This window comes from Talpa occidentalis, unplaced genomic scaffold (assembly GCF_014898055.3).
Source record: "Talpa occidentalis isolate TD23 unplaced genomic scaffold, MPIMG_talOcc4v2.1 talOcc4.7, whole genome shotgun sequence".
NCBI classification, from domain to species: Eukaryota; Metazoa; Chordata; class Mammalia; order Eulipotyphla; family Talpidae; genus Talpa; species Talpa occidentalis.
The window spans coordinates 111,782,896-111,843,843 of NW_023605083.1; the positions used below are offsets into that span (position 1 = coordinate 111,782,896).

General features: G+C 41.5%; 1 protein-coding gene across 1 annotated transcript; it reads left to right on the top strand.

Annotated features, from left to right (window-relative positions):
* The first annotated feature begins 29,454 nt into the window (after nt 1-29,454).
* On the top strand, nt 29,455-53,127 carry MMD (monocyte to macrophage differentiation associated). Its single transcript, XM_037492273.2, has 7 exons — nt 29,455-29,635; nt 36,455-36,536; nt 39,653-39,813; nt 42,126-42,200; nt 43,769-43,870; nt 45,672-45,741; nt 51,211-53,127. Exons 1-7 carry the CDS (start codon nt 29,610-29,612, stop codon nt 51,409-51,411), a joined length of 717 nt encoding a protein of 238 aa, XP_037348170.1. The 5' UTR covers nt 29,455-29,609; the 3' UTR covers nt 51,412-53,127.
* Nucleotides 53,128-60,948: the final 7,821 nt, after the last annotated feature.

The following is a 60,948-nucleotide window of genomic DNA, read 5'->3' on the forward strand; positions in this document are numbered from 1 at the left end:
TGCCATCACTGCCAGCTCTGAACTTCCCATAATAGGAATTAACATGCCTTCTAGGTCACTCATAAAGTATCATGTGGGAAGGAGCCCATATGGGAGCACTGGATGGACCTACAAGCTCAGGCTGGGGGAGGCCTCAGCCTCACTTGTCCACCGCTTCTCAGAACAAAGCACAGGGTGTGACAGTGAATATGACATCAAGCCTTGTATAAATCATTTGATAAATTAAGATCCTTCTTCAGTTTCAAACCATAGGACATTAGAATATCCTAGCTGTAAAGAAGCATAAAAGTCCTTTAATACAACACCCCCCTCCTTCATATAACCAAAGAGAAACATTTACCTCAAAGCATATACTTAGGGAAAACAAACAAACATATCAGTGCCACAGGTTTCTTATTTTCTAACACAAAGCACTTCCCACCATGCCAAGCAGTGAAATTGCTAATTAATACTCTCCATTACATTGATCACCACATAATTGTTCTATTACCAAGCCTGGGGGGAGGTGGGGGATATCCTATTGAAATCCCAGTTAGGGCAGAAGAAATACCTCTTCCTGGTAACTCAGAGTCTTTATTTTCGGTAAATAAAGATAAATCCCCAGATTCTTAGGTACTAATTTTCTCATAATAATCTTTAACAAATTGCTCCAGAAAGTAGCTCTGGGGTCTGAGAGGGGAAAAAAAGGTCTTCTATCACACCTCAGATGCAGCAATTGACCTCCAAAGGAGCTCTCCAGGGTACTAAACCACAACAAAGATCCACAACCCGTAAGACCTGAGATTCTATCTCTGGGCCTGACCTATTATGAATTCTGCTACTCAAGTCACAAATGATATGAATGCTGTAGAGTGTTGAGAACTTACTGAGTGTCAGCGCCCATGTTGGAGTTTTACATTCTTTATTTCAATCCTCAAGACAACCCTCTACATTAGTTTTCATTAGGATATGTTTGAAAATGGACGTGAAGGTCCAGAGAGGTTATGTAATAACTTTTCTGGTGATAAGTGGAGAAGTCACTGTGACATCCCCATCTATCTATCTAAAGCCAAGATTAAATTCAATACCATGTATTTTCCATAATACCAAACTGCGTGGCCACAAATCTGTCCTAAATTATTCCAAGTTCAATCTCAACTTCCCCAAATAAGTCAGCCAAAATAAGATGATTTTGGCTACCACCCACAGGTATAGCTTTTACAATCTGCTACTCCAGACCAAACTTTCAATGGATTCCAAGGGTCACCTACCATTGCGGCCTTCTTCTGCACCAATTCTTTATCTGAATTGTTCTGTTTGCTAACCACATCACGGAATCAAAAACAATATGACTTCAAGGGTACATTTAACTCATTCAATATTACCACCAGGTTGGGGGAGAAGAGTCTCTGCTTTTTTTTCCCCTCAGTAAATAAGTCAAGATCATATAAATAAAACAGGTTCTATTTTTCTGGATTTAAATATATGGTATAATTTTTACAAACATGAATAATTTAGTTATGTGTTATGACATAATTTACCTAGAGCAAAAAGCACCCTTTTAAGGTGCACAATTTTATGAATTTTGATGAAACAAGGTTGATAGATTGGACCACAAATCTCCACATGGTTATGTCCTAACCCTCAATATGACTGGATGTGGTGATAGTGGTTTCCTCCTTCAAGGTGGATAGTAAGAGTCATATGAGGTCATAAGAGGGAACCCTAACAGAACTGACAGGGAAAAAGACACCAGAGGTGTGCTCCACAGAGAAAAGACATGAGGACACAGAGAGGTGGCCACCTGCAAGAGAGGGTAAGAAGTCTCTGAAGACCAGCTTCTTGATCCTCGAACCCTAGTCTCTAGAGCTTGTTCATATTTCCATGCATTGTGGCTATGGGTCTGTTTGTTTGCTTGCATGGAGCATAGTAACAGGAGTACCAGGCACAGAATCGAGTCATCACTTACCTATAGAACTAAATTGACCAAGAGAAAAAACACCCAGGATTGAAAATACAGGATTAATGGCAGCAAACTAAGCAGTTTACATTGCATGACTTTCTATTTCACAGAAAGTAGGAAGGCAGAGAAGAGAGAAAAATGCAAACTCTAGAAACAAGGAGCACATACCCAAGTGTGGATGCTGAGACACAGGGAAAACCCAGCTCTATATTTCCGTTAGTGTCAAGAATAAGCACTGTCCTGTGGGTTAATGTCATGTATAAATATCTTTCCCATTAATGAGATAGTTAAAGGTCTTAAGAACTGTCATCAGGTTTTCTTTTTTTAGTGTATGCCCATGTAATCACCCTTCTTCCTTTAGAGAATGTTCACGTATTTTGTAATAATGTAGATTTATTTGAAAACTGCCTGGTTTATCCTCTCACAATCTGCTCCTGCCCCATGAACTAATCCCTTAAAAATCTGTTCTGGTGTTATAGAAATTGCATCATATTATAACTGCTTACCAATTTGCAATGCTCTGAGGAAATCTGAAATTGCAAACTACTATGTAGCAGTAACCCAAATATTTGATGTTTTATGAGGCCTAAAAGACTAAAGGTCATGGCCTATTTCCACTGTATTTTGAAAGCCTATCAACTTGCCTTTTTTAATGTGTCCATGAGTGGAGATTTAATACCAAAGGTGACTAAAAAATCTTGAAACATCTGTGAACTCCAAGAATAAACTCACATAATTGTTTTTCAGTCTCACCACCTTCCTGTTTGGATATAACTCATAATAACAAATACTTATTAGACCTTCCCCCTACATTGAAGAAAAAAAAAATTAAGAAGACATGACTCAAAGGCACATTTCTTAACCTAAAGTGCTTAAATGGACTTCTGATGAGGGTTTATTAACCATATGGTTATTAAATATCCATACTTCTAAATACACTTTGAATAAAACAGGGCCCAAAACTTCATCAGATATTCAAAGGTATCTCTGACTTCAAAAATTTAAGGATCACTGTCCTGATTGTGGAATAATAAGACATACATAAAGATTGAAGGATAATTGTTAAAGGTGAAATAGGTTCTAAAAATCATCTTTACTGAATTAACCCTCCTCTATTACAAATGAGAAAACTGAGGAATGAATAGAAAACATGACTCAGCCCCAGAAGCCACATAGAATTAAGAAGTCGACCACAGCCTTCATGCTGGAACTAACTGTGCATGTGGACTATGGTAAGCTAAGATAATTAACAGGAAAGATTTTCAGGAGGAAAAGGGAAAGATAACATTTGCTTGGGGTAACAAAAAGACTTGATGAGGAATGTGGTCTTTGAAACAGTTTAAAGTGATGGACTTGGAGACATTTTATTGAGAGTAGCTGTCCTATGATTGCCACCTGAGGAGAAGATGTGTAAGAAAGTAAAGTAGGGATGTGAATCCTGTTTGAACAAAAGCCAAAAGCCACTGTGTGTGTGTGTGTGTGTGTGTGTGTGTGTGTGTGTAGGAATAAAAGGAGACTAGAAAGCTGGGTGATCCCTCTTTCATCAAAGGATCAGAGATCAGACGAGAATTTACACTCCAGGCACAACACAAGTTAAAGGATCCACCAAGAACCATATATCCCCTATCAAATTTCCAAAGATTTCTTTAAAGGCTCATGCTGACTCAGCATTGGCAAACACTTGTAGGAAATTTTGCTGGAACTGTACATGGGTACAGCCTCTTTAGAGGCAATCTGGGGACTGATATCAAATGCTTTGAAAAGTGCATAGCTTTCAACCAGGAAATTCATCCTCTCGGAATGTATTCTAAGTAAACAATAATGAGTGTACCCAGAGATATCTAAGACTACCTACTACCATGTTCATTTTAAGGATGCATAATTAGAAAATGCCTAATGTCTACCCATAGACTATAAATTCATTTAATGATGACATTTCCTCATGATTAAAAATATTTCACTGCCAAATATCTAGTTTCTACCTTTTGACATTTAAAAAGAAAAAAAAAAATGGGTGTTATTTTTTAAAAGGATTATCCCTGAAGCTTATTTATTTTTTGGCGAGGAAGTGAATCTAGCAAGGATAGTATCTTTTTCTTTCTTCTTGTTTTTTCAATTGAGATAACATTAGCTTACAACACCGTGTATTATTTAGGGGAATTGCTTACACCCCCTCAGATGTCTGCCACCACAGCACTCCATCACCAAAGCACCCATGGTTCTCTCCCCTAAACCACTGGGCCCCCTTCTTATTGTTCTCTCCCAACCTCCTGTCCCCCTTGAATAGCTTCAGTTCTGCAGCCATATTTCTGGGTTTGTTTTGGTTTCATTTTGTCAGTTCCTTGGTTTTGGTTCTCTAAATTCTATATGTGAGTGAAATCATCTGGTATTTGTCTTTCTCCTTCTGACTTGTTCCACTGAGCACAATCCCCTCTGGTTCCATGGGTTGATTTCTAACTTCAGCAGGTCTTCCTCTTTTTTTTTTTTTTGCAGGACCCTCGCTGGTGGCCAGGGATCGAACTGGCACTGCAGAGTCTGCAGGAAGCCTCACAACCCAGCGCTCAACCACTGCGCCAACAGGGGAGGCCTGGTCTTCCTCTTTTATAATGCGTATCAACATCCCTGTGACACTTCCCTTTCTCTTATTTTGAAGACATGTTTTCTGGGAAATTTTATTTAGGGCCTTCATTTACCTCTTAGAACTTCCTTTAGGGGGCATCTCATAAATCAGCTCTTTGAGTGTTGTTATTCCTAAGGCTCCTACCAAACATACTGAGAGCCTCCCTCCTAGGAAAGTCACTTATCATTTTGTCAAAAGTTCCGCTGCTGACCAGATGACACTGAGTGATCAGCTGGTAATGACCCTTTACTGGAGTGAAGAGGAAGCAGGCTTGGCTCTTGCTTCCCCTGAGGTCCTTCCAGCTTGTTCTTTTTGCTCCAAGAGCTGGTGAAGTCACACCAGAAGGGAAATTCCCATGACGCCATGAGGGTAGATATTTCCTAGAGAATCAGAACTCTACAGGGAAAAAAACAAGGTCATTCTAGGTATCACCCAAGGAAGGTGCACCTCACTGTCATGGTTTAGTAGTCCTGGCCAATGTTTCTGAGTATCTGTAGAGTTTACTGCTAAAACCTGGGGACCTGCCATTAGCAGTAGACTGGATGAGCCCTTTATGGTAGATTCATCCTTGCAGGGTGAGGGTGTTGGGACTCACAGGGGGCTGGCCATGTTCTGGTTTTTGTTCTCAGTGCTGACTATAAGGGTGTGTTTCCACATCGAAAATCCAGTCAGTGTACATAAGTGCTGTTTTTGATATATATAATTTACTTCAATAAAAAGCTGGGGAAAAAATACAATCAGAGGACCACTGCTGCCATTCCCAGAGAAAGAGCCTCAGTGGGACAGTACTGAACTTATTAAGAGCTATGAGGGATCATTTATATGGCTTGAAGTCCTCTTGAGAGGAAAATACGAAGGAAAGGAGACTGGAAAACAAGTGACCTATATACTTGGAAACCACCTTGTATGACCTCCTATTCTGAGTAATTGTCCAGGTTGTGTGCTTCAGAGAAAATCTGGAGAGTGTGAGCAGAGCTACCTGTTCCCAGTCACCCCTGCAGAGGCTTTTCTCCACTGGACTTCAGCTTGACCAACTATAAAAAAGAGGTTGTTTGATCTAACTAACTATACCCTAATAGCTTTGGCTCTGTCCTCACTCAGGCTTTATGTTTAAGGAAAGAAATAAAGGGGGGTGGGTGGAGCAGTACTAAAAAATATAGCAATGACTGATGGAATCATTTTTCTTATTATAAAGCAAAGTGAAACATCTATAGGTCATTCTCAGGTCACCCAGAGACAGAATGTAAGCTGACTGATGACAAAGCCCATTTTCTAGAACAGGACGGCCACTGTGTAGGTCAAGTGCTTGGACTAGCAGAGCTGGAGCCTTGTGTTAGCAGCAAACAGCTTGTTCTTGGTTTGTGAAGACTGGTTGCCACAAAGTCCCATTGAGAAGTTTAGAATTTGTTGCACCCCATTTTCCCTCCAGATAGAGTCAGTGAGCCATGGCTCAACAGCAGGGCATTCTGCTTCTCTGTCCCTGAGAGTTTTCTTTCCTATCACCACCATTAACTGTGTGCTGCCATTCCTACACACAAAACTATGTTACATGCACATGTGCAACCTGGAGTCAGTCCACCATTTTCAAACAACATGGAAATTTAATTAGATGCAACACTATTTTCTTTTTTTTAAATTTAAAACACTTGTTTTTAATTGAGGTAATATTTAGATACCCCCATCAAGTATTACCACCATAGTGTACCCACCACCAAATTACCCATAGCCTACCATCATAGTCCATTGTGCTTCCTTCCTTCTTTGTTCTTACTGCTCCCCTACTCTTTCTCTCCTTTGGTACTTCAGTTCTGTAGTCAGCTAGCAAGAGTTAGTTTTTAAGCTTGTTTGTATCTGACTCTTAGTTTAGTTACCTTATATTCAACACATTAATGATACCATCCAGGACTTATCTTTCCCTTCTGACTTTTTTTTACTTAGCATTATCCCTTCTAGCTCCATCCATGTTGCCACAAATAGCATGACTTTATCTTTTTGAGCACTGAGTAATATTCCATCATGCAATATACCACATTTTCTTGATCCACTCATCTATTGCGGGGCACTTAGGTTGTTTCCATAATTTAGCTATAGTAAATAGCATGGATGCAGCAGAATTTTCCACTAGCCATTACTAAACTGTTCTGTGGGACACTTGTACTACAGATATTGACACAAATTCCTTGACAAGAGGATGTGTGGTGAAATATGCTTGTGGAAGGCTCGGCTTGTTAAAATGTTTACTCTAGAACTACTCAGAACCTTTGATATGTGTTGCAAGTGTTCAGGAAGCTACAAAAACTCTTTAGTCTTTTTTGTTAGCAATACTAATATTTCCTAAGGCAACTTAGTTAATGAAAACCGGTAAGTCCCTTCACTCAAGAAACATTTATTATATGCCTACTATGTATAAGGCACTTCCAGATACAGAGAGAATGTATATTTTGTATTAGCTTCCTGTGGCTACTATAACAAAACATCACACATTGAGAGTCTTAGAGAAACAGAAATTAATTCACTGATGTTCTGGAAGTCAATAGTCCAAAATCAAAGTGTTGGTAGGGCCAAGTTCCCACCAAAGGCTCTAGAGAAGAATTTATTCCTGTTTTCTAGTTTCTGGTGGCTCCAGAAGTTTTAGTGTATAGTCATAGCACTCCAATTTCTGCCATTGTGGTCATTTTGCTCCTTCTGTCTCAAAATTCCCTCTACCACTTTCATATAAGATACTTGTAACTGCATTTAGGAGTCATCCAGATAATCTAGGATAAGCACCTATGTTCAAGATCTTTAACTTAATCAAATCTTTTGGCATATGAAGTAATAGTTTACCTTTTACCATATGAAGTAATATAATTTCTGGGGATTAGAATGTGAACATATCTATTGAGGAGAGGCACCATTAATCCAGATATAGCTATAATTACCACACCACCCCAAATATGCCCTCACATTATTTTCAGGTATACATTCTTCCTCTTGAGGATCCCCATTTCACTATAACTTTTGCTTTTTCATTTTTCCATCATAGCACCCAGTAAAAATACTTCACATAAGTTAGGTAGTTATTCAACGAGTACATCTCCCAAACAGGGAAGACATCAGCTGATTTTTAAAGCAACAAAAGAGAACACTGAGTTAACATGAAGAGATGCGGCTTTTAGTCCCTTCGCTGCACCAACTTGTTTTATGACCCTGCTGGGCCAGGGTCTCCAGCTGTGTGGACATTGCCTTCTAAAGAGAAGGGCCAATACAGTTGGTTTCCAGAAGCTCTTAAACCACTTACATCACACAAAAAGAATTTGTAGGGAAGGAAATAATCACTTTATTCTGACCATTTTAGGTTCATTGACTGGACTGTTGAAAATCTGGTAAAAGACTAACCTGAGAAAAACATGTGGGTGATTGTTAATGTAGGCATCTGGATACACATACTCAATGATAAATAGCTCAGAGAGGTGGTTAGATGCTTAGAATTTGGACTAATGTAGCATGTTAACAATATATATATATATATATATAATTATAGAAAGAAGAAACAAGAAAAAACTGTGTTTTTAAGGGTGGCAGATTTGGGGAAGGTAAATGTACAGGGAAAAATAAGGACTACTTAGCAAAGTTTGTCATGTAGATCTTGGGGTGCCATTTTGGGGGCCATAGCTATCTAGATTTTTTTCCATGATTAAGAATCATCCTGTCCTTTCTAGCAGAGGAGCGGGGGTGGGGAGGGGTAAGAATTATTCTTGGGTCTGCTTTTTTCATTTGTCTTCAGCTCAAAATAATCCTTATGTCAGGATGGCATATTTTAGAATGGCATACTTAGGACCCCTTCAGACTGAAGATTAAATATGTTCTTTCTTAGGATCCTTTGAACACATTTTTTATAAGTTAGGGGGGAAAAAAACATTGCCTTTTGCCCTCTCCTGCTGCAATTTGGGAGGAAGCATCTGTCCTAGAAAGATGAAAAGTACTGAAGTAAGATAAAAATCTTTATTTTCCAGTTCTGATGGCCCAGATCAGAACACTTGAGTCTTTTGCAATAAGAAGGGTCAAGTTTCAAAGATTGCTATCTCTATAGTAAGCTCTCTTGACGTTTTGGAAAAAGCTAGCAAATTCTTCAGCTAACAAATGTTTCAAAGTCTAGAGACATACAACCAACTGGAAGTCTGCTTCTGCCTTCCACCCTCATCCTGTCCCCCTCCCACATCCCAGCCTGTCCCCGTAAAACTTCTTCCCATAAATAATTTAAAGTCAAGTTAGAGAAATTGTAACAGAAGATCACAGGAAGCACAGAAAAAGGAAAAGAATTATCTTATCCTCTTCAGCACATTCCCTTCCTTAAATCTTCAAGGACTCACAACCATCTTATGAAATAGAAATTATTGTTCATTTTAACAGATATGGACATGAAAACCAAAAGATGGGAACAACCAAAATGTCTATCCCAAGATGAAAAGATAAATAAAATGTGATATTTGCATACAATGGAATATTATTCAGTCTAAAATAACATTCTGATATATGCTGCAACACAAGAGAGACAATAAGACATCATACTTAAGACACGATGATAATTGAAATGAGTCAGATGCAGCAAGACTAATGCTATAAGCTACTCAGAAGGGGCAAATTCAAAGAGACAGAAAGCAGAATAGAGAGTGGGGTGTGGCTGTTTAATAGAGACAGACTTTCTGTTTGGGGTGATGTAAAAGCTCTAGAAATAGACAGGGGTGATGGTAAGGCAACATAGTCAATGCACTTAATGCCAGTAAAATGTTCACTTAAAAATGGATAATATGGGAGAAAAAGATGTTATGTATATTTTACTGTCTCTTCAAAAAAGGATATGAAAACTGTGTGGTTATTTGTCCAAAACCACATAGCCATTAAGCAGAGAAGCCAGTTTTTTAACTCATCTGGCTGACATGTGATAAAGTATCATCTAGGGGAAAAAAGCAGTAGATAGTGATAATACTGATTATCAGGCATGGCAGAAACTACAATGAAGAAACGGTAACTTCTTGTATCCTGTTCAAACTAATTTCCTGACCTGAGGTTGTTTTAAGGGTGTTATGGGTGAGCAGGAAAATGTTGGCATTACTCACTGATTATTACTAACCACATCCTCTTATGTCTCTTTCTGGATGGCCTTGTTGGCTGTGTTATTCCCTGCTTCCATGTCTTTGAATTTTGATGGTAATTTTAAAAATCAGAAGAAAAACAAATATGGTTGTAAATAATGGCATTAATGAGAGTAAAGAAAGTCATTCCATTACCCAAATACTGGAGAATTTTGAGAAGTCCCTAGACTACAATACTCAAGTTCATCTTTGCCCCCCACATTCCAGCTATTGGGTACAATAACTGGCCAAAAACAGTATTTGAAAGTTTTTAATTAATTGAATTATATTTTGAAGTTTTAACCTGAAACCCAACAGGAGACAGTTTATATGACCACTCTAGATACTAAGTAAGTAACCCAAAGTCTCTAATGAAAAATCAGTGATCTGATTTTTTTTGTAGGGGGGACACCCCTTCTACTGTCATCACCATGACACAGAAATTAGCTCTACTGTTTGTTACCATGTTCTGGACATGGTTATCACAGGAAGGTATAACTACTGGATCCTTTCTTGGTGATAATAATAGCTGATGCCATCAACGCCTGCCTGATAGACGTACCCAAGTCATACTCATATAAGCAATGAAGCACTGTATTTTTGTCCAAAACATTTATTGTCAATATAATGAGGTATTTAGACCTAGTTGCCAATATATAGGAAGCAGAAAAGACAGAGGAATAGCTAAATAATTAGATAATGACAGAAGGTAAGACATTCCTCAAAACAATTGGCCAATCTTCAAAACATCAATGCACTGGGAAAATGAGAGGGGCTGCTATTCCAGATCAGAGGTAACTACAGAGATATAAAACCAAAATATATTAGGTCAACTTCCAAAAAACAGTAAGATGGGCAGTTAAGAACACCTGATTATGGACTAGAAATTGGATATGAGAGAATTACTATTTCTTTTCTTATGTGTGATCATAATATTCTTTTTTTATAATAAATTTTATTTTTATATTCCCCATATAATTGCAACCCCCTTATTTTGACCCCAATCCCTCCCCTCCCACCCCCATAGAGTGTCTCTGGTTCATAGTTTTTGTTGATTTTGATTTTCACTTTCTTATAGTTATTCATTTTCCTGGTCTCTTATTTAAGTTTTCTAGATTCCTGCTATGAGTGAGACCATCCGGTATTTTTCTTTTTCTTTCTGGCTTATTTCGCTGAGCATGATCCCTTCCAGCTCCATCCATGTTGCTGCAAATTGCATGTGTTTATCTTTTTTGAATGCTGAGTAATATTCCATGGTATATATGTACCACATCTTCTTGATCCAGTCATCTATTTTTGGGCATTTAGGTTGTTTCCAAAGCTTAGCTATTGTAAATAGTGCTGCTATAAATATAGGGGTGCAGGTGCTCTTTGGAATTGATGTTTCTGTGTCCTTTGGGTAAATCCCTAGGAGTGGAATTGCTGGATCATATGGAAGCTCTATGTTTAGTAGGTCCAGAAATCTCCACACAGCTCTCCATAGTGGTTGGACCAGTTTGCACTCCCACCAACAGTGCAGAAGAGTTCCTTTTTCTCCACACCCTCGCCAACATTTGTTGTTGCTAGTTTTTTTTTAATATGTGCCATTCTCACTGGTGTAAGATGGTATGTCATGGTAGTTTTGATTTGCATTTCCCTGATTACAAGTGATGTTGATCATTTTCTCATATGCCTGTTGGCCATTTGCATTTCCTTTTCAGAGAAGTTTCTTTTTAGCTCTTCTGCCCATTTTTTGACTGGATTATTTTCTTTGTTGTTGTTGAGTCTCATCAGCTCTTTGCAGATTTTTGTGATCAGTCCTTTATCATTAGTGTTGTGTGCAAAAATGTTCTCCCAGTTGGTGGGGTTTCTCTTTGTTTTTGTTATTGTCTCTTTTGCTGTGCAGAAGCTCTTTAATTTGATGTAGTCCCAGCTGTTTATCTTTGCCTTCACTATCACTGCTTTGGGTGATGTGTCTGTAAAGATGTCTTTGATGTGAATATCACGTAGTGTTTCGCCTATATTTCCTTCTATGTATTTTATGGTTTCAGTTCTTATGTCTAGTTCTTTAATCCATTTTGAGTTGATTTTTGTGTATGGTGTGAGGTAGTAGTCAAGCTTCATTCTTTTGCATGTAGCGACCCAGTTTTCCCAGCACCATTTATTGAACAAACTTTCTTTGCTCCAATGCATAGTCTTTGCTCCTTTGTCAAAGGTTAGTTGACCATAAATCTGTGGGTTTATTTCTGGATTTCTATTTGATTCCATTGGTCTGTATGTCTGTTCTTGTTCCAATACCAAGCAGTTTTGATGATTATGGCTTTGTAGTATAGGTTGAAGTCTGGGAGTGTGATGCCTCCATTCCCTTCTTTTTTTTTTTCAGAAGAGCTTTGGCTATTCGGGGTTTTTGGTGATTCCATATGAATTTCATCAATACTTGTTCTATTTCTTTGAAGAATGACATTGAAATTTTGATTGGAATAGCATTGAATCTGTATATTGCTTTTGGTAGGATGGCCAGATCATAATATTCTTTTTTTTTTTTTTAAATTTTGGGTTTTTTTTAAATGTATTTTTTAAATAGATTTATTTATACAAGCACTGGGGTACAGGCCAGAGGCACAGAGGGTGAGAGGATTCACCAGAGACAGAGCAGGGAACAGAACAGGCAGATAGACTGAAATATACTGCTGAGGGGAGCAGCGGGCGCAACAGGAGAGGTCTGCTGCGCCATGTGGGACTCTTCCAGGCCGGCTGGGAATCGAACCAGCACTGCAAAGGCTGCAAACAGCTTCACAGCGCTGCGCTCAACCCGCTGTGCCACTGGGGAGGCCCCTCATAATATTCTTATGAAGGAAAATATCCATCTTTTTAGAGCATTTATGGTGGAACACATAGGGTTAAATGCCATGATGCCTAGCACTTTCAGAAGTTTTCCCTATGTGTAAGTAAAGCAAATATGGCAAAATGGCAGCAGTCATTAAATCTGGATGCAAGGTATTGGAATGATCACTGACCTATTCTCTCAACTGTCCCATACTTTTGAATGGTTTCCAAATTAAATTTTATTTGAAATGTGAGCATTGCAAATATAAAAATAATAGCTGCTGTCCGTTAAGTATGTGCTATGGGCCAATCAATGCTGTAAGGTTTTATATTAGTAGCTCATTTAATCTCCACAGAAACTCTGTGAGATTGATACTAATATTCTTCTCATGTTATTGATGAGGAAAACTTTCTATTATACAGGACAGATCTCTCTAGGGGAAAACATAAGACCATTTCAAGGCCAATTTCTAATAGATTGGAAGTGAATGATTTCACTTACAAGGAACACAAAAAACAAATATAATGCAAGTCTGAACTGAAAGTCCCTGCTTGAATTCCAGATTATCTCTCCTGACCCAGGAAAGCCTTTCATTTTTATCCTTTCATTTTTCCTTTACATGCTTTTCATTTTTATCCTTTAAATAATCATTAATGCAGCTACTGATATTGCTAACACTCCATCTCAGGAGATTATAAAATAAAATGATCTCAGTCTTGCCAGAATATTGTTCAGTTTTTAAGTTAGGGGTCAACTCATTGAATATTTTTTATATAAAGATTCATTTATTTATGCATACAAGAACTGGGGTGTAGGCCAGAGTTATGGAGGGTGAGAGGATTCACCAGAGACAAAATAGGGAGCAGAATAGGTGGATTGACTGAAATACACTGCTGAGGGGAGCAGCGGGTGAGACAGGAGAGGTCTGCTATGCCATGTTGGTCAGCTCCCTCCCCAGGGATCAAACTTGCGCTGCAGTAGCTGTGGATTGCTTCATTGTGCTGACGCTTAACCCCTTGCGCCACCAGGGAGGCCCAACTCATTGAGTTTTGATAGCAGGAAGTGGGCTCAGCATGTTTCACTGTGGGTTCTACCTCAGTGCCTAAGAGCTGAGGGACCTGGGAGACAGGGGTCTTGCCTGTCTGGACCCTTCTTTTGTGAAAATGCGTGCACACACACATACACACACACACACAATGTATATGTCAGCTTCAAGTAGCGCTAAATCCAAAGGGCTCCCCAAGTCCCTTCACCACCTCTACCATCCAACAATCGTGGGAAAGTGAGGCCTGGCTCATTGCCAAGCTTGGCTGGGACCTTGGGAAGGCCTGACTCCACTCTTATAGGACCCTCCTTGCTCAGAGGCTGACCCCTCCTTCCATCAGGACATTCTGGCCCAGTATTTCTAAAACCGGACCAAAGAACAACAAAGTATAAATTCTGCATTCCATTCCTTCTGTAAGAAAGTTTTATGAAAGTTCTTTTCTTGGCAAGGAGGGAGGTGGAGGGATGGGGGGAAGCAGCCATGGGACTATGTGTTTTCAAGGCAAATTCTCCCATCTTCCCACAGGGAGATACTTCAAAATTAGCCTGGTTAGGGTAATGTATCATGCCCCAAAATGTGACCTAAGTACATTCTGCTACAAAATAATGTTATTTGTAAGTAAGCTTGGGAAACAAAGCACAAATCTCTTTTTTGAAGACAGTTTCGAAGAAAGTCTATTTAAGAAACCTGTTTATGTTTAATGCAAAACTTCCCAAAACCATTTGACCAGTCTTTTTTTTTTTTTTTTTTTTTTTTTTTTTTTTTTGTCTCTTATGTAACACACATGAACATCTGTCCTGAGGAATACAAGTTGGGAATTGCTGGTTTGATGGAAAATCATGCACATGTCAGCAAACTACATCAGCATCACCATCTGATCACTTCCTTGCTGTGGGACCAGGGAAATTTATTTAACCTGAGTCTCCGTTAGCCATCTTTAAAAATAAGCCAAAATTCCAATCTCGTAAGTGTACTCTAAGGATGAAAACAAGTGAAGATACAGTTGGGCCCCAGAATGGAGGGCAGTAAGTGGTAATTATCAGTTATAATAATGACAGTTTGTGGAGTGCTGGTGGCCAGGCACTTTCCAGACCCCCCTTCCAGAATCAAGGAAGGCCGTGCCTCCCCAGCAGTTGGGAATACTCCCTAAGGCAGCTCTCAGCCCTTTCTAATTGTCTTGGCCTGGCCTAAGAACATGTCCTGTCCTTAGGGAAACTGTGGAGGGGCCAGGAGGCTACAAAGGTCTGGCCTCTCACCCTTTTAGGGTACCAATCTGAAGGGCTTTCTCAGCTTCAGAGTTTCCATAGGGTTGGCAAAGTCTCCTCTTGAGCGCATTGCAGCTGTTTTCTCCTTCTCTCCCAGTCCTACCTCCCTCCCCCTTGCCCCTTCCTTTCTCCTTCACCTAGGTGCCCATCCAAGAGTACTCCCTAATAAACCTCCCACACACAAATTTCCACTTCAAAGTCAGATTCCTTGGGACCCAGCTGGCACCACCAGGATCCTAATAGCCCACCATCCATCAGGATGTAGATGACAGGAAAGGGAGGCAGGCATGATTTGTTTATCTGATTAAATGTGAGTTTCTTCAAAACATGCATCCCATGGCAGGAAAATATCCTCCCATCCATGATTCTGACAGGCTCCCTCAGTAGGGCTGGGTAACACAGGGCATCTCTCCTCAGCATCACCAGAGAAGCTTGAAACTAGCAGGGTTTGCCAGAGACACCCCCAGACTGTCTTAGGAATAGATCCAGATGATACTGGGAGTCAGCATTTTGTAACAAATCCTACAAATGACGCAGACAGTTCTTGGACCACCCTTGGAAAAGCAGCACTGCAAATGTTTTCTGGTTTAGGCTTGGCCAGTCATCTAGTCTCTGTCATAACTGCTCAGCTCTGCCATGAGCATGCAAGCAGACAACATGTTAGACAAATGAGCAGAGCTGTATCCCATTAAAACTCTATTTATAGAAACACACCACAGACCATGCTTTACCAAGCTGATTCTAGACGTTATTCAAGGCAGAGTTCTTGGATCATCACCATCACCTTGGACCCTGCTACAAAATGTCAGGGTTCAGGCCTTGCCCCATAATTACTGAATCAGCAGGTACAAGGAGATGGTCAGGTGATTTCTAATCCATGGAGGTTTGGAAAGCAATGCCATCAGGTGTCCTCCGGGTCACGGTCACAGATCAATATGGCCATGAGTTGGTCAGCTTTTCTCTATGTTCTGTGATTACAGAGAAAAGTTTGGAACCTAGGCCATGTCTGCTAGCTTGCAAAAGTGTGCCACCAAAAGTCGATCAACTCCATGTGCCCCCAGGATTGGGCAAGTCATGGAAAGGCTGACTTTCTAATCAGAGGCCTGCAGCTAATTCATCCCAAAGATACCCCTGCGTAAAAAGGTATAATCAAGCTGCTGTATAAAGAAGGGGGAAAAAAAAAAGAAAGAAGGCTTCGTATCTTTGCAAGGAAGTGGAGTGGAAGAGATCGTGTGGATGGGCCAGACACTCAGCTCAACTTGCTGATTCCTGTTTTTCCAGTATAGACTTTGCAACGCTGCATTAGTCAAATGATTCTGCAACACCATTGTAATGGCATAAAATGTTTGCTTGTGTCTGAGCATGACTCTGAGGGTGGACCTGGACCGGCCCATCTGTCTCTCTGGAGACTCTATGCAGAAGTCATTCTATCAGAGGTAAGTTGAGTTTTGGCAGCATAACCCTGCAAGTGACTATAAAAGGCCTGTGAGGTGGAAGAACTATCTTCAAAGAGGCATCACCAGCATTAGGGCAGATACCTCTTCTCCTCCCCTCTACCCTTGCCCTGAAACAAAGACATGCTTTCCTGGCTGGAACTAACCATTTCATCTTCAAAAGCATTGGCAATTGGCAAGCTTTTTCTATAAAGAGCCAGACAGTAAATATTTTAGGCTTTTTCAGAGTTACATCTTTATGACAGCAGCTGGACTCTGCCACGGTAGCACAGGAGCAGCCAGACAGCATGTAAATGAATGGGAGTGTCTTGCTTAACAAAACCTTACTTTGAACTGTGGCAGTGTGCTAGAATTGGCATATGGGTTTGTTTGTTGACTGTTGCTCTACAGCCTGGTAGACCTCTTCTCCTTACATTTTAATGTGCCCAGGACTCATCAAGTTCTCTTGTTAAGATGCAGGTTATGGTTCACTAGGTGAGGCCTGAGATTCTACATTTTTAACCAGTTGCATGTGATGATGACAGTGGTGGTCTAGGACCACACTTTAAGCAACAAAGGCAGCATGTAGATGAGTGGATCTCAACTTTGGAGGTACCTGGTATCGCCTGGAGAGCTTTAAATATACTACTGTCTGGTTCTGACCACCACTCCCTGAAATTCTGGTTTTATTGGTCTGGAAATTGGCCTGAGTGTCAGGATTTTAAAAAAATTCCCCCAGGTAATTCTGACATACAAATGAAAAGAAGAACACTGCACACAAACACACATACACACACACACACACACACACACACACACGCCTGGGTTCAGGTATCAGCTTTGCAACTTTGCAGGTGGTGTGACCTTTGTTAGGGTGCTTTCTGTTCAGATGAAAGGAAGACTCAGGAGTAGTTCCTTTTTTCTTTCTTTATCATTTCTTGCTTGCTTGCTTGCTTTTCTTGTCTTTCTTTCTTTTTTTTTGGATAAGAAGTCAATTCACTACTTGGATTTCTAAGTGGCACATTTACTCAGAGTCAAGTTATCCTTTGGAGAGAAAATACCTCCATTCAAGAGGAATAACACTATTTATATGTTGGGCAATCAGGTCCTCCAATTAATCAAAGAGGATTTGAGTTAAGATTTAAATTAATGATTAAGATGAGCCCCTTCCTCTGCGATTAGAGCAAGAAAAGAAACATAACATTTTGTTAGGACAGGCTAGAATTTGGGGCAGTTATATCAACTGTTTGTAGAGGGAGAGCTATTTAACCAGTTGACACATTCTGAGCATTTAGCACATCCTAGGGAAATCACCTACAACATGAAGAAAATAGAAGAACTTGAAGTGTACTGTGAAAATACACACGAGGTTCTAGAACCCTAGGAAAAGATGCAGAGCAGGGGACAGATAGACCCCCCCACCTTCCAACCAGTGCTGTCATGAGGGAATTGCCATTAAAGATAATGCATTAAACTGCATTAAAGGAAGAATTTGCTGACAGTACAACTGTCCAAAGTTGTCATTGGATTCCATTGGAAATGGTGAACTCCCCCCAGTCACCAGTCAGTTTCAACCACTGATGACATCAGCACTTTCCAGCCACAAAACAGCCGAATGGGGCATTACCAGTTATTTTGACTGTTGATAGTGAAACTGCCAGACTTTGCAAATGTATGACTTGAAATAGACACTTTAGATTATATTCAAGTCTGTCCCTGTAACAAGATTCTTGTAATTATTTGTACCATTGATTCACTTTGAGTGGGAAAAAAAAAGGTGTGGCACAAAGTGAGCGTGCCAGGAGTTACACAAAACCTACCAATTGCTTATCTCATCTACAGAGGTAATGTATCTCGCACGTGAGTGATATCAAGAGTGGGGGAATGGAAAAAAAGGACTGTCGACTGCTGGGACAGATGGTCATGCTATAGTGGGGGATCCAAGAATTGAATTCCAAGTGGGAATATTGAACTGTGCAACAGTTAAAGGTCTTTCTAATTCTAATACCCAGTGATTCTAAGAAAACACCTGTGCTTCTGATTGTTCTTTTGGTTGGAAAGTAAAAGCTTCATCTAAAAGGAAGAATGAGTCACTGCATAAATTATTCAGGACTTAAAGTCCTTTAGAGAATTGTTCTCTGGTCTATGACTGAGGCAGAGATCTTCTTCCTTCTCCTGTATCCCAAGTCTGGTTAAAGATTGCATCTCTGATCTTCATATGCAGAAACAGGCCCTGCCCAGATAACTGAGTCTTAGGTAAGTAAGTCTCCTCTGTTTTGCATCATTATGATTAGCCAAGAGCATCACCTCATGTATAATTTGGAATAAATTGTCTTCCTTAAAGCCCAGAATTGTTTGAGCTAGATTAGGTGTTGCCACAAAAGGATTTCATAGCTATCAGGAGACTGTGTGACCATACGCCTGGGTTCAGGTATCAGCTTTGCAACTTTGCAGGTGGTGTGACCTTTGTTAGGGTGCTTTCTATTCAGTGCCAGCTATGAGGATAATCATTCCTACTCTGCGGTCATTATGAGGACAAAATATCTGTTGAGTGTTTAGCACCTGGAAGGTACAAAGGTGAGTACCCACTCAATCCAGGTTAGTTATTACATAATTCCTGCCTTCTAGAGGAATGACACTTAAATGGTATAAAGATACACTTAAATGAACATATTTTTTACAACACATGCAGCCAGTGAAATAAGAACATAAAAACAAAATTAGACATCAGGCATTTTACTACCTCTCTTTTATAGGTTCTACTTGTTTATAAATTAAGCACCAACTCTTTACTTTGGCATCAAAGTCCTGCATGACCCAAAGCCAAAATTTCCTCACACATAACACACGCTCCCCCATTAAGTAAATAACCTACACTTGAACCCAACCAGACCATTTACTGTGGTCCCAATAGGCTCTATACCTTCCCATCTCTGAAAATATACTCATGATATTTACTCAGACTATATAGATTATATATTTTGTTCCCCTTTACTTGCCAGTGTCTTTGTATCTATTACCATCCAGGTGAAATGACTTTCTCCAAGAAGATTTTCTTTAGAATCCTGGCAAACAGAACATGTTTGTTCCTTTCTGTGATGTCTTGGAAGTTTAGGCCTGGCCTCCACTACCACACTGATCATACACACCCTTGGATTAGACTTATTTCATGAAACCCACCAGATTTGAAGTGCCTTGAAAGACAGAAATTTCTCCTAATTCATCTTTATATCCATCCTCGGGTCTGACCCTACCATCACCATTTCTGCAGCATACAAAGTGCAGGCCACATGGCTGCATTTGATAAATTGGATGGGGTATGTGAATCCCTGGGAGGTGGGAGAGCATATTATTGGCACGGAGACTCAAAAGAATTTCCTATCTAGCCCAAGTGGGGCAAAAAAGAGCAACCCAGGGGTTGTGGGAAAATTCTGGTACACATTCAGAAGTGGATAGCTTTCAGGGGCCAGCCACACCCACGCTCCCTTCTAAAGGAATTGCCTCCCCTTATAGCCCCTGATGAAATGATGGATGGTCAACTGTATTCTGCCTCAGTCTACCCTCCTGACAGTTGATCGGATTGGGGCAACCAACAAAAAACCTGGTTACCTATGGCCTCATGAGACAGACAAGCTCAGCCAATGACTCTCTCCACTGAGAATATCAGATTGGGACTTGGAGCCACTCAGCCAGGAGCTATAAACACCAGAGTTGCTATAATAGAACCAACAACTGCAGTGGCTGCATTCATAGAGCACGTGCTATGGGCCATTACTGTGCAGAGAATTTAGAGACCGTCCTTTAGTTTCTCCCCATAAGATTCTATGAGGTTGAGGCTGCTACTAGCTCCATATTATAGAAGAGGAAACTTTAACACCCAGGAGCGAAGTGGTAAAGCAGGAGCCAAACCCAAACCCATGTCTCCAGAGTCTGTGCTCTCTAAACTGCTGCTGAAATGTTTGTCTCCCCAGGGAAGGGCAAGTCGAGACAAAATGTCCTGAGACATTTGACTTGGGAGACAGGCACCCCTCTGAGGGTCATGGACAGGCCAACGCGTAAACAGAGGAAGTCGGTCTACAGAGGAAACTGCAACAACAGGAGGAGTAGCAAAGAGAAAAATGTAGATGAGATGACACAGTCACAGAAGGACCTCACTTCCCGTCAACTGTACTACTCCCAGCAGCTTGGCAACAGTGTGTTTCCTGCCTTTGGATTTTGTGAACACTTGGCTTCAGATACACTGCCTTTTGTGTGCGCTCACTGCCATGGGGCTTCTTGCAATGGAAAGTATGTACTTGTCCATGCCAGTGTCCCCTTAGTGTGCACGCAGAAGTCACCCTCATCACACTGACTCCAGCTCAGCTCAGCTCAGCTCCAACTCTGCAGACCCACCCACTCAGAAAGTATACCCTGAGCCAGAAAGTATACTACTGAGCCAGAACGCCTTGTTGGAATTCTAGCTCTGCCACCCCATTAACTGTGCAAACTTGAACTGGTCCTTCATGGCCCTGAAGCGTCCCTGTTTCATTTATAAAATAGACATGGGGTGTGGAGGGGATGGCCAATAATAAAACATCCTGTCTTCAGCCTAGCATTGTGACTGCCACTTAACCATAGCAGCGTGTGAAAAGGCTGTGTAAAGAGAGAATGGCTCCCGCCCCCTCTACCTTAGCATTCTTTAGGGCTTGTGTATAAACTGCAGCTTTTATCAGTGGTGCTGGGCCAGTCGGTAAAGAAAAAAGGTAATGTTATCACCACACTTTTCACTCACTCGTGTCTCCGTTTTCAAAGTCGGGGCATCGCCAGAAAAGACTCACATTTCTTTATTCTCACTAATGAGTCAACTCTGGAACCACCAGTCTTTTTATCAGAAAGACTGATCTATTTTTCCATGGCTCTGTTTACTCATCAACAAAAACTCTCTCCTGTGCTGGTTCTCCAGTCTTGGCTCCAAGTCTTCCCGTTTCTATGCTTCCCCAAATCTTCTCTGCCAGGCTGCTACTAGCTCCCTGGGCCTCCATGGCCTCCTCCCTACGCAAGTTGCAAGTTCTGTCCAGGAGACTCTTAATTGGCTGTTTGGGGAGAAACTGACTTGGCAACAAAGAGATGGATCAAATAGATAGCAGCTTGAGAGTGCAGTCAGTTGTGGGATTCTCTGCAACCTTAAGTTTATAAGACACACAGGAGTTTTAGAGTTAGTTTAATATAGTGAAGGGTGAGTATGTGAATGAACCATGCTACCCTCATAAATATTACTTGGTGGGGTTTTCCCAACTTTAGAAAGGTTTAATGTCTCATCAAAACCACACAACACACTAAATTATAGTCTTCCTGTCTTGTAACTCACACAAACATGACCACAAGTTCCTACAAAGAAATTATGACAGTTGATGTTTGCTTGATCAAGTTACAGAGTGGGATGTCCCTGGGAAGTGGATAATTTGGGATAGGGTTGTCAGATAAAATACAGACTGCTGAATTAAATTGGAATTCCAGATCAGTGATGAATAAACAGACCTTGGTACAGACTTATACCCAAAAAATTAATTTTCATTAACTGAAATTTAAGTTAAATTGGGCATCCTGTATTTTTATTTGCTGAATCTGGCAACCCTACCAAATTGACTCTTACAGTAGATAACATTTAAATTCTCCAGTCCTTAGAATCCTTGTAAAATGAGAAGGCTGAATGAGATGAATCTTAAACTTTCCTGCACCTCAATAGCTACATAATTCTATGAGCCAAGTACTAACGAACTGCAAACTTGACATTGCATGAGTTATTTAATCTCTCAGAGAATCAGGTTCCTCACTTTCAAAACAAGGACACCAACATGACAGAATTGTCAGGTGTCTAGGCCTGGCTCTTGCTTCTGTCCAAGAGAAACAAAATCAGACATTATTAGTTAAAGTGATGAAAACTGATTTTAGTCAGTAACTACAGACTGCAGGGGAAAGAGCTGAGCTCCATTCTGATGTGTGCAGAGGCGACTGGGCATTTTTAGGAGAATGAGGGAGTTGGGGGCTGGAGGATGGGGGAAAGCAAAGGAAGGCTTAGGTAGAGCCCTGGGAAGTAAAATATGACAAAGGGCTGGTTAATGTAAATGCCATAGGCCAGCTGTGTCAGCTAGCTGACAACTATTGGAACAGGTTTCTAGCTTCTCATAGAAAATGGGAGACAGAGGTCTATCTTTCCTGATGATTGTATTTCAAGCACAGAACTTTGAGGTCCTTGAGTTTAAGGATTCACAATCAACCTTAAAGAAAAACAAACAGTGAATTAATTTGACAGCCCTGAGCTTTTCTGACAGGAACTCAAAAGGGGGCTGGGTCATCCCCGGGACATTGCCTCAGGCAACTAGAAGCCAAGCTGGGGTTGGTTGGTCAAGTCTGTCCCTGCAGGATTTTGAAGAGTCCTGTGCCCAGACTCCTTTGTAGCTCCCACCTTCAAAAGTGCCTGGCATAGGAACTCATGCTAAGAAGATAATCATGTGTTTATTTACAATACTGTAAGAACCTTTTATAATCACACCGTGTCCAACCAGATTTTAAAAAATAATTTAATTGTGTCTGAAGGCTTTTGATGGTAAGTTATAGTGTAAAAAAGGAATAGGAAGCTTGCTTAAGACAGTATTAAGTCTTAGCAAATTGTTGACAAGAAATGGACATGCAACAGTTTAAAATGTATTTTTTCTATTAAAGTCTGTCTTAAGATAAGTCAATGTTTTTGTTAACATAGCATTGTTATCTACAGGCACAACAAACACATGTTTATATCATTGTAGAATTTGTGCTATAGGTTAACCCTCAACTTGCCCTTACTGTTTTGTCTAAAATAAAAAGATTCCTCAGTTTCTCAGGGCAGATACTACGTTGACTTAATTATATCCATATTGCGGCAAATCTGAGTTGGATCTGGGGAAAAGCATGTGTCCTATTTTTGTTTCTCTTTACTCATTAGCTTTCTATTTTTAAATGGTACTGAATTGTAAATTTAACATAATGCTCTCAGAAGCAGTCATGAATAGAATTGTATTCTTCCTTGAGTTTTCACAGATGTAGGCTTTGTATAAAGAACCCTTCCATCCTCCTAAGATTTGTTACTTTTTCTCACTCACATTGGTGTTGCCTTAGTCCTGATCTTCATCACTTCTTAGCTGGATTATTCTGATTGTATTTTAATCAGTTACTCTCTTCAAGCTTCATTCACAGATTCTGTAACGATACCTGCATGTGGCAGAAGCCCAAAGTAAGAATGGTACCAAAAAGAGAAATTTATTTTCCTTGCACTTAAATGACTGACTGGCTTGGTAGCTCTTGACCAAAGTCAGTGGATTCCAGGTTCCTTCCATTGTATCTAACTACTCTGCTGTGCCATGTAACCCAAATGTCTCTTTCATCTCCACATTTCAGCATGGTGAGAAAGAAGGGACTAAAGAGACAGCACAGTGTTACCTTCAAAGCCATGCCCCAGAAATTGCATTCAGCATGCATCCTATTGCCAAGAACTTAGTCATATGATTCATAATTTACTATAAGATAATTAGAAGATGTGGTCTTTATTCTGGGCAGCCTAGCTTAAAAATGAGGTTTCTATTAGTACAGATAAAAAGGGACATACAGTGGTGTGGTCCAATATGGTAGCCAGTAGCCACATGTAGCTGTATAAATTTACTGAAAATTAAGTAGCTGTACAAAATGTCATTCTTCAGATGCACTAGTGACATTTCAAGTGCTTGGTAGGGTACATGACTAACTCTTGTGGTATCAGAAGCACAGATCCAGAACATTTCTATCATTATGGACAGTTCTGCTGGATAGACAACCAACGGCCTCATCCATACCCCTCTAGTTCATTCTCCAAACAAAAACAGAGAAATATTTCAAAATATAAAACTCATCACTTCATTTGTATGTTTAAAGTTTTTCAGCGTTATCTCTGAAAAACTTTTAGTATAAATTCCAAATCTCCTTGGCTCAGCACACTGGTCCTTTATTTAATCTGAATCCTTCTTACCCAACCATCTTCCTCTACTACAGATTCCAAATGCCTTCCGCCTATATGATGTGGAATTGCAGGCCTTCAAACACACAGTGTCTGGGCATATACTGGGCTCTCTGTCTCCTTTGAATATCAATTTCTTTACCTTCTTTGTCTAACTTACTCTCTCTCACCTAATCACTGAGTACTAAGTTCCAATGCCATCTCTTAAATACCTCCTTTCCCTGTCTCACCTCAGTATCATTAAAAACTCTCAGTATGTGCCACTAAAGAATCATGAACAATACTCCATCCTAGCACTTAAACCCTGAAGAGTGATTTATGGTCAATTGTTTTTCTCTCCCACTGCCTGAAGATTCCTTGAGGATAGGGCATCTTACTCATCTTTGTATCTGCCACCTACAAGCTCATCAGACTGTCAACAAATGTTCATCAAATAAATGTGTGATAGAGAAAAAGACTAAAGTATTCATTATTTAAAACTCCTTTTCCTCCTGTATCTTTTAAAGATGGGTCCCCATGGAGACCCCTGGTTTTGCTCAACAGAGTCATTGCTGAGGATATGAATGACAAAAGCCAAAAAAGAAAAACCAATTTTCTTTGCATAAGACAATGTCCTTTTCTTTGCAAGGACAGACCTTTTATGGGGTGAAGGGTTTTCCCCATTGGCGCAGAAAAGAAATGCTGGATGGGTTAATCTGATTGTTTGGAAGAAAGGGATAAGGCAGCTCTCATAGAATGTGTACATTTGGGGAGACAGAGACATTTAAGAGTGATATACAATGTATTTTTCTTCTTCGTAGTCACAAGAACTTTAGTAATAAATAGCATCACTTTAGCATTAATTACCATGATCATTTAGGATTGTATTTTCTTCTAGGCATAAGAAACCCATATAGCAGGTGCAAGGGTTTGCATTTGGGATACAAAGAAATGAATAACGACAGGGCTGGTACTGCGATAGCAGGTAATTGTGCAAGTTTAGAAATGGACATTCCCATAATCTGCAAGAGAAGCCATGCTTCTCTTTTACCACCAGTTCCTAGTTATTATAAACAAATAGAATAGCTGACACCACACAAAGACACAAAGAATCTCTCAAATCTTTTCAGGTAAACGTTGACTTTGGCAGAAAAAAATCTCAGCTGACTATTTCCCTGCCCTTGGTTTCCTACCAGCCACTCCTTTGTGAAAAAGCAGCATCAAGATTGAGGACTAAATGGCCTCAGTCAAGGAGTATCTGTATTGTGTTAAATACCGACTTTTTGACAAATGCAAAAGCATAGACATGAGTTTCATGTGAACCAATATGAACATTCCTAGTGTAATGTTGCACCTCTGAAGTACATTGTGAGAAACAGTGCCACCAACTTTTGTTTTGTTCCTATGTACTTTTTGAGGGGATGTTCTTTGTATTCACTGGCATTTCCATCTTAATTCTCCTCACCTCCCAAACCTTCTTGGGAAGAAAGAACTGCAGCAGTCATGACGTGGTGCTGAGCAAAAACTTTAAAATCATTATGAGGCAGTATCTTGCATTTACATAATGCTCTTTTGTTGGGCAGGGGAACAATCACAACAGCCGATAGAAAGACACATGATTGTCCACCAAGAACAGATCCTGGCTGGCTGCAGTGAGGAATGACCCTCAGCCATGCATGGTGAGAAGCCGTTAGCAACCTTAGGCTCAATTCTTGACATACTTGACTCTTCATTTGCACTTGCAAATTTGAGTAACTCATAAAACCTCTCCGAGGGTCTCACTTCTTCACCTATAAAATAGACATAGTTTCTATCATCTGACTCAAAGGATGGTTTTGAGGATAAAATGAGCTCATAGCCGTAGAAGTTCAAGGACCAAGTTAGGCATTCAAAAAGCTGAATCTGTAAACCATGGTCCATCCCCCTTCCATGTGATCCAGTCTCTGAAAGATAAATAAATACAATTTTTCCATCAAGAATAATAAAGAAGTGACTCTAAATATTAGAGTATCCAATTCATACTCGTAACAAGATTTCTCAAGGCCACTTTCCTGTTCTTTTCATACTCTACAGTTCTTTGAGTTCTCTCACTTAGCTAAGTGCCCCTCCACTTCACAAAATACCTTTACCCATACTTGATTATGGATTTTCCCCCCCAGATTATGGAATTTTTTTCTCTCACTCATCATGTAGATCAAAATAGCCTGTCTACCTAAATCCCTTCCTTTGCTCAGGATCTCTCTTTCATCCTATTGTTTTCTCTCTGATTTTTTTCATCATGAAAATGCAGTAAATGGGCATGAAAGACATAGATGATCCTCAAAGGTTGGTGTTTCATTATGTTCCAGTTGCTATAATGAAACATGACAGGAGATGGAGGGTTCTGGAGGCTGGTGGTCCAAGATCATGATGCCAGCATGGTCGGGTTCTGGTGAGAACCCTCTTTTGGGTTGCAGACTGCTGACTTCTCCCTGTGTCCTCACGTAGATGTTGGAAGGGGCCAGAAAGCAATCTGAGGCCTCTTTTATAAGGGCATTGACCTCATTCACAGGGGTGGCACTTGATCTAATCACCACCAAAGGCCCCACCTCCTAATACCATTATGTCTCACTTTAGGATTTCAACATCTGAATTGGAAGGGAGAGTGAGACACATTTCTCCTATAGCATCAAGGAATGTGGGCAAAAGACTACGAAAAGAGCCAATCTTTTTTTCTAGAGCATTCTGACTGTGAACATTTACATTTTAATCATGGCTTTACTTTTCATATTTGAAGAGACACAGATTGAAAGCCAGTCACAGAAACAGAATCACAATTAGAAGTTCAGTTAATCTTTCTGGGGCATTTGGAGTCACAGTGTGGAGCAGAGCTGTTACTTCCTGAGTGGATGAGGAGGGACAATGGGACAGTTCCAGTTGCTATATCGAAACATGACAGGAGATGGGAGGTTCTACTAAGGTAGTTCCTACTAGGATCAGCATCCTGCCCAGTCCAGGAATTCTGTGTCCCCAGGCGAGCAGGCACGTGCTCTCCCCAGAGATTCCTCTGCAGCTGGTATCTGCTCCATCACAAATCCTTTCTCCTAGGCAGAGGCAGTGCCCATGTATCTGTGCGTCTGCAGTTTTGCAGAAAGAATTATATCATTGAGCTCAACAAAATATGTCACATGGTGCTACTGTGAAAAACTTTCCATTTTCTTCCCCTTTCTAATCTCTAAATTGAATTTAGTGTCTCTTTTCTGCAAACATACTTGGGATTCCTCCTTAGAAACAGCTTCAAAAGGACACTTCAATTAAAAAATGTGGCAGTTGTTTACATAATTAATTCCAAGCTCTTTCACCAGTTTCATTTTTATCTTTTGAGGACTGCTTTTACTTTCAGGGGGAGAGTTTGACCAACAATCAACTCTATTTATATTTGTGATCATATTGTTTAAACAAGCCCCTTACAGTTAATATTCTTGCATTTTTGTAAAGTAGACCACTGTAAATCAAGACATCTTACTACTTAATCTGCTTTTTTATCTCATTCATTTTTTTTCTTATGTAAATATTATTTACACTGGCATTTCCACACATAGGTGCACTTTACAAATTTTCCCGTGCTGACAATTTCCATCTTAGTTCAAGCTGTTCTCCTGTGTGAAAGGCTGTGCTAAATCATGCCCATCATCGTCTCTCAAAATCTCTCTCTAAAATGTCTTCTCTTCTGCACTCTAATTAGTTCTATGACACTCTGAAAACTTATCTCTGCGCATTCCTCACTCTGTGATAGGATGTGACATATCTTAGTCCATGGATTTTTTTGTTGTTGTTGTGTTGTTTGTTTTTTGTTAACCCTTCTTTTATTATTATCAAATTTTTAATCTATCTTTATTAATTATTTCCTTTGTAACCTTTCCTCCTCACCAATTCACTTAGCACAATGGTCCGACATAGCAGGTTATTGAGTTTTCAATCCATGCTCATTTTCCAGACTTGGTGTAGAAAATAAGTTGGTGGTTGTTTTTTGTTGTTGTTGTTTTTTTAAGTGATATACAGTACCTAAAATTTAGGGAGAAATCTGGGATACTGAAAGAATCTGGGGTTTTAGTGTTAGAAAAATGCTAGATAGAAATTCTTGTTTTGCCTTGAGCAATTTTCCAAATCTCTCCACTGGCCTTGTCATCTGTGAAATGAATGAGATAATGCCCATCCCTGGAGTTCTTGGGGAAATGAATGAGATAATTATGGAAAGCGTGCTTCTAGATTCTGCCACTTGGAAGGTGTCAAGAGAATGAAAACAAAAAATTACAGGTGTCAGAATTCCTACCTTTTTAGTGCTCCACTGCATGCAGAGTAAACACTGGTAGCAGACCCTTTGAGAATGTCAAATTGGGGTGTGGACATACTACCTGGAATGAGGCACGTGTGAACTCTGGGAGAGATAGGAGAAAGGAGCAATAAATGATCCATTCACTTCCCTTTAAACCTCTCTTCCAGCAAACCCTCTGAGTTTAGGTTTGTCGACAGGCCCCTGCTTCAAATCTGCTTTCTGACTTATGTGGAAGCTGGATAAAATAAAATGGAGGACAGCATAAGAGGATTTCTGTAGAAGATCCCTCACTCTGGGGTTCTCTGAAACTCAGGCTTGGCATTAGTGAGTTCAACGTCCTCACGTGACAGACCTGGGAAGGCTTTCAAAACTGCTCTAGAACCTGCCACAACAGCAAGAGGGAGCTCCCTCAAAATAACAAAGGAATTAATCAACGGAGGGATGAATGATGAAAAATGAATGAATGACAAGAGGCAGAACCAGAACGCAGACGGGGGGATGTTTTCTGCTAATTCACAACCAATTCTTGACCCAGCTCCCTTCCACCGTTTGTCTTCCTCCCCGCTCCGCCTCACCTCTCTTGGGGCTCCCCCTGAACCCCTCACTGAAGTGCGCCGCCCTTGCACCTCGCTTCCTCTCGCCCTCGCCCCGCCCCTCCTCCGCGAGGCCCCGCCCACCTCCCGGGCCCCGAGGGTTGAGTGGCAGCCGAGCCGCCGCGCCGCTCGGGGCCCTGATTGGCCGCCCGGCGCGGTGACGCGCGCCCCGCCGCGGGCGCACGCGGGAGGGGCGGAGCCGGGCTCCGGGGCGGGGCGCGGGTGCCCGGGGGCGGAGGAGCCGGGAGGCGGGAGGCGGGAGGCGGGAGGCGCCAGGGCCGTTTAAGCGGCCTCCCTCCCGCCCCCAACCACCCGGCTTGGCCCCGACCCAGTCCCGACCCCCGCTCTGGCCCATTCCGGCCCGGCTCTGCAGAGCGGCCCGCCGGGCGCGCGGGCGACCTCCGGAGCAGCCCGAGTCCATGCGGGCCGCGCGCCCGGCCGCCGGCGCTGACGAGACGGAGCTCTCGGCCCCCCAGGAGCAGCGGAGGATCAATGCGGTTCACGAATCGATTCCAGCGGTGAGAGGGGGCGCCCCGCCCGCCGCCCGCCAGGGGAGCGGGTCGCACATCCCGCCCCCTCGCGCGCGGCTCCCGGCTCCCCACTTGGACCCGTCTCCCCGGCGGATCCCGCGCCCGGCTGCGGACCGGCGCGCGGGGGTGCCGGGTCCCGCTGCCCCCCGGCGAGCCCCGTCCTCCGAGGACCGGGATGTCGCGCCCGACCCGGGCCCCTCTCGCGATCTGCAGACGTCGGATGCATTCCCGGACCGCAGCCCGGGAGCCCGCGCGCCCCCTGGGAGATCTCTGGGTCACCCGGCTTCACCCTCCAGACCCGCTCCTGACTGGGCTCGTTTGCCCAGAAGACCCGAACCCCAGAAGACCCGAACCCCAGCGGGTTGGCGCCGCCCGGGGTCTCCGACCCTAGCTTTGACCTCCACCCCTTGCCCCCCCAGGGTGGGGGGCTCCTAAGGCGCGCGAGTAAGAGCCAGGGAGCTGCAGCACCCCGCTAGGAGATTTGTTGTCAAACACGGTGTTGGGGTGTTTTAGGTGCTCCGTGTGTGTGTAGCCCAGCAACAGGGAAACTGAGTCACGCTGCCCCTGTAGCCTTGCCTGGCCACGTCCCGGCCTTGTGGATGCTCAGGCTTAGCGCCCCAGGAGGCTGCTATTTTAGGCACTGCAAAGGGGCAAGTTAGTATTGGGGTGGTGAGACCTGCTGTTGAGCGCCGGTGTTGGGAAACCTGGAGGAATGAGGAGGCACCCCTGGAGGGCTGGCAGGCTGCTCGGCCACTGGAGAGCTCTCGGAAACGCCGGCCTGGGCAGGCACCTGGCCTTGATCCGGACTCCGGGTTTCTGCCCTCTAGCAATGGATGGAGGCGGCTCACGGTTTTGAGAGGAAATTGTAGCATTTTTCTAAATCTTCTCCATTTAAGTGGGTGAAAGGTCACCTCTCCGGTGTGTAACTCTCCATCTCTTTGTGTGAATCAGGTAACCGGCCCCATCGCCAGAGCTCCATCAGCAGGCTAGCTTCGTGTGCAGTGACAGGGGGCATTTGCAAGAAGAGAAGATGCAGGGCATCTTCCAAGGAGGTTATTGTATTGCCTTATTTCAGAATATTAAAGTGCACCTTTTTTTTTTTTGATCTTTCCAACTCCTTGATAGCTCGATGCCCATTCACCCACTGTACTGATGTATTCTCTCCCAGTTCCAAAGGGAAAAGGAGCCAAAGATGCTTAGGAAGAGTTGTGGTAGACTGTGCCCTCAAAAGGACCATAACTTTGAAGATGCAGGGTGTTGAAGGTCTTAACACTGTTTGCCCCAGAAGGAACTTGAAATCAGAGGAAAAGGAGCCATGTTTGGTTCCGACACTGGCACTTGAAGTCAGGAATGAGGACTAGAAGGGCTTTAGGGAGAATGTGAAATGCATTCAGGCAGATTGGCAAAGCTCTGTGTATGTGGTTTGCTTGATTTGGTTTTATTTCCCTGCACATCTGTGCTCTTCCTGTTTTCAGAGAACAGGGGCAATATCCTGTGAAATTACCCTTCTTTAGTTGATTATGTGTTTGCATTTCTTTCCTATCCTTTGAATTCTTCTCGAGAAAGAAAAAAGCTTTTTTTTTTGTAATTATATGTTGCACAAACCTTCAAATAATATTAAAAGAAAGTCTTTAAAAGCTGCATTTAGGATCCTACTATCTGAGCTTATTGAAGTTTTTTATTTTTTGGCCTGGACATTAACCTCTCCAGCCCTCATTATCAGAGCTATACTACAGTTTTTCACTCTATTCATTTAAAAATCTGCTTTTGGTGTGACAGACTGATTTTCTCAGTGGCTGCACACTATTAATGGATATTTAACAGTTATTTTCTTGATGATATTTCGATCTATCCTGATTTTTTTTTTTGAAAGACTAAATGACTCCATAATTTCTTGTTTCTCTAAAAAGGCTATATTAGAAAGATATTTCTTGGAATCAGTTTGAGCTCAGAAATAAAGACTGCAAATGTAAAGTAATTTAACAAAGAAATTCTGGGTCTTGTGGTCCATATTTTAAAACATACCATGTACTGTTGTGGACTCTTAACACCATGTTCATTATATATCTTTTGAGCATTAAAGGAAGGTACAGGCAGGGCAATATAGAGGAACTGGAGGGAGGGACACACTCTTTTTGAACGCATGTGTGTCTTCAGATAGGTTTATCGGGATTCAGTTAAAGAGCATTCGTTTGCAATGAAAACTTCTTATTTGGCTATAGTTTATAGCTGTGCCTAAAAGACAAGAAAACCTGAACACTTGCCTGGTTTTTCATAATGGAAACTTGGTGGTTATTGCGACTTTGGGTCAACTTCCAGAGTTCTGGCATTTCTGTGAAGGAGACCTGGAAGGAAATAGCCTGCTATCCTGAGTAGAGAGCTTTATGCACACATGACTTCTCAAAATGCTTAGCAGGTAAGCAGATCCATTAGGGCACACAGGTCCACTTTTACTCTCTGGCATCATCCCTTCCACTCTTGAGTCTTCCCACAGCATCTATAGGTGCACAACACCCACATACACTTTCCCTTCTTTTCACAGGGAGACTGATTAGAGTCAATTTTAACTGCTAACATTTACAAAGTACCTTCCTGTACCAGGCACTATTTGCTATTACTCAGCTCATCGTTAACTATCACCCTGGAACTATTGCCTGTTACCTTTTTCATATAAGAGCATAGAGGGGAACTGGCCAAGGTTTGGTTCAATTTCATGTCCCTCCCCACTACAAGTGCTGCCAGTTCACCTGCCTCTCTGACCACACTACAACATCTGTGTTGTGTAGGATTTGCAGAGTCTAGACCCATGTATATTGTGGTGCATCCTAATTTCTCCAACTTGACAACTGAGAACCTAAGGAAAATGATGCCCCTTTCCTCAGATGCAGCCTCATGACCCCTGGTTAGCTTCAGAATTGAATATGCAATAAAGTATCTTATTCCAAAGCATTAGGAAGTCTTTCAGGACTGCCTCTGTCTTTTTTTGCATGTTTGCAGAGTGCTGAATTATTAACCTGTGGCAGTCTCCATATACGTGCCTTCTCTCTTGCTTAATAATTATCTCCATGATCACTGCCTCTGGCAATGGATACTGCTCCTGAACATCAGGCCCAGAATGGTGAGCTAATAATAAGGTGCTGTGCCACATCAGTGATGTTGAAGGGGAGTGTAAAATTGGAATGCCCATGGTCGTGGCCTTTAAGAAATTTCTTGAGAGTCGCAGTTCTTTTGGCTCTAAAACATAGAATTTGCTGAATCCCAAGTAAGACTAATCGATGATGGGATATCTCTCATTTAATAGAAAATAGATGGAAGTGCCATTCAACACTAGGCTCCGGTAACAAGCTGGGAGTTGTGCTTGAGACTGGGAGTGAAACAGTGGGCCAGACAGCCTTCGTGGAATTCACATTACAGTGGGGAAAGATGAAATAAAAAGGAAACAAATGGTAAAAATTAGATTCTTACTAATTGTGATAAAGGCTCTGGTGGGCACAGAGTATAGTGATACTTTAGGCAGGGTGGCCAGGAAAACATCATGGTGGAGGTGACATTTCAGCCACATTTGATTGGTGAGACGAAAGCTGAGCAGCTCAGAAGAATGTTCTAGGCAGAAATAAACAGCAAATGCAAACAACCTAAGATGGCCAAGACTTTGACTGAGGAGCAGAAAGGAGGTGATGCGACCAGAGGTTGAGGACTGAGACTGGAGCAGTGAGGGCCAGACAGCAAGGCTTTGTGCCTGGGTTGGGTATGCGATGTGATGGGGGGGTTAGTAGACTGTTGCAGCTGCTGTGTGAAGAAGAGAGTGTATGGGGACCGAAAAAGAAACCAGAGATGTCTTGACTTAGGGAGAGATCTATGAAACCATACAGAGGAGGATGGATGTGGAATGTATTTTGAAGGTAGTGAGTTGAGAATAAACACATGTATGTGGAGAATGAGGAACACATAGGAGTCAAGGACAACTTCTAAGACTTGATCTTAGAACCCTGGTGGATTACAGATCTATTTTTGGAAGGCACAGTGCATTGGGCTAAATTTAAAGTATGCTAAGTGGATAAAGAAGATATATATTTACATAATGGAATACTATTCTGCTATAAAAGAGATGAAATCTTGCCATTTGCAACAACATGCACGCATGAACCTTGCATTATGTCTCATGAAATAAGTCAGATAAAGTCAAACATATGTGGTACATACAGAAAACAAACAGGCAGCTGAACTAACTAAATAAAACAGAAAATAAAGTATGCTAAGGTGTGTTCCTGGTAGTACGGGGTCCCCATCTGTTCTTTCCCTAGTTTTAATATTCATCAGGGTGAGAGAACAATGGGGAGCCACAGAATATAGAAAGAGAAAGTGGGATAATTGAGGAAAAACCCTGTTTGATCAGTAACGTTATTAGGTGTGGTTTCCACAGCCCAGGACTAAATCACCTCCCTCTCCCCTCTCTGAAGCATGCTGGAGACTGTTCTAGCACTGGTAACCACTGGGGTTACTCTACCTTACAGAGAAGTGTCTTCCACATACAAGTGTTTTCTCTAACACTTGAGAACCTTTCTCCTTTTTAGGGGGAGAAGAGGTTAGGCTCAGTGTGGAGGCGTTGATTTGCATTTTACATTTGCTTTTAACTTAGATCTTAGAATTCATTTCTTCAGGAGCCTGTGTTGGAGGCCTGATTGTGCCCTAGCAGATCAGGGAGAAGTGGTTAAGTTGCATTGCCAATTGCCCTGCATAGCAGTGGGCTGCCTGGCCCACCGAGTCAGACAGTGATCTGCTCCCAGCATAGTTGTTCTTAGCCTTCCTTAGTGCCCCAAGCTGGCCCTGTTCAGAGTGAGAGACTAACTACCTTAAGTCCCCGCTGGTGGGATATTTTCCCTGTATAACTTCTGAGTTTATTTTTAACCTGAATTATCCCAGGTGAGCAGGGACTGAACTGCTGCAAATATGGCCATCCAGCCTCTTTGCTTTTAGGAGAAAATGTGAAAGTCTATCCATGTTGCTGTGTAATGGCCCGACTATTTTTAGTTTGGGCTGCCAGAGATATAAATTGCTATTTTAGTCTGTAGCCTGGTGGTGGGTAGACAAACCTGACTTACTGCACAGCAGACTCTTAATTTAATCTGTCCTCAACCATCCCTAAACCTTGCTCTTTACACTTTAAAAGTCCTCTTAGGGTATGCTACTTATAACTCTGTGTTGTGTCTCAGTAATGAGGTGGTAGATCCTTGAATGCTTGGGACGCTTTGAAAGCATTCTTCCCATGAGTGTAATTATTTTCCTTTTTACTAATAAGAACTGTATAGCAACACTCTTGTCCCTTAGGAAATTAATAAAATTATTTAGAGAATTATCAGGGGAGAAAAGATTTATCTATGTTTGAGAATACCTGAGATAAATTCTGACCCTGTTAGATGTATATTTCTCATAAAACGTTTCCAGGCTGTCTGGCAAATAAGTATATATTTTGCACACTTATTAGCTAGCTATCCCATTGATATTTCCAAGCAAAATATCTTTGTTGTCCCAATTCATTCCCCAGGTAGAGGAATTTCCCATCTGAGCTCTCTTATTGGGTTAATAGGGTCTACTATTTTATTTATCTGATCTAAGGACAACAGGTCCTTAATTCAGAGAAAACGTGTTGGCGAATCTTTAGCTCATAAGCTGTGCACTGTACAGAATGTGTTTTAGCCAATTTTGGCAACATGGCTCTGCCATTTGGTTCCGCCTGCTATCAGTTTTTTATCATATTAATTAACAAGGTATGGATAGTCACCTCCCTGCTGCTTAACCTAGCTCTAGCAAAAGAGTAATCTCTGGTGCAAAGCCAGTTGACGTCTGCAGGCTCCAAACACAAGAATGTACACACCTCTGCATCTTCTCCTCTGTGTGCTCTTTCTTTTTTTTTTATTTTTAAATCTTCCTGAATTACTGCTCTCTTCTTCCATGGAACAGACTGACTAAACCAGAACCCCTCATGACACATGGCCTGGGTATGGGTTGAGTTTGGGGGATCAGCACCCACACACTGAAAGGAAGAATGCTCTTGATCCCTTGAGGTCCTGTGGTATTTATGCTCTTCACTGTGTTGTTGCTTGCCATGAAGTTAGCCCAGAGGGAAGTGTGGAATGTGGCCTTGGGTCTGTATGTGCAACAGATTTTCTATTGAGGTACAGATACACATTTGGTTTTTGAAGCAAACTACTTCAATTTGGGGAAAGTGAAATGTCCCTCTCATCCTAGGTGGCCTACAGATAGCCAGGTATCATTTATTTAAGCTGCCTTGCCAGAACAGGTAACGCAATATAGGGAAACTAGTCGGACAGGCTTACTAGTCATGGGATGCAGGGTTTAGAGATCTCCATGTATAAAGTTTTATAAAATTATGAGAGAGAAGGCAGAAGCCTTTTAAATGCATTGTATCCCTTTTCATTTAATGGCATTTGTTACCAGCATTTGTAAAGTTTAGAAAAAAGTCCCTTGTTATTTTCTGTTAAGATTTGTTTGTGCCTTTTTAAATTTGTTACTGTAGGGGGTACCAGTTGATGTGTGGTTGTGGTTTTTGTTTGCTTTTGGCTGGTAGGTTTTCCCTTTGAACAAAATGAAAGAATACTTAATCCAATAAACTAGGACATTTGCTTTAGGATCCTTGCTGCTGGCTCATTTTCCAGCAATATAAGTGGCTTTGGTTTTGTTCCTATAACTAGGTGTTTCCAGCAGTCAGCAACCACTGGCAGCCTTCCCCATTGTTCTTAACAGGCTTTGAGCTTTTTCTCACATGAAGTCTTCATGTTTCCACAGGTTCATGAACCACCGGGCCCCAGCCAATGGCCGCTACAAGCCCACTTGTTATGAACATGCTGCTAACTGTTACACGCATGCAGTGAGTACCAGTTCCTGCCTTTTCCGTCCTTCCCAAAGGGCTTTGGTGGGAGGAGGGGGCAATTATCTCTAGTAACCTCAGCCTGAATAACTGGATTTACCCATCCCTGCATCCTCACTTACCCAGTATCAGCGGTGAGTCATCTGCCTGTCTGTCAACGCTGTCCATCCTGGACTTACTTTTCCTCACAGGATCTTTTCAGTAATAATAGTCAGCACCTTAAGTGTAAGAAAACCAAAGACAATTGTTTAGAACTATTCTCACCCTGGAATGAAGTAACCTTTTCAAAGATAATCAGCTGGGTTCATTGGCCAGAAAAATTACCAGTTGTTTGAAAAGGGTGGTGGTGTTTTTTAACTAAACCATCCCCTGAACCAAGAAGTCACATCCTCCTTGCCCCCCACCCCACCCCATCCTGTGTCCATTGCTTTTCAGAGCAAATGTTGGTCCATATTACTTAGAAAAAGCTGATTTGATCTCTAAATTAGTTATATAAAAGGAAAATATCCTCATTATGAGACACTTAGTAATGACAAATATATAAGAAAAGCAAAACTACCCAAAAATAAATTATACTTTGGTATATTTCTTTTTGTATGTGGTGTTTGTGAATACATATGTACTCTCATAGTATTCCCATTAATGTCATATTATTGGCATTTTCTTGTCTCATAATTTCATTATTCCCTTTGGAAGTTGCATTTAGTGAGACTTTTAAGGAAAAAACAGTAACTGGTATATAGTCTGAAGACAAGAAATAGAGGATACCAATTTACTCCTTTAGTAAAGAGTTTTTCAGAACAAGCTCATTTAAGTATTTTAGATAATGTCAGTGTAATGTATAGTGACATACATATATCATTAGAATAAATTAGCTTGAATTCAAGTTCTTGCTTTGTCATTTCTGTAACCCCCTCCCTCAAAGAGCAGTTACAAGTGTTTTCTGTAAAGGGATCAGGATGCCAAATAAACTAGTTTTCAATGGGTTCCTTTATAATCTAAGAACAGTGCCCTTTGGTCATTACTTAATGCAGATCTAACTTTATAAAGCATCTGTTTTATGTATTGTACCCTAATTTATAACTAAATATCCTTTTTCCTTAGTGTTAACAAGATCTTTATTTAAATAGTTAATATGCTGGAATCTTACTAAAAATTTTTCCTTTAGAAAAAATTAATACCAGACATGCTTGTCCTGGATTCTATAAAAGGGCTTCGGTAATGAAATTCAGAGTAACTTCTCCAGTGGACAGTCTCTCTGGCCCCCTGGCATAGATTCTGGGCACAGGATTTAGTACAATTCCCTACACTTGAGCTGAGTGGGGTCTTTGCTTAATGACAGGTTCATGTGAAGTGAGCTTCACAGCACCAGAGGGTAAAAATATTTAGAACCCAAACTTGGTTTTAAAGAATGCACAGCGTAATTTGTTCTTCTGCTATAACTGCCTGGATATCTATCTTTTCTTCTTGACTAAATGTTTGATGAATTTAACAGAGCCAAAAGTAAAATTACTTCTGAAGATAAATATAATGTGTGTGTTTTAAGTCTGGGTCAGGATTAGAATATATGGAATATAAGCTTTGAGTAAGTTAGTTGACTTGACCTGTTCTTTCACTCATTGCTCTAATATCCATCCATTTTCTCCATTTATCAAATGCAAAACACCAATACGAATTATGGAAATAGTACCTTGACAGTTTCCATTCTACTGACCAATTAGAGTAATCAATGAAATGTTTACTCCTTGGCATAATGTAGAGCATTTAAATAAGATGTACAGCTCACCTTCAAGAATAAGATTTGCTTGAAATAGACCTGAGTAATCCCTTAATTTATCTCTTCTGTATATGTCAGGAAGAATACTTGCATACTCCAAAGTTGAGGAAAAACTGATAAAACCTCCACGTTAATTTTTACAAAAGAAAATATTATCTTATGAAACTGTATGCCTGATATTTGGATTTCAGAGACCAGTAAAATTTCTAAAACAGATAAAACAGAAACTTCTATCATCATTTCCATTAAAGAGAAGATATTTTTACATGAAAAAAGTAGAAAGTATATACTTTCAAAAGAAATTAGACTTTCTTTTTTCATTACCTTTATTGTCCTTAATTTTCTCATTTTGTTCTGGGCAGTGAAAACTTTAGCATTTGGAAATTAAATGCTGATTTTATCTAGGGGATTTAATTCTGTTGCAAGAGGGTAAAAGTAAGTATTGCTACTTTTGCCTAAAAGTAGGTATTTTGCCTAAAAATAGGTATTGCTAAAGTTTGCCTTTGCCGGGTTTGCCTATTCTGATAGATGATAAAATAGTTTACTTCTCCTGAGGTTTTCTGTAACTGTGACATATTAACTAGTCATATCACTGACAGGACTGGACACTGAATTTTGTATAAAATAGGTACAGAAAACAAAATTTTCTTTAGAACGCAGGTATCTTAAAATTATTTGACTAGGTAGGCGTGAATTAACCTGGCTGACTTGAAAGTTACTATTGAAATCAAAATAATCTCCAAACCTGTTCATTCTGCAATAGCTCCTCAACTGGTAGAATATACAGCTCCAAGCTAAAAATTAGGACATGATTTAAACAATTGATTTGTCTGTGTAGTATATGCATTGTAATACTTATTGACTTGATTCACTCATTACTTTTGGCTAAAATATTGGGATTTCAGTAGTTCACGGGAACAACAAAGAATACTTAAAAATCAGAACCCTAACACCCCTTCCCACCCCCCAGCAGGAAATCTCAGTATATGCTTGGCACCTGAATACTTTAGTACCTACCCTAAATCACATTAGAGGATGGAATGAGACATGTCCTTATTTAATGAAATTAGGATAAAGAACTTCTGCTTTGTAACTGGTAAGTAGTGTCACCTCCTTTTCTGCCATCAGTGGGCACAGCTCCTGGGTCACGAACAGCATTCCTGCTGTCAGTGCAGCAACTGACTGCTTCCTCCGGCTCTCCTTATGATAATCCAGGAAAGGCAAAGGTTTGTTTCAAAATTATCTTTCTCAAGTTGTCCCTGATAAACTTACATATTTTTAACAAAGGTCTTAATTCAACAATATCTGGGACATTTACACTCCTTTCTCTTGCCTGCAGTTCCTCATTGTTCCAGCCATCGTGGGCAGTGCCCTCCTTCATCGGCTGTCTGATGACTGCTGGGAGAAGATAACAGCATGGATTTATGGAATGGGCCTCTGTGCCCTCTTCATCGTCTCCACTGTGTTTCACATTGTGTCATGGAAAAAGAGCCACCTCAGGTCTGCACGTTTTGACACCCTGTTTCAACAGATCAGAGTAGTTGACGCCAGGTCCTGCCACACTGGCATCTTTGTCAGGTAGAGCAAGAGAGGAGCCATTGTCCTGCCTTGTAGATTGTCACGCTGTTCCATTACTCAGGAAATTTTCTGTGGACTGGACAGAGTTTGAGGATCCCCAGGTGTATCTAAGAAAGCATGCTTTGACTCAGAAGCTGCAAACAAAATCATACCGCTTCCCAGTGTTGTCAAGCACACTGAACATAGTGCCAGCACACATGGTAGCGAGCACTGTGCTCAGAGTCAGCAATTGAGCTTTGAGTCTAACCCTGTCACATAGCATTGGGTGACTCACTTGACCTCGTGGAGCCTCAGTTTCTTCATCACTAAAATGAGAAAGACAATGCCTGACTCACACGGTGATTGAGACAGTGCGTGTGAAAATGACTTGCAAATGAGAGGTTCAAGGACTGTGATGTAATGAGGCTTACAATAGCTTGGACTCACTGTCTTCCCAAAATTCAGCTTTCAAAATTGGGTGCTGTGTGTTTGTTGAAACAAAACTCATGTGTTTGGTTCCTGTTAACTGTCAAGCACTTTCCAAACAGTGCTGTGGGCTCCCATCTAGAAGGACTTGAAAGTTCTCCCCTGAGTAAAGAATTAGTTTCGGCAATACAAAGAGGCCAGCTTATGAAATAGATTTTGCCTAACCCTAAAGGGCAAAATTTCTTCTCCAAAAAAAAAAAGATTCAGAGCTTAAATTTAAAATACAATAAAATATACCCCCCCATCTCTTATTCAAACTACCTTATGTAATATTCTAACAGTTATCCAGTCTAATACAATACATGTGTTATTGAAGATCAGGATTTACAGATTTTCTCATAGGTAGAATCCTTTTATTTTAGAGCTGTTTAGTTTTCACCTGGGAAAGCTGAGGCTCAGAGAAGCCTGGTTCTCTGAGCCTCAGCTGGCTCAGGTTGGCTGGGGACTACAGGGACTACACTGGAAGGGAAAAATAAGATACTATCTTATTTTTTGGTAAGATAAAAATGGTTGGCTCAGGTCAGGATACCAGCAGGATCCAGTCTTCCCAGGACCTGACTCTAGTCTGTGTTCTTTGCACAGCACCCTTCACAATAATGCTTATAGTTTGTAGCCTGCACCTTTCCCTATAAGGTAACATTTCACTGGGCTTAAAATAAAGCCATGGCATCGAATCACGAGCGTGCTCCTGGACGCAGACGGCAGCCTCATGTTGCCCTGCTCCTCAGGATGCGCCGTTGGCGGAGCCCAGGGGCCAGGGCACTTCATTATCTCCCTGGCACAGTCCCACACTGTGGTTGCCTTGGCTGACTTGGCTTGGATGTCTAGATTTCTGAATCAATAAAGAGTTGTAGATGCCTACTTCAGTATTCAGGGCCTCCCTGCCAGGGGCTGGGAAGAAGGTGTAATAGAAACCAGACTCTTGAGTCTTGAAATAGCACAGATAGAATGAAAAGGCACATGTGGATTTAGAGTTTTACTCTATTAAAAGTTTTTGAATGTGCAAAGATAGCCTTAATTTAAGTAAAAGAAGGAAGGGAAAGCCTTTGTTGAGTACCTACTACATGCTGGGTGCCAGGCTACACACGCAGCCCACCTTATGTGGGCTAATGCCCACATCTCCTTGTGGTAGAGATGTTACTGTTTCCATTTTACCTGTGAGGACAGTGAGGGTCAGAGAGGTGGGTGGCAGGTCTTGTGTAAAATTTTATGTCTAACTTTACCTATGTCCATTTACTATCATAACCTAGAAAACTGAATTGGAGTTTCCAGACCTGACTAGCAATCACAATCTTCCATTAAAAAAAAAAAATTCTCCTTTACCCTCTGTCCTCTACTCCATCTTCTTACATCTTTTTACATTTTTGTTTAACTTTATTTCTTACATCTTTAATTTTTGCATAGTATCTTATTTTTCTCCTCCAGTGTAGTCCCTGTAGTTCACTTCACATGACAACACTACAAAGGGCTAAAACACCCTTAACCTGTTTGGGTCAACACTGTGTAGAGAGTGAAGCAAAGCCTGATACTAGTGCTCCACCAGATCACGGCTACTACTCCTTGGACACTGAGGATATTCAAGATGATGCGATGCCTTTTTACCTTGAAATTAGCAATAAAATTCATAGAGTAGCTGTGTGACTTTAAAGGCCAACTGTGGAAGCCATGAGAAATTAGAACAAAAATGGAAATTTCAGCACGGAGAAGTGATAGCCCATCCTTGCTGTCTGGACATCTGCTAAAAACCATCTGACTTGTTTTTCCCCCAGAACCGTGGAACACTGTTTTCACATGTGTGATAGAATGGTGATCTATTTCTTCATTGCTGCTTCTTACGCGCCATGGTAAGAAACAGTCTTTCTCCTTTGGACGGTAGTATTTTTAGGATTAGAATTCCTCAGTCCTTTTAGAATTCCCCAGGCCCTATCCATGTACCCCAGCCTTCATCCCCCAACCCATACCTACATGCACTTTTCTCCCACCTTCACTTACTTGGGTTATATTGCAGACTTGAGAGGAATATTGCAGCTATTCAGAATACTTACCTGGCATAGGAATGTTCAAGAGAAGGGCTGAGAACTTGTGTGTGGGCAGCATGCTCACTTTTGACATAGGCTACCTTACCTGCCTTCTTTCTGCATATTGCTGCTGCTGCTTAGAGTCCTCACACATCTAAATGTTTTAGGGGAAATGTACATATATATGTGAAGAACCAACACTTTTGAAATTTATGCTATTTGTCTTCAGTTGACAGCAGAGTGGCATTTCTCATTTCTTTAGCTCTCTGAGTAAGAAACCTGGCCAAATTAATTGTTTAAACTATATAGCGCTCAGTTTCTTTGATCTTCCTCCCCTTTTGGTATTGATCAGATGAAACCCACAATTAAAGAAATGTTAGTTTTCCCTTATTAAGATGTGATTCAGTTTTAAACACTCAGAAATTCATATTATGCCATCAACTACTGTCATGAACAAATGTGGGCCTCTTGATTCTGACTAAGGTAGCATCCAGCATTAGTCAATTCAAAGAAACCTGTTTTCTGTTGGAGTAAAAAGTTAAGTGCTTTCTGCCCCCAACACCTGTTACTAAACTATAGGTCTGCATCATGTTAGAGAATCCTTAAAGGCTATTGCAAAGTATACATCAATTTACAAGAAGTAAATCAATTTTAAATGCAGGCTGAAGAGTCAGATGTTCCAGCAGGTAGTTTTTCACATGTAGTCTGATACACAGATGGTACCTTTTCCATTTGAAAATAATAATTTTCTAGTAATAGCCAGTTAGAAAAGCATTCTCCTGATACCCATTCTTAACATGAAATTAGTACAAAGGAATTTGCAACATTTTAAAGTTCAGGCTACACAGAGGCCACACTTAACTTTCTGACAACAGGCTTCCAATAGCACGTTGGACAAACTCTTCTCGTGTTCCCTCTTGGCAGAGAGATCGATAACATAGACGCTTGGTCTGTGTATTAGGTTTCCGCTATGGGTGTGTGATCCCACTTCAGGATTTTGCTCAGGGTTCTCATTAAGCTTTGTAAGCATTCTGCTCCCAAATATGTTGTAAGAATCAGAAGGTAAGCAGCCTTTACAGTGGTCTGCCTAATAAGGAAGTTCAGGCACCACAGGTTGCCGTTTAGTTGGTTCTATTTTTAAATTATGTTGGAACAAATTCTATGTCTTAAAGCTTGACTGATGATTTTGTCTTGGAGTTATTTATTCTACCCAGATTACCCAGATACCTTTGTAGCCTGTTGAAATTACAACATAGTGGGGTGATAACCTCTCTCTTCCTGGTTTTAGCCTAGTACTTGCTTTCCCAGTTTTTAGGGATTAGAGGAAAACACAGACTCTGTGAATTCCTTTCATTTATCATTTCTGTTTTTTATTGTCATGTTTACATTTTTAGGTTAAATCTCCGTGAACTTGGACCCCTGGCATCTCATATGCGTTGGTTTATCTGGCTCATGGCAGCTGGAGGAACCATTTATGTATTTCTCTACCATGAAAAGTAAGAGAAAATAATTTATATTTGCTATTAGCTGCCTAAATTTTATCAACATTACAACACAATTTACTTTGTATTTGTACTTCAAAATAGTAGAAATACATAAACAGAATACTGTTTTTTACAAATCTTCAAAACATTTGGTCTTCATTATTGATGGGCAGATTGCTACAGAAAGAAATGAATGGTATGATGTAGTTGAGGGACAAGGGGGGACATCATTTTAGAGATATTTGGGCCTCATTTCATGTCCTTAGACAGACTAGCCTTATCTTCTGATTAATAGTTATCGCAAGAGAGATTATAAGATTTCAACAAAGATGATGATAATAGATGTAAAATACTCAACATAACACTTACTTCAAGAAGAACCTAGATGGGATGTTTCAGGCAATGATGCTTGAGAAAGAGGATGTTAGGAAAGGCATCTCAGCTCTTAATGTCCTAACCGTGGGCACAATAGTTAAAACTATTGTTCATCATTCATAGTCATGAATGTTAAGCAATATAAAAATAAAAACTTTCTGAAATTTAGCTTCTTAGCACTAGAGGAGACCTTCAAAGTCATCTATTCCAGCTTCATGCTTAAAAAATGAGAACATTCAGGATGTGCATCAAATTAGTGACTCATCTGGAATTAAGACTGAAGTGTCCTAGTTGCTACCCCGTGGCTCTTTTCATTCTTTCATCTGTCTGAATTTGAGAAATTCACAACCATAAAATCACTGTCATTGGATTCAGTTTATTAAATTCTCTATCTATTGTCATTGGCAGAATGACTGCCAGAGTTGCATATAATTTGTGTTCACCACAAAATATTAAATTTTAAATTGATTCCTCTTTTCAGAAGAAAATGGTAGTTTCTACTAACCTCTCACTAATTTTGAATTCACTTAAATGCATTTTTTTTTTTTACCATAGCTGGCAATTCTGAGCACTGTTGCACAGTATTTATAAATCCAAAGGAGTAGTTTCTTTCTTGGGCTCACATCCTTAACTTACATCCTTGAATAAAATGGGAAGTAAAGTAAGGAAACCGTCTTTTACCCTATTGCAGGCCTTCTGATGTAAACCAAACCTGCACCCCTTTCTTCCCTAGGTCCCTGATTTGAATCTTCATGGTGGACTTTTAGTATAAAACACTAAGAATGAGATGAGAGTTACCTGTGGTGATTTGGTCTGGCAGATATTAGGAAGTACCAAAATTGTGCCAGGTAGTGTCTAGGCCCTGCAGATTCAAACAGATAAAACTTAGTCCCTGCCTTTGAGGAACTTGAGACATTCTATCTAGAATGGCTAGACAGAAGTATAAACTTAACCTCAATACAGTATGTTTCTTAGCATTTTGCAGATGTAAAATCAAGAGACAAAACAAACAAAATACATGTCCTTCATTCCTTAGGGCTTCTAGACCCTTTTGACAAACCAGGCTCCAAGCTGCATCTCTGTCCATCTCCATAATTTCAGTTCCTTTTAGTTATGGATTAAGTGATATTGAAGGCAAACACTGTGATTGGAAGGGGGGAAATCTTGGTCAGTTGCATTCAATAATAATTACTGTTAGCAGAAAACATTTTCCAGGTAGCCTGTGGAGTTTGATGCTTTTTTAATCCTGAAAGAAATGCTAGTTCATTGTTATTCAACTACAGTGTTTTAATTAGAGGCCTTAAGGTCTCCTACTGGGAAAATACATTTTCATTTGAATAGTTAAGAGTTTACACTTCTTTTTCAAAAGGAAAAACTGGTATGGGAATGGTCTAAGTGTTGTAGAAATAAATTAATTCATTGCACTTTTATCCTGCAGGTATAAGCTGGTTGAGCTATTTTTCTATCTCACTATGGGGTTTTCTCCAGCCTTAGTGGTGACATCAATGGTAAGAAGTGGTTTCATAATTCCTATTATTTTACCTTATTATTGCCTTATAAATCATTGGGGCTCTTAATATGACTTTAGATATCATAAATAGGTGTAGCTTTTCAACATATGAAAATCATAGCTTTTTTTCATATACGTGAAGTTTTGACATGTCCATTAATTAAGAGACTCAAAAATATATGTAAGTGACAAAGGACTAGTCATCTGTACCAGCTACTGTGTATAGTTTGGAAAAGCTACGCATTAGATTGTGTCTTTGCATTTGGTAAGCTTTTGTATTTATTTCTTTTGAGTAACCCTTCTGTTCCCCTCCTTTGCCCCTGAGAGGTATGAGATCATATGAAGGTGGGTATTTCTGCTTGCATTACTTAGTGTCTTAACCCTGAACTCATGGGAGAGGATAAATTTTGAGGTCTCTTACAATGAAGAAATTATAAATTACCAACTTTTAAAATCTTAAGAATTAGAAGGGCTTAAAAGGTCATTTGGTTCAGCATTTCATTAGATATTTCTTCAATCCTTTTTTTTTTTTCTTTCACTTACTTATAAGTCATATTATTTCTCTTTCCCAGGTAGGTACTTTTTTTGCTTTGCTTGAAAATGTCTTTGGGAAGCTTTCCTGGGTAGAAGTATAACATTACTTATAGGCAGTGGCATACATAAAATTTGAACTCCCTTTCAAATTGGATTACTGTTGAGAAATCTATGTGTCTGTCAATCTGAAAAAAATCACAAAGCCATGTCATGACAACCTCATCATCCCATCCAACTGGTTTTCATATCTTTAGCTTCTGTCCTCCGTGTCTTACACGCTACATTATTTTTTTGGGGGGCGGGGGTACGCTTGCCCTGACAGAACTTAAAATCAAGCAGGAAAACACAGATGATAGTAAAAAGGAAACTGTAATAAAGTTGTGTCATATCTTTGAAGAAAGGGCAGTCTTCTGTGGGTATACTTGACAGAAGTACCAGAGGAAATGTGTATTGATTGGGAAAGACACACAGGAGCCAGGAGCTGGAAGGGATGTTGCAAGCAGAACAGGAAAGAAGAGAGCACAATGGAAGCCCTGGGGAAGAGGGAAGCACATTTCTTTGAAGAACTGAAAATAGTTCATTGTTGGAATATGCATCGATACATGATAGGGTAACTGTGCAGTTAGCTCAGGTCTTGTGAGAAAGCTAGAGAGCTAGACTAATTCTAGATCAAAAAAGAACCCCAGTAAGCCATCTGAAGCAAAAACAGTCTGAGTGAAGACTCTAAGCTTTGGTTCTGGTCAGAATAATGGGTATCAAACTTAGTCTTTTCCATAACGAACTCAAACTGGAGAAGGTCTATGAAACTACCTTTTTTGCCATTGAACACAGACAATACAAGGACTGTGATCCTTGAGGGAAAAGAAACAAAAATATGGGCTTCAAATTCCCACCCCACCCCCCATTTTCTCCCTTTTCACACTGCAACAAAACAAAGGGGAGCCAGGGAGCAGCAGTCTGGGTGGAGAGACACTTCAGCTACTGAAGACAGCTGCAATTTGGGGGCAGGGTACCAGAGAGGACTGCTGCATGAGAAGAGTCTCCAGAAATCTGCAGAGGGATTTCCCTCAGTCCTTGCCCAGATCCTATGCTGAATTAGTGCAGGGCAAAACCCTGCATACCTTAGCCAAGAATAGCTATTGGAAGGCTCTGACATAAATGACAATTCTAGAAGGTGCCTACTCCTGAGAGATACCTACCAGTTGGAGTGGAGAGACCATACTGAATGACTCAAATATTCAATCGACCCCAGCAAGGCCACACCTTAGGAGAAGAGCCCTTTTTGTCCTAGAGTGAGGGCTGCTCTGGACCTGCCATTGAAAGCACAGAAACAAACTTGAAGAGGATAAAATTGATCTGCCAGAAAATTAACTGTCCCTCACAACAAACCTCACGTTCTTTTCTCTCTGACAACTTGGCACCACTATCCAAACAAATGCTACTAGATAAACAAGAAGCAGGAAAGTGTGACATGACATACTTGGGGAAAAACAGGTCAAGAGACAGATACAGAGCGGGCAGGTGCTGAAATTAGTGTAAAAACATGATAAGTAACTGAATGAGGAATCTCAGAAAAGAAATGGAGCTATAACAAAAGAGCCACTTGGAAATTCTAGATCTGAAAGCTCTAAGAGAAATTTATTGGATGGGGCTTAAAAATAGATTGGATACTACAAAAGAAAAGATCAGTGAACAGCACTATTTACAATAGTTAAGCTATGGAAACAACCCAAATGCCCAAAAATAGATGACTGGATCAAGAAGATGTGGTACATATACACGATGGAATATTACTCAGCATTCAAAAAAGATAAACACATGCAGTTTGCAGCAACATGGATGGAGCTGGAGGGGATCATGCTCAATGAAATAATCCAGAAAGAAAAAGAAAAATACCAGATGGCCTCACTCATAGCAGGAATTTAGAAAACCTAAATAAAGGACCAGGAAAAGACTAATTATAATAAAGTAAAAATCAAAATCAACAAGCAACTGTAAACCATAGACACACTGGGGGGGGGGCGGGTGGCAGGGAGAAGGGATTAGCATCAAAATAAGGGTGGTGGGAATTGTATGGGGAATATAACCAAGATGAAAATGCATACATTGTGCAAAAATGAAAAATGATGTAAAAATATATAAAATAAAATTTAAAAAAGAACAGTGAACAAACCACAGAGGGAGAAGATATTTGCTTTTTCTGTATGTATCTGACAAGGGTCACACATGATATTTAGAACACCAAATCAATAATAGACCAATTCTATAAAGATGGGCAAAACACTTGAATAGACACTTCACAAAGATATATAGGTATCTAGTAAACCCTTGAGAAAGTAGCAACATCATTACTCATCAGAGAAGATCAGGGAAATAAATATTAAAACATCAGTATGACGCTACTACACCCCCTGTGGAGTAGTGAAAATTAAAAAGACTAATAACCCCAAATGCTGTCAAGGATGTGAAATAACTGGAACCTTAATTCATTGTTGAAAGGGAGTGTGAAAGTATAATGACTTTGGGTAATTATTTAGCAGTTCATTACAAAATTAAACATGCATTCAAAACTCAATAGGTATTTCCCAACAGAAATGAATATATATATGCATAAAAAGACTTCAACAATATGTGAATTTTATTCATAATTGGCCCCAAATGGAATAATTGATAAACAAAATTATGTGAAACAAATCAATGGTATCTAAGTAATAGGAATTGATGACTGATATACCTAAGGACATGCACAAATCTCAAAAACAACATATTGAGCAAAAAAAGAAGCCAGACACCAAAATGTACCTCCAGCATAATTCCATTTTGTGGAGTTCTAGAACACTTCTTCTGTGGTAGTGTAATAAGAACAATGGTTGCCTTGGTGGAAAGGTTTGTCCAGGATTAGGAAAGGGGTACCAGAGAACTTTCTGGGGTGTTGGGATACTTGTGCATCCGGAATGGGTTACATAGGCATGTGCATCTACCAAAACCCATGCTGTTCATTTAAGATCTATGCAACACACTGTCAATTATCAGGTTTTTTAAGTGACCTCCCCCTCTCTACTTCATCACCCCCCAAAATGTAAGTTCACATACCAGATCACCTTGGTTCAAATCTTGATTCTGACACTTGAAAGCTACTTGACCTTAGGCAAAATACTTAACCTCTTCTGTGTTTTTGTTTTCTCTCTTGGGTGTAAACCTGCGTTCTGTTAGTGTCTGGTACATAGTAACACAATAATGACCCTGATCATGAAGGAAACAGTGTGTTATTTGCTGTAGGATTAACAATGTTATGGTTTTTTGAAGGTTGCTAAGGTTAATGTATTTAAAAAAAAAAAAAAACATTAACCGAATTTATGCCAAACCCAACCTGTGTGTTTGGTTTGGATTCTTGCTTATTGTTTTAGCAGAAAGAAGGGAAGAGTGGTTTCCTTTGGGGCAGTGACCGGCTTTGTAACGTTGCTCAGGTTACTTCGTTTTTCTGGTCTTACTCTTTACCTCTTACTCATTTCCCCAATGAGGAGGTTGCCATGGATGAGGAACTCTTACTCTTTGGGAGCCATGTGCCTCTTTGAGGGTCTGATGAGGGCCTAAACCTAGAAAAATCTAGCTTCCCCTAGAAAAGTGTTCCTAAAGCACATTCACAGATTTTTGTTTAGTCAATGACTATTAGGAACTAATGTGTGTGTGTTTAACTTTTTAAATAAAAATAAATCTGGCTGATGGCCTATCTTACCTAGGTTAAGGAGAAATCAGCATCAGTTAATTTGAGCTGGCTTCTTGTAGGATCATTTGATCCCACAGCAACCATGGGGGCTCACGTGAACTTTGAAGACAGTGCTGATCTTCACATTACTTCCCAGCCCTGTATCCTCACTCCCAGTTCTTAGTTCGTGGTTGTCCATTGCTCCAGTTGCTTTGGCCTAGGCCTGGGGGGCCCATTCAAGTAGGTGACTGCATTAAAGCTTCAGATTTGGCCATAGGAGCCTGCTGCAAGGCCCACCCAACTGCAGCTGTCAGTGCCCAGGTGTCTGGGACACCCACACACCTGTTCCCTTCTGAGGCCTTGTCACCATCTGGCTTAGGTTTCCACCCACACTACAGAACCAGAGACCTTTCTATTCTGAGTCCCCAGAAAATCAAGGGGGACTGCTTGTTTCTTCATAGCTTCCTAAGCATTGTTGCTGTTCTTTTCCCCTCTCATTGATACAACCCAATTTAATTAAAAGCCGAGGCCTTTGAAAAGCAAGCGCAGCCTAAAATATTCTCCTTTTTGTGCTAAAACATACACAACTGTTAACTTCCCACTCAGCTAAGAAATGCCCAGACTCAAAGACAAAAAAGCTGGCAACCTCGAGAAGGTCAGGAAAATAGATTGTACTGTATGAGCTCTGATCTTAGAGGTCACATCCAGCAATGGTTTTCCTGTGTCAGCCATAAGGGAGCCCTAAACTCTCACAGGCAGAGGAAGTCTCAGGAAAAAAAAAAAAAAATCAGTGTAGCACAGTGTTTGAGGAGTACAAAGGGAACTGAAAACTCAGGCTGAGATGTAAATTATAAATGGAGTGGCGTGGGTGTGCCTTAGGAGGGAAGAAAGCTTTTAAAGGGGAAGATGAAAGCCAAGGACTGTACTTTATTAAAATGAGCTATCGTGTCAGGGTGCAACTGTCGTCTGCTTGAACATGCTAAGGATGAGCAGACATGCTGCTTTTTATTGTGGGACCATGACCTGACTGCTTGGTCAAGTCAAGATCATCACACCAAGGGGAACCCAGATCAAAGTTTAGTTCATATTTACAGATTGGGATTCTGCCCATGCAGAACTTTTTCATGGTCTAGGAAATCTGGGGGCCTCCAGGGGAATGGCAATTATCTCTAGTTTGTCACATTGGAGTAACAACAAAACCTTTTTATTTTTTTCCTCTGTTAACAGAATAACACCGATGGACTTCCCGAACTTGCCTTTGGGGGCTTAATTTATTGCCTGGGAGTTGTGTTCTTCAAGAGTGATGGCATCATCCCATTTGCCCATGCCATCTGGCACCTGTTTGTGGCCACGGCAGCTGCAGTGCATTACTATGCCATTTGGAAATATCTTTACCGAACTCCTACAGATTTTATGCGACATTTATGACCCTTCTGTACTAGGTCTCCAAACCAGTATTATTTTAATTATGGCACTTGGGAGTGGGGTAAGAGCGGAAAATTGCACAGTTAAAAAAAAAGAAGACAACAGCACTGACTTTATATCTTTTGAATAGAATTACTGTGAAAGTATAAAAGCTGTGTTCTGGGATTTTCCCCCTCACAGCAGATTAATAAGGTAGTGAATTAATTATTCATTTCCATTCCACTATCATGAAGGACTCTGGATAGACTTGGCCAACTGATGTTTACAAACCAGAATTTTGTATTTTAATTTTACAGATTTTACTACATGATTTTTCTAAATTACTATGTTAGGTTGTAAAAGTCAGTGCAATCACAAAGCTTCCTTTTTAGGAGAAAATTATTTCTATCACTTTCCCATTAGTTGTGTAAAGAATCATGGACAGAACTGACTCTACTTTTACCATGTTTCATCTTGACACAACATGGTTATTTTTTAAATAGAAACTTTAGTTTTTGTAAATTTTTAATACCTATTTCATTGAAGCGCATCTCTGAGGTTCCTCATTCATGTGAATTTTTGCAGCAAGCTGTCAACATTCCACAAACAAACATTATACCTCTTCTGATCGTCTTATTAAGCATGGAGAAATTGCCAATTTTTAAAAACTGCAGTTTTCCAAACTTTTCTGCCAACCTCTGACTCTGAATTCCGTGCTGCTTTGGGTCATACACTTGACCTAGTCAGGTTTACCAGTGATGGAAAAGTATTTTGATATCATTAACTTTTTCAAAAGATTCAACTTTTTCTCTATGCCTTTGCCAGGTTTTCTTCAGGGCCTCTTTCAGCAGTGGGCGAGCATTCATGCCTGTATTTTGATAGGATGCTTGGGTTGCCCACCCACTGCCGGCGCCTGAGGAGAACTGTGCGCTCCAGTGACCCGGGGTATCGCCTATTTGGTGCCCGATGGCGAAGTTGTTGTCACTTAGTGCTTTTTTATCAGTTTGATATTAATTTTCAATTGTGGAATTAGATGCATAAATTCACATTTCTACCTTTCCTCTGCCTCCCCTCCTAGACTTTGCTCTTTTTTCATAGAATACTATTTAAAGCATCGTTTGACGATAGAAACTCATGCATCTGTAGTCCACAGATTATCTATTGGCTCAGTGGCATGGTATTTAATATATTATTTTTGGTTGTCCCTCAGTGTCTTATATTAAGATTAACATTACTTGCTTTGTTAATTCATCTCCTCTGGTCTTTTAATACATGAAATAACCTTGCCTTTAATTAGATTGGGTGCCCTCGTCGTCCGTTTTCTTAGCAATGGGCTTGATCTTTGGATTTGCTGATTTGACAATACACATGGGCTTATTCGTTGAAGTTTTATACTGATGTGGCTTAAAGGAGGGTTTATTGTGTGCGTGTATGTTTAGAACTCTGTGAATTTGGAAAATTGTGTGGGAATGAGGGACAGAAGAATTGGTGTCTGCTGGTGAATTCGTAAATGGGGGGGCTGCACCTGACACAGCGTCCACCAGTCTGCCCGCCTGCATGCTTCTGACCATCTGGGTGTGTGTTGTATACTGTGTGTGTTTCATTTTTTAATATATTAAATTTTGTGGATTCATTTAAAGTCTGCTCAAAAGTAACCCTGTCAAGACCACTAAAATGTATGTTAAAAAATGTGTGCTATAGACTAGAATAAAATTATTACTTGTATTTGTTCCACTGTCTCTAAATTAGATGACTGTGAAAATGATCGTGCATTTTTAAGAGCTTGAGCTCTCTCTCTTTTTTTTTTTTTTTTGAAAACTCAGAATGGGAAGAAAAACAAATGCGCCCTGTCATCTAGAACTTCCTAGTTCAGGTTTCAATCATTGAAATGCCAGAGACAGCTCAAACATTAATCAACACACCTTTTCAGTTTAAAATATGCTAGTTGGGACCCCAAGACTGTAAATTTAGTAAAAGATGTATTTTCACTCAGAAAAGCCTTTGGGTTTAGCTTGTAGAATAAACAGCTGAACTAAGGTTCCAGGCTTTTCTATTACCAAGCACATATCCTTCGCAGTCCTCTTAGCTCTGAGTGCGGGAGACTGAGTGGGAGAGGTTTACACACTTCATCCTAAGTCAGGGAGCTGGGACAAGAAGCCAAGGCCTGTGACTCCACAGCTTCCTGTCTGCCATAAGCCCCTGCACCCTCGGGGTCAGCAGAAACAAATCAAATAACATGAACTGAAAACTCATCAGGCATGGCCATGGGAAAGAAAACACTTCACGTGGTTTACAGCCTCAGAAAAACCCTCAGGCCACCCTCTGTCAAATCTAATTTTGAAGGCAAGAGTGTCTTGCATCATTACTATTTCCAAGAATTCTGTCTCCAGTCCATCCAGGTAACCTCAACTATTTTTAGAGCATCCGCCCACTACTGTGCTGTCACCTTCCTGATCAATAACTTCCAGCCTAAAAGTACTTACTGAAGGTCAGACCTCCCCAATCAACTGCCCACATGGCCCTCCACCCCGAATGTTTTACTCGACCTGCTCCAAACTGAGTTCTTATCTTTCCTTATTCCCCCACCAAGCCCACTTCTCTGCCATTCAGCCAGCCTTGATTTCTCTCAGAACTATCACCTCCACCTTCGTCTCTGCTTCCTGGCCTGCTTCCTCGCCTCCCTTCCCACTGCACAGTCCTGAAAAACCCTAGTTAGTCCTGAGACAGCTGTAGCCACCTCTTCACATGTACCTCTGCCACTGGCTCCACCCCTCAAAGGAGCCCATCCTCCCCAAGCTGCCAGTGTTGTCTTCCTAAGACACCCTGAGCCTGTCTCCTGCTTTACAACCTCCATGGACTCCTAACCCTTGTGACTCAAGCCCAACACGTTAACATAGTCTCTTTACATGCTGACTCCTGGTCTTCCCTCTCCCTGACTGAACCCCACAAGACACCAACCCCACAGGGAATTTCATAGACTTTCCCTATGACACCCTGTGTACCTGCTGTTCGTTGGCCTGGAATGCCCTTACCCCAGCCCTCTCCTACCCTGACAATATCTGTTCATTCCAAACCGCCATCAGAGGAGCCTCCACTGTGCTGACTGCCCCAGGCACAGTCAGTGGGGCCTCCTCTGGCTCCCAGCAGCGATTCGCCTTCATGCCCCTGCCCTGTGGCGCCGGGATTGCTTGCTTGTCTGCTCTATCTGTGGCCCTGAGACTGATATCTCCAGGCAGGAGCTGAGTCCGTAGCTCTCTGTCCTTAGCTTCTGACCCGGCTCGGCGTCCACAGTAGGGGTACAAAGAGAAGCTGTGCATGAGAGCAGGAAGGGAGCGGCAGGCTGGCAGGTAGTTTTATGAAGGAGATGAGGGAGAATAAAGCATTTTTAGGGCAGACCTGGTTTTAGTCAAGCTCACTTGTCTGTCACAAACTGAGGCAGGCCCCTACTGACTGGCTGCAGCCTGACACTCAGCCTCCCAGCCCTACTGCTTCTGTGGCCGAAGGTCAGCTAAAACTTTTGTAGTAGCCACAGAAAAGTGGGTGTGAAATTGGTGTGTAAATATTAGATACTGTGCCCTAAAGAAGGAAAATCCAAGCGTGTTTATTGAAGCTACCAGAGAACCAACTATCAGCAATGTATAAGCCTGGGAAATTATTTTGCCTACCCTACTTCCCTTAGGTCGTCTCTGAACTTAATAATAAAAAGAAACAGTTCTGCAAACCTAGAGCTTCAGTGCAGATTACACTCATATAAGGATATGTATAAAAACATGATTTTTATTCTTTTATACTCTGGAAATATATAAAACTGGAAAACAGAACAGAAAATGAAAAAGAACCCCAACTTTGCTCATCTTCATGGACTTTCCTATCAGTCTTTATTCCTCTTTGTATAGAATTTGGTTTTGTTTTACATAGTTAAATATGTGCCATAGGCATAATTTTATATCCTTCTTCCCTCCCCCTCCCACTTACTTTTTTCATGAGCTTTTTAAAAATACTATTCTAAACAAACCTTAGAAAAATGACTGCAGAATTGAGGCTTCTAGAGGGGAAAGAGGAGAGGAATAAAGGGGGGCAGTGCCTAGGGGAAAAGACTGTGGGTGCATTAGTGGGGGTGGTGTGACATACACCTGGGGAGGTGTGAAGCTACCCCCTACATCATATCCATGCTGGAAGTCAACGTTTCTCAATAAAAGAAGGGGGGTGAATTTGTCCTTTCAGCTATAACATGATTACTGATGGTTATGTTGTGTTACATGCCATCACTTTACTTTTCCCTTCTTTTTAAAACCTCAGTAGTTCATTGTATTATTTCATTCTGTCTTCCTAAAAAATAAGAATGGTATTTTGTAGTTTTCATAACCACAGTTTTCAATGGCTCTGTCATCTTTCTGGGCTGAATATATAGATTTATTTGCTTCATTATTCACTTCATTTTGGATTTTTAGACTGTTTCAGGTTTTTCATTATAAAAGAACTGTAGTGGACACCTTTGCATACCTCAGTCCATATTCACGATCGGGTCTTTAAGGGAATAAACAACTGAGCGCTCCCTGTGTACTGGGTGCTGTGCTAGCTGACATGGTTATCTCGGTTGATCTTTACAAACTATCTTCTGGCTCACTCATTTTATTATCTCCATTTTATAGATGAGGAAACAAGCAAAGGTGAATGAGTTTCCTTGTTCAAAGTAAGTGGCAGAGCCAATTGAACCCAGGAAGCCTGGGGTCTATTTTCAACCTCAGGAGTATAGCTCCTGGGTCAAAGGTGTATTGAAGGACTTACCTTCAAAGGAAGAACTTTTAAAAATAAGGCTCATTCCAAACCTGTCCATTTTTACTTGGTTTCTCGGGTAATGTCTACTCCCCTCTTGTGTTAATTAGATGGAGAGTATAAAAGGAAAATCTCCAAATGAAACTGACCACGAAGAAGCTGGTTCGCCTCCCTCCTTGTGAAACAAAATAAGTTTTCCAAGAGGACCTGAGGAATGTTTTTAGTTTAACGAGGTTAGAATAACTGCATTTATGTCTTTCTGCTGCTTTTGCTATTTTTAACAGACAGTGCCAACATGTTCTTAAGTTCTGTGCCATTCCCACCTACGTCCCTGCAATGGATCGGTGGTGTTATTTTTCCAAGAAACCGTGCCACCGTGCACTCAAGCTGCTCTGCAAGGGGAGGTGAAGCCATGCTCATCAGGGGCCTGTGCTCCATCCACCATGAAGATGCTCACTGTGCTACACAGCTCGTGATCACTCAGACTTGCACTGCTGTCAGGAGTCCCCGCGTTGAATAGCCTTGCTACATGGAAGCTGGCCTCAGGATTCTAGGCTTTGGAGTCTTCACCTGATCCTTTGGCTGTACACTGTCAGGCCAAACTTAGCACACCCAATCAAATGTGTCCATCACCAAGAAAATCCGGAGAAAATTTTAATTTCAAGGATTCGGTTCTCTTACATCATGAATGTCTTCCGAATCCCATCTGTGAGCAGTGTATGCAGTCAGCCAGCCAGTGACAGAGTGGCTGGGTTAGCGAGGCAAATACCTATTACCCGTGAGCCTCTGTTTCTATCTGCAGAAGGGTGATAGCCCCTCCCTCACTGTGCAGTCACAAGGATTAAATAAGCCACTCCAAGTATCTAGTGTTTGCATTCTGGCATGTGATGGGCACTAGACAAATGTTAGCTTCCTTCCCATATGGCCAAGTTTTTCCAATTATGGTTCTAACCCACCTGCAGAGATTTTTCATGTGGCAACAACCTGGAAGGAAGTTCAGCAGCATTCTTTCAATATCTTGTACTTTTTTTTTTTTTTTTAGCTCTTGAAAGAAGTCTCAGATCAAACTGTAGCCAGGCTAAACTTAGGCAGGTGGTCAACCTGAACTTTCTAATGATGTTGTACCCTGTGTAAAGCAAAGCTTCTTTAAATCTTCAGTATTTCTTGAGACAGGCAGTGCACTAGTTGAAAAGGATAGGAAAGGAGGAAGCTGGTAGGTCCCCTGTGCTCACAGGGGGATGTTCATCCTTCACATCCTCAAACCAAATGCCTTTAGTTAACCACACTATTTGGCCAGTGTTGGCTCTGCCGCCATGTGAGTGTGGCCCTCGGGAGAGGCGCCCACCAGAACCACCTTTAGTGACTCATTCAAAAATCACTTCCACCTTCAGTGCTCTGATGTCTCCCCAGCTTCCTTTCCCAGTGACGCTGTCAGGTCCCCTAGTCCCACACTCATTCAAAAGTGTTTATTTGGGTTCCAGTTCATGCCAGCAACTGGCCGAGGCTCGGGGGATACTATAATGAAAAAGACGAAAGACAGAAGCCTTGCCTGTTGCTCCAGCCAGGTGATCCCGGCCCCTGCTCGCTAGATCTGGATGTGAGGCCCCGGAGAGTTTTCATGGACCTGGTCTTTGGCAGGTGGTGTGACCAGAGAACACAGGACTGTGCAGAGCAAGTAGGAAGTGACACTGATTTAAGTAGCGTTTCAACAGGGTTGCCTTATTGGTGCTGTAGATTTGTGTTTGCTGGGCTGGTTTCAGATTTCTTGTCTGAAATCAGATCTTGCTGTGGAGAGCACAAGAGAGGGTGATGGTGTGCTGTGCCCTCAAATGTGTAACTGGAGAGAGAGTAAATGAATGAGGCTCTACCTTCACAGCACCTTTGTCCAGAGGGGTCAGGTTCCTGTCCCCCCAGGCAAGGAACGCTGAGCGATGAGCACTGTGGACCTGAGCTGTTTTCCTCCTGGTGTCCACCTGGCTCGGGGCTGCTGACTGCCCCGGCATCATTCACCCCGTCCTGCTTGTGCTATCTGTGGCTACAGCTGGGGACTAGGTACTGAATAAGGTCAAGCTTCTGCCCACCAGTTTCTTACAGTCGCCTGGGGATAAGGACTAGGGAACAAATTAGCAATTATAATGTGACAAGTGGCAACAGAGCTTTTGTATTGGATGCTGTCAGTGGAGAAGGAAAGTGATGAACTCTTCCCCGGGGAATAAGAAGTCCTCCCTGCAGAGACAATGCTTCAGCTGAGTCTTGAAGGGTGAGCGAGGAATTACTAGGGGGCAAGTGAGGGGTGCCTGGGGAGGGAAGGACAGCCTTCTGCACATAGAAAACAGCATGTGGCAGGTTTCAGAAACAGCTGGGTGCACTTGTGGAAATGTTGCATGGGATATGTGGGGGGAGGGTGATTCGAACACCCCTCAGTGCTACTGAGTGCCTGTTAAACATGTTTATAGCGAGAGATACATGCTCATCTGTTATTTGAGGCAGTGAGGAAGATGATACTGTAGGCATGTGAAAAAACTGCAAGCAAATTCAGAATTCAAAATGGTTTCTTTGTCCCAATATTACTGCACTCCCTTTTCCTTTTCTCACAACACCCCTCACGACGACACAACACCCTAAGATTCTTATGGGAGACAAATGTTTCAGGGTTCATCTGTGCTAATTCCCATGTTTTTGTATTAAAACAGAACCGAAGCCTGTAAAGGATATTATGAACTAGGTGCACGCGTCCTACACTATGATGACTGATTGCTCTTTGCTGTTGACATAGATAATGAGGATCTGGGGGAGTCTACAGAGACCTTATCTAGGCCCCTGATTCATTCAACAAAGAATGAGCCCCTCCTGCATGCCAGATGCTGTCCCAGATGTTAGGGACACAGCAGTCCTGCCTCGTTCCCTGGGGGAGGAAACAGCTATAAACAATGTCTAAGTAAAACATCTAGCACTTTAGGTGGTCATAAGTGCAATGGAGAAAACTCAGGGAAGAGGCAGGGGGTTCTGAGGTAAGTGTATGAATATGCCCTGAGGGCAGGCCTCTTGGCGAGGTTATTGCGCAAAGCGGTTGTATGGGAGGAGTGAGGACTCTGGCCACACTGGGAAGGCTTCATAGCAGAGGCCAAGTGTGAAGGCTGCTGGGCTAGCAGTGTGCCTGGGACAGGAGGCCGGTGACTGGAATATTTTGAGTGAGGGTGATGGAGGACAAGAGATACAAGGTCAAGAACCTAACTTATACAAGGAGGTAGGGGTAGAAGGGATTAGCATAATCCATTAACCCAGTTATAGAAACCAAGACCCTAGGCATCAACGCCCAGATCAGGAGGCGCAATATCCAGAAACTATCAGGCTGCTATAGGGAGTGTCAGGGGCACAAACCATCCTCCCACAAAGATGAGCCCCTCCCTGAAGATGGTAAAACCTAACGCAGCCCTCACAATGGGGCGGCACTCCGTCTGCCCACCTGTGGCTATACAGGTGCCTCTTTTCACCAACTCTCTCCTCTGCAGGGCAGCAGCTTCCTGCCTGCCCGTGACCTGTACCAGGCCGGGACTGCTCTTCACTGACCTCCTTCAGTGGAGGCCGCTCTCCACAAGGCCACCCGCCTACAACCGTGCAGGCCTCTCTCAGCAAACCTGTCCCTTTCGGGGCAGCTCTTCCTGCCCACTTGTGTCTATGCAAGCTTCCTTTATTCTTCTGTCTCTTTCCCTAATAAAGCTGCTCTTTAAATATAACTAACGTCTCTGTTTCATGGAGAAACTCGCTGCGTGTTGCTGAACCGGGAGCTCTGGTGAAACCATTCCCAGAGTGAACCCAAGGACCCCACACTCCTAACTCCAAATCCACTGACTTCAAAAACACCCATCAAGGACACAGCAGTCTGATAAAGGGGTGGAGTGTGGGTGGGGGAGGGAGTGGGGTGACAAAGACTCCTTTGACCAGACATGAGCCAGCATCCTGAGCCCTCTTTCTCTGAGCCCTGGCCTTAGGCTCCATTTAGCCATAGCAAGAATCCTACTGGGTGGGTTAGCTTCTGTCTGCCCCTGAGAGAGCTAGTGAAATTCCTCATCCCCCACCCTGGGATCACCTTGGGCTGCCTTCTGTCAGCCTCAATGTTTCTTAGTCACTTCCCAACTACCCACTGCAAGCAGCCTTGAATTGTCAGATCAGGGGTGCAAGAGGGTAGGGGGAGCCTTGCAACTCAGTCTCTGGAGGGAGCTCAAGTTACCCTGGTGGGATGCCCTTCTCCCCGGACCACTCCCACGTGCCCCACACCCCCAGCTGTCCTTTGCTCCTTTAGAAGAAAAGCTTCTTTGTGCAGTGGTTTATCTCTCTTTAACCATTGATTTAACTTGTCTCTGAGGAGGCCTCAGTGGTTGAAATCCCTGTATCTGGCCCAAGTTTACCTTTTTCACTTAATCAGCTTTAGGAGGGCAATGAGGAGCCAATGAGAGATAAAAGGATAGCTCTTCATGGATCTGCTCTGGGGGTGGGGCCAGTCAGCCAGTGAAGAGGAATGAGACCAGCAAGTGACTTGGAGCAGGTGACTTGGCAGTGCTGAGCCTAGTGTCCTCCTTTTGAAAGAGGATTTTTTCTTTTTTTTTTTTTTTTTAAAGATTTATTTATTTATGCATATAAGAGCTGGGTACAGGCCAGAGATGTGGGGTGTTAGAGGATTCACCAGAGCCAGAGTGGGGAACAGAACAGGCAGACTGACTGAATACACTGCTGAGGGGAGCAGTGGGCAAGTCAGGAGAGGTCTGCTGCACCATGTGGGTTGCT

What these genes read in the sequence shown, in the direction of transcription:
- MMD (XM_037492273.2), top strand. Translation starts at nt 29,610, where the DNA reads ATGCGGTTCACGAATCGATTCCAGCG. An exon ending in GCTGCTTCTTACGCGCCATG is followed by an intron (nt 42,201 to 43,768) that starts GTAAGAAACAGT and finishes TTACATTTTTAG; the next exon opens with GTTAAATCTCCGTGAACTTG. An exon ending in CCTTAGTGGTGACATCAATG is followed by an intron (nt 45,742 to 51,210) that starts GTAAGAAGTGGT and finishes CTCTGTTAACAG; the next exon opens with AATAACACCGATGGACTTCC.